The following is a 72,089-nucleotide window of genomic DNA, read 5'->3' as shown; positions in this document are numbered from 1 at the left end:
CCAGCCATACCCTGCTCTGCTGTGAGAACTCCCACTCCAGCGCTGTTCACGCACAGCCTCTGGCATGCATGCTGCTCCTTGGATTGTGCTACCAAATGACACTAGCCAATATCTCCCGTCCCAGACACAACCCTAGGAACCTCCATCTTGCAGTGCCCAGTTATGCCTGCTGGATTCTGCAAGCTTATATGAATTGGTTAATTTAAAAAAAAAATTATATGTACCAGGCTTGTTAACCTAAGGGGAGCCTCTGACACACTTCAGACCAAATGTACTGCTTCAGGTAGAATAAACAAACAAATTTATTAACTAAAAAGATAGATTTTAAGTGATTATAAGTCAAAACATAACAAGTCGGATTTGGTCAAATGAAATAAAAGCAAGATGCATTCTAAGCTGATCTTAACACTTTCCATGCCCTTACAAACTTAGATGCTTCTCACCACAGGTTGACTGGTTGCCCTTCATCCAGGCTATAATAAATTTCAAGGCCAGTCTGACCCCTGCATGCACAGGCCATGGAATTTCCCCATTTTGTTTTTCAAAAAAATTCTAATCTACCTCCCCACTACAATCCTCCAAGGTTTAGACACTGTAGTTGCCAGCAAATTGTGTCTTATTTTATGGTTATATTAATCTGATTCACATCAGTTAGGGATCTGACCCCATTGATTTCAGCAGAGCTCTGATGATTTCTATCAGCTGAGGATCTGCCAGCACTGGTCTGGCTAGCAAGGTTCACTGGTTTAGGCTGTGGAGCCCAGAGTTAACATGGAGGCTGGAGTTTTCAGAAGACCTTAAGGGAGGTACGTCGTCAGGTCCTGCTGAAAGTCAGTGGGTGTTGGATATCTAGCACCCACTGGTGTCTCTGGGAATCTTCCCCAGACACAAACTGTGTCAGGTGAGATTTCTGCCATGTGGGCAAAGCGTACAGCTATTATTGAGGAGTCAGCGAGAAGCCAGCTCAGCACTTGGTGATATGGTTATGGCTGCATACAGCAGAAACCATGGCTAACAGTGAGGGCGAAGCACTGTCCTTCAATAGGACTGCATAAGCCCTTATGACTTGAGGGACTCACTAGTTACCTCTGGGTCAACAGCAGGCCACTACATTGTTAAATCAGACCTCTAGAGGTGACTTCATGGGGGCACTACCAGTGCTCATTCTTGGTCAGGCTGAGACTCTCTGCTCCCTGACACATCCAATCCCTGTCTTTCGCTGGGCTGGGGTTTTTCTCATGAGAGGGAGGATTCAGTCCAATCACTGTCTATCTATGCGTGTGGAGAGCTCTACATCTAGGGGCTACTGCTAACATTCCCGCCCCTCCCTGTAGCATAGTGAGGATAGGGTGTTAGCAGCAAAGCTCTATCCATACGCACAAAGGGTTTTCAGATGGATTGGGATTGGCAATGAGTTTCAGAGTAACACCCCACTGAGATGAATGGGGCACTTCCCTTATTTCCAAGTTATAGTTTCAGGCTCTCTGCAGATTCAGGCACTGTTGCTGCATTGATTACATTTGGGGTAAATTCTCCTCTCTCAGATCTCTCATGTCAAGCTCTCTGCAGACTCAGACAGATGTTGCTTCTCCGCTTACAATTTGTTCATGTGTTTTAGATGTGTCTTCGCAACCACAAGGCCCTTTGACTGGCAGCTGCTCAGAGATACTAACCCTTTTTGAATGTCTGGAAAGCACCTGGCCACTGCAAACAACTAGGATGGTCAATTTCTTTAATTACTACAAGAAAAGTAGGCGTTCACCATTCTTTCCACTACCAAAAGGAAATGCAGTGTATCTTCAACTATGGTGTCATAGCCAGCACCACCATACTGAGATCCAGTGAGTCAGGTAGCCCCCATCGGCATAGGTACATTGAGGTCATTTATACCAGCTGACTGATTGCCTGGATCTCCAGATTTCCCATCTGACATGCCATTCTTTCAAAGCAGAAGCTTATCACATGCATCTTTCATCTGTTATCCCCCTTGGGTAATGAATCAGAAAGTCACTTAGTGGGATTAGCTCAAGAGAACACACAACTTGCTAGAAAAAAAATAAGATTGAGAGGTGCAACAAGAGAGAAGATACAGACACTATGTTTGGCCTCTGATTTTCTACAAGAAAGAGAGCAGAATAAATATCGTTCTGCAAGGCAAACATTATCATTTGTATTTGTTTCTGAGAAATTTAAATGTGTGTGCATGGATGAGCAGAACACTGGAGGAACAACATTCTCAGTTATTGAGAAACATGTAGGTCTGCTCCTCTGGAGCCTATGTGCCAGATCCCAGTTGGTGTAAATCCACCCTAGCTCTGTTGGAGACAGTGGGTCAGATCCCCAGCTGGTATAAATTGGCTTAGCTCTATTTGACTATAGGTACCAGATCACTATCTTGTGTAAATCCACCAGTTGCACTGATGTCAGTTGGAGATCTGGCCCTTTTTCTCCAGTGACACAGATGGGGAGCATAAGTAGGAGAGTGATTGTCTATCCTAAGAGCAAAGTCCTTTACTCATTGCAGGCTTCTCTTGCCAAGCAAATTTTCCTCTGACCTCAATAGTAGTTTTCCTTCCATCTTGTGTGCTTGAGCTGCAGCTTCACAAGCCTAGATACCAAATGGAGGATGGATTTATGTCCTCTAACAAAGCTAATATCACACACAAATGCAAAACTGGGAATAACTGGGTACAGTGGTGCTGGAATTAGGGGTGCTGGGGGTGCTGAAGTAGTAATAACAAATACCAAATACATGGTTTCTAAGGTTTCCATCAGGCATAGATCCACTATAAAAAATTGTTCCAGCACCCCTAACTGGCAAGGCAGTAGCACTTCAAAAAAGGATCTGGGGGTTATAGTGAATCACAAATTGAATATGAGCCAACAATGTCATGCAGTTGCAAATGAGTGTGTTAACTGAAGCATCGTATACAAGACAATGGAGATAAGTGTCCCACTCTGCTCAGCACTGTTGAGGATTCAGCTGAAGTACTCAGGCTTCCTGACAGCAGTTGTGGGACCTAGGGTAGAACAGTCAATGGGCCCCACGCACACACAAACTGTGCCTGTGCTGACACGGTCCGCCTGGTATTTGGGCAGTTCTGCACCCATGCTGGCTGGTGCCCAGTGAGCTGCCGGCTGGTTGCTGAGAATGCTCTTCTGGCATGGCCAGAGCTTCCACATGCCCACCTGGTAGGGTTGCCAACTGTCTAATCATTTAAACCCAAAAATGCTTGCCCCACCTCCTGCCTTGCCCCCTGCTCACTCCATCCGCCCCCCCCCATCGCTCACTCTCCCACACCCTCACTCACTTTCACCAGGCTGGGACAGGGGTGTGCGGTGTGGGAGGGGGTGCAGGGTACAGTCTGCGGGAGGGAGTTTGGGTGCAGGAGGGAGAGCGGGGATGGTCTCTGGGAGGGAGTTTGTATGCAGTGTGTGGGCTCTAGGCTGAGGCAGGAGGGGGTCAGGGAGGTGGCGCTTACCTTGGGCAGCTCCTGAAAGCAACTGGAACACCCCTCTGGCAGCGGCTTCTAGGCAGGGTGCCCAAGGCACCATCCCTGAAGCTGTAGAGTTGGCACTTAGGGCAAGGCAGCATGTGGAGACCCCCTCCCCAGGGGTCGCAGGGACATGACGGCTGCTTGCAGGAGCTCCGTGGAGTGAGGGTGGGCGGGAAGCCTGCCTTAGGCCTGCTGCACTGCCAGCAGTAGCAGCCACAGACCCACGGACCCTTTTATGCCCCTCCCCCATCCTCCATTGGCCGGCCTGGGAGTACTGTGTCCAGGTCTGGGTCCCACACTTTAAGAAAGATGTGGACAAATTGGAGAGAACCCAAAGCAGAGCAATAAAAATAATAAAAGGTTTGGAAAACCTGGCCTAGGAGGAAAGGTTGAAAAGGACTGGGTATGTTTAGTCTTGAGAAAAGAAGGCTGAAGAGGGACCTGATAAGGATGGTGATCAGTTGTTTTCATATCTGTCAAGGGTAATCCTCAGCAAAGGAGATTTAGGTTAGATATTAGGAAAAACTTTCTGACTCTAAGGACAACTAAGTACTGGAATAATTTACTAAGAGAGGTTGTGGAATCCTCGTTATTGGAGGGTTTTTTTAACAACAGGTTGGACAAACACCTATCAGAGGTGGTCTAGATATACTTGGTCCTGCCTCAGCCTGGGGGGATGAACTAGATGACCTCTCAAGGTCCCTTCCAGCTGCATATTTCCATGATACTGTGATTTCTCTATTATGAGATGACAAATTAGGTTCATAAACTAACTATGTTGAAGCTCTTTTGAAACTATATTAAGGAATCTGTCACACTCATTTAAAAAATAGCACTATATAAAATCATTGTAGCCCATATTAAATAGTTTTAAAACTGGCTGTTAGTACATAGGTCTGTTTGTAAGCCTGGGATAGAATTTTGAGTTTGACTTTTTGATACTCTTATATTAATATGTGTAAACAAGGGACAAAGACACTGTGATATTGCTTCTGCTTAGTCAGCTGGATTTGTTAGTACAATGGGAACAGATAAGATTAATTAAAGTGTAATTCAGAGCACATTTTAAGACTGCCTCAATCCCTATCTCAAACCAAAGTTAGCCAACCAGTTAAGAGAGGTAAAGGGGCTTGCGGGGAAGATATAAAACATTAAAAGACTAAAGAAATGCCTGTCCCTGACCACAACACAACCTCACTCCTTACCCCTCCTATGGGGTACAAGAGAGGTGGGACGAAGACCCCAGGCCCAAAATGACCCTAAGTTGTAAGGGGTGGGACTGTGGGTGTGCATTTCAGGTACAGTAACTCCTCACTTAAAGTCACCCTGATGAATGTTGTTTTGTTGTTACGTTGCTGATCAATTCGAGAACATGCTCATTTAAAGTTGTGCAATGCTCCATTATAACGTTGTTTGGAAGCCACCTGCTTTGTCCATGGCTTGCAGAAAGAGCAGCCTGTTGGACCTGGCTGGTGGGGGCTTGGAACCAGGGAGGATCAGCAGCCCCCCTAACTCCTAAGTTCCCTGTGCAGCAGCTGCCCAGTAGGCTATCAATTACCAGGCAGTTCACCTGTCCCTCCACCTACTGCCATATGCTGCTCCTGCCCTCTGCCTTGGAGTTGCTCCTGGGAGCCTCCTGCTTGCAGTGTAAGTGGGTGTGAGAAGAGGGATGCTGATGTCAGGATGTCCCCCCCCTTCCTGCCTCCCCTCCTGTACCCTATCTCCACGGAGCAGGGGGGACACAACACTGGTAAGGACGGGGGGTGCTTGCTGGAAGCAGCTGCTGTCTCAACTTGGTATGTGATGGGATGTTAGATGGGATGGGATCTGAGTTACTACAAAGAATTCTTTCCTGAGTGCTGGCTGGTGAGCCTTGCCCACATGCTCAGGGTTTAACTGATCGCCGTATTTGGGGTCGGGAAGGAATTTTCCTCCAGGGCAGATTGGCAGAGGCCATGGAGGTTTTTCGCCGACCTCTGCAGCATGGGGCATGGATCACTTGCTGGAGGATTCTCTGCAGCTTGAGGACTTCAAACCACAATTTGAGGACTTCAATAACTCAGACATAGGTTAGGGGTTTGTTATAGAAGTGGATGGGTGAGATTCTGTGGCCTGCATTGTGCAGGAGGTCAGACTAGATGATCATAATAGTCCCTTCTGACCTTAAAGTCTATGAGTCAACTTGCTGATCTACTTAAAAAAGCAGTCTACTTAGAGTGGGGTCAGCGTACTTAAAGGGGCAATGGTCATCTCTGTCTCACAGAGGGTATGTGTCTCTGTCTCTCTCTGCCATGCTGTCTCCCCTCCCTCCATTTGAGCTGCCTTGTAGAGTGTGAGGCTACATCAACAGCAATGTGTTAACCCTTGAGGGCTCAGCTGAGTGCTAGTTCATCCACCCTCTGACTTCACCCCACAACCAAGCTTCACAATCAACATTGCTGTGTACAGTATTAAATTGTTTGTTTGAAACAACCCCCCCATTTACATTAATTCTTATGGGGAAATTGGATTCACTTAACATCATTTCTCTTAAAGCAGCATTTTTCATGGTTATTGAACACATGTTTGCTGGAAACTAACCCCAATAAACATCACTTTGTCTACACATCAGACTTCTGGTGTTCCGCTTTCTGTCTGCATGACAAGAATCAGCGTAGGGGGTGAAGAAAGAGCCCTCTAACACTGGTGAACTGTAAAAAGTAATTGTAAATGGTGAATCATTTAATAGATGTGTGTCTAGGGGAGTCTTGCAGGTGTCTGTGCTTGGTGCTGCCAAAAAAAGTGATGAGGTCACAAATAATAATGGCATGTCAGTTATCCAGGCTGATTTAGGTTCCTTGATGAATTGGGTTCATTTGAACACGTGTTTCAATACAGACCCATTCATAGATTCATAGGATTGTAGAAGATTAGGGTTGGAAGAGACCTCAGGAGATCATCTAGTCCAACTCCCTGCTCAAAGCTGGACCAACCCCAACTAAATCATCCCAGCCAGTGCTTTATCAAGCCGGGCCTTAAAAACCTCTAAGGATGGAGATTTCACCACCTCACTAAGTAACTCATTCCAGTGCTTCATCCCCCACCCTAGTGAAATTGTTTTCCCTAATATCCAACCTAGACCTCCTCCACTGCAACTTTAGACCATTGGTCCTTGTTCTGTCATCCTCCACCACTGAGAACAGCCTAGCTCCACCATCTTTGAAACCCTTCTTCAGGTAGTTGAAGGCTGCTATCAAACCCACCCTCACTCTTCTCTTCTGCAGACTAAATAAGCCCAGTTCACTCAGCCTCTCCTCATAAGTCATGTGCCCCAGCCCCCTAATCATTTATGTTGCCCTCCGTTGGACTCGCTCCAATTTGTCTACATCCTTTCTGTAGGGTAGGGCCCAAAAATGAATGTAGTGCTCCAGATGTGGCCTCATCAGTGCCAAATAGAGGTTATATATCTATGACAAAGGAAAACTGGTCATAGTTGCAGCATGGGGGACTTATACTGGAAAGCAGTGACCCTACTTAGCAAAAAACCCTGAAAATCCTATCTTTTAGCTCCTCCCCCCAAAAAAATGTTTTTGTCAAAATAAAATATATTTAGGGTTTTCCAGATGAAAATGTTAGATGTTTGGCTGAAAACTGAGAAATTTCAGCTGAAAACAAAAAGTGTATTTGGACTGAAAATTTTTGGTTTTCAGATTTTCTAGTTAAGAGGGTTTTTTGTTTTTGTTTGTTTCTTACTTATTTGGCCAGTTATGAGTTTTTTTGTAAGCAAAAAAGGGACAAGATTTCTATGTTTTTTGTCATTTAATATTTTGCATGTCAATATGGCTTGGTAAAATTATAAATGCTGAGTTTCATGTCATTTTAAATGTAGAGATTTTAGCTGATTTTTTCAAAACTGCTTTGGTGATAAGGATACTCAAATCCCATTAAATATAATAGGAACTGGGGCTCATTCTCCTAGGCAGCTTGAAAAACCTCAACCTTTAAGTATTAAAGGTTTGCACTGTACTTTTAGGATTGCTGCTTTAATATATGTTAGTCAACACCTGGTCCTAAATATTCCAACCACCCTTGTGGCTGGCACATCCGGACCTGAACAGGGAGGGTTGAGGGCTAAATATATGAACCAGTACAGAATGAGATAAAAAGCCAAACCTTTGTAAGTGTGGGCTGTAAAAGTCATATCCTGTATGGATCAGCATGGGGCTTCAGGGTTAGGGACAGGGGCTGGTAACATACACTCATGAGTGGGTCATACCAACACTTATCCATATAAGTAACTTTTCTCAGGTACATAGTCTATTGAAAATGCTTGTAAGCCTGAGTCCGTAGGCTATAAAGAATCTCTGCAGAGATAGATATAGATGATGATGATAACTTAACAGCATCTTGACATTTAAATTGAGATCCACAAAATTAACTACATGAGCTCTAAAAATGTTTGTGATTTTGGTCAGTCTGAGTTTGCATGTTCCTATGACTAAATAAAGTCACAAATACTGAGTTTCCTGGGGGTTTAAATGTACAGATTGTAGCTGGGATTTTTAGAGACCCCCACTGTATGTTCGTATCTCCCGGGAAACTTTGAAAATATGAGCCTTTAAATGACTTGATAATGCCAAAAGTTTGTAGAAATAATGCTGTGCACACTTCATAGAGCCTGGGACAAGGAGTCGGAAAACCTGGGTTCCTTTTCTAGTGCTACTACTGACTTCTAGCACTGTCACTTCCCTGCTATGTGCCTCAGTATTCACTCCCACCTTTAAACCATTTAGATTGTGCTCTCAGCATGGCATGGTCTCTTTCTTACTATGTACACGCACAGGTCTTAGCATAATGGGACTCTGGTCTCAGCTGAGATCTCTTGACATTAAACCAATAATAACAGAAGTGTAAAAACCTTACTGACATAACAATACTTTGCCTGTGATCAGTGGACACGGGTAGTATGAGAGATTCACAGCCCTTTAAAGGATGGGATGCCCATTCCATTTCCTTCTAATGGAAATTAGGCATCTAAATCCCTTGGGCAACTCTGAAAATCTCAACCTGAATGTTGTTGTGAACAGATAATCCCCCTGCCCTACAAAACTGGGATTGGGTTGGCTGACATGTGCTACTCCCATAATTTCAAGATGTTTCATTTCAATTTTGATCTTTTTTATTTTTGACCATCTCTATATCTAACTATAAATAAAATGGCTGATATTTTCAAAAGAACGAAAGGGAGGACAGTGTTCAAATCCCACATGGAAACCCCTGCCGTTGTTATTGCTGCCATCAGCTAAAATGTCAAGGGAGTTTTCTCCTTCTCCCACGAAGAATAAATAAGGAATTGGGAGAGATGCTGACATTCAGTAGATGGATAGAAGGCAAAATTAGTGCAGCTAGGTAGCAGAACTGACATACATAGTCAAGCATAGGCAGGTCTCCTTATTGAAAGATCTCACCTGAATATAGGTGCCAACTCCATGAGTGCACCTCGGGCCCCAGAGGAAGCCAGCATCCACACATAGTAACAATGATGATGAGGATGGAAGATAGATGGCAGAACCCATATCTTGGTGTCAATACTAAAAGTGAAGAGTTCACATCAGAGATTTTGGCTGGTAATACCTCCTCCTTAAAGGTAAACCAATTTACAGATTTATGGAATTTAAGGGCATAAAGAACCATTATGGTCATCTAGTCTGACCTCCTGCATAATACAGGCAAGATAATTTCAGCCAGTGATTCTTGAATAGAATAGCAATTTCTGGTTGAAATTAAGGCATACCTTTAAGAAACATATTCAGTTATAACTTTTATAACTTTAAGTGACAGATACTATATCACATCCCTTTGTAAGTAGTTCCACAGTTTTCCATCCTCTTTAGAGAAGATAAAAGATTTGATAGATCATCCTGCTGAATCCTTTGTTTCCACCGCAACTTTTGCCCCTCGAAGTTGGAAAACACTATAGACTCTGATTCAGGAAGGTACTTAAACATATGCATAACTTTAAGCTTCTGAGCAATCCCATGTAAGTTAATCGGACTGTGCCTGTGCTAAAAGCTAAGTGCAAGTTGAGTATCTTCTTGAATTGGGGTCATAATGCTTTAGACAGAAAGGAGACATACTCTGTCTTAGACATTTCCATCACCGGGGAGTAGCAGATGTATGTTGATGGATTGATTTAGAGTTAATATTAGCCAGAGGGAAAGTAGAAGGAGTTTCAGAGGAATGTCTCCCTCGATTCATTGATTATGAAACATTGGTTTTGAACTGAATTCCATTGAGTGTTTGAAGTCAGGATGAAGACAGAGTCAGAGGTTAGAAAGCTGGGTAGAAAAGGAAAAAAAAATTCAGCCTGGGAATACACAGCTAGTTCAGAGAGGGAAAGCCAATATAAACATGTACTGAATCGGAGGGCAAAACTTGGAAAGCTGTAATAATGAAAGATATCTATCAGTGTTCATCTGCCTCTCTATACTTTATTTCCAACAATTACTCTCTCTCTCTCTCTCTTTGCTCAGTCATGCTTGAGTGTGTCACTCTTTCTTTCTTTGTCAGTCTACTTATCCATTCTTCTGTCCATCAATCTCAATCTATCTCTGTTTGTCTGACTTTCCATTCTTTGATTCAAACAATCTCTCTTGTTCTTTCGCTCTCTCTCTCTATCACATGATTATTGCTGTGGTGTCTGAGTGCCTTATCAAAGGACAAAAAAGTGGACATTCATTTTCAATGTAATAGAGTTAAAGCTAGTAATAAAGCTAGTAAAGGTTTTTGTAGAGACACGGAGCCACCATATGATTGCCACTAGGAGAGATCCGAGTGAAAACTCCACAAGAAAAAAAGAAAAAGAAAAGTTGGAACACATGCAAACCAATTTCGTATAGAACTGATCTCCTTGTAATACTAGTTGATACTTAGTTAATACTAAGCATACTATAAAGATTCTTTTCTTCCCTCAGATTCACTTCCAAGCCCATGCAGAAGCTGGAAATCAAACGTCCATCGCAAAATTCATCCTGCTAGGATTCGGGGATCTCCCTGAACTAGAGATCCTTCTCTTCCCTTTGTTCCTAGTGATCTATGTTGTGACTATGGCTGGGAACATCCTCATCGTTGTTTTAATTGTGGCTGATCAACACCTGCACACCCCCATGTACTTCTTCCTGGGGAACCTGTCCTGTTTGGAGATCTGCTGTGTAGGATCTCCGAACAGGACAGGATGCTGACCAGTCTCCTTACAGGGGACAGAACTATTTCTATTATCGGTTGCATCATGCAGTTTAATTTGTTCAGCTCCCTGGCAGCTGTAGAATGTGCTCTCCTAGCAGTGATGTCTTATGATCGATACTTAGCAATATGTAAACCCCTGCACTATGCAGTGCAGATGAATGGCAGCTTGTGCCTCCAGATGGCATCTTTGTCTTGGATTAGTGGCTTCCTGGCTAGCACTGTCACAACGTCTTTGTTGGCACAGTTCGCTTTCTGCGGCCCGAATGAAATTGATCATTTCTTCTGTGATTTCACCCCTTTGATCAAACTCTCTTGCAGTGACACCAGTCAGATGGAACTTGTGACCTTCATACTTTCCTCCATCTTCACCCTTCCCGCATTCCTATTAACTGTTATGTCCTACATTTCTATCATTGCCTCGATCCTGAGAATCCCTTCCACAATGGGAAGGCAAAAGGCTTTTTCCACCTGCTCCTCTCACCTCATTGTGGTGACAATTTTCTATGGGACCTTAATGATTGTCTACATGCTACCAGATAATGCTACAGTGGGAAACCTGAACAAAGTGTTCTCTATCTTCTACACAGTCCTGACTCCCATGGTCAACCCTCTCATCTACAGCCTGAGAAACAAGGAGGTGAACAGGGCCCTGAGGAAAGCTCTTGTGAAATGTGTGCCTTTCCCACAAAAATCAGTAAAGACAAACTCGATTTGCTAACATTAGCATGAAATGGAGGTACATAGGAACATAAGAAAGGCTATACTGGGTCAGATGCAAGGTCTATCTAACCCAGTATCCTGTCTTATGACAGTGGCCAATGGGAGGTGCCCCAGAGGGAATGAACAGAACAGGTAATCATCTAGTGATCCACCCATTGTGTCACCTATTTCCACCTTTTGCAAACAGAGGCTAGGGAAACCATCCCTGCCCACTCAGATTCAAGCATGCTGTGCCCCATCCCTTAACACCCACCCCTCTGGTAAACTCTAGTTTATATATGTGATCCTTAGTTATATGTGTTTTTTTTTCCTGCGAAAGTAATAAATGTTGGAAAAAAACACAGTTCTCGCTTTTTTGTTTGGGTGCAGCAAAATTAAATACTTTATTATTTCTCCAGCAATTGCAATAGAGGGAGGGAGTTCCCTAGGACACAGGGTCTCCCCAGTCCCGGACAGGTCTCTCAACAGGTAAACAATTACAGCAAGCATTTATACTTTTGTTACAGACAATAACAAGCAATAATACAGACAATAATAAGCAACAGCTGCATTTTGTTTATACATAGGCTATCCTGCTATCTTATTTTCTCACTTCTGGGCACCAGTCTACATATTTAATTATCAGTGCAAGGTCGTGATAACTTCTCACACAGTTCTTTCCTACTCGCCTCACACTATCCTCGCTTCTACAAGTCTCACGTCATTAGGGTTACAGCTGGCCTAACTCTTGCTAACAAACTGACGTGCATTAAGATCCCCTACAAATCCTTGTCAATTCTTTCCCTTCTTCCACATAAATAAAATCATTTTCTGCAAAAAAGATGGCACTTATAATATTTTTTTCAAATAAAATCACATTTAAAGGATTCTTAAAATGTATCATTTACCCACTGTTTGGTAAATGAAAAAAATTCATAGCCATTTCAATAATATGGTCAATAAAATGGAAAAAAAATGATTGAAAAAATTCTACAAAAACTATTGAAATAAACTTGTTTTTAACCCCTTGAAATGAAAATATTCCCAATTTCTTTATTTTGTCTTAACACAACATTTTCTCTAAATGGTGAAAATTCAGCAGGGAAGAAAAACTTGTTCTCACTATGTCTTTGGGTCAGGAAATCACTCTTTTCCTTTAACAATTTATCTTGCAGGTCAGTTCTAATATAGTGAAGTATTGTTTATCTATCTTTCTATAGATTTAAAGGGCAGATGGGGCCATTACCATCATCTAGTCCTCATACTATAAGAAATATAATTTATTTCAGTACTTCCTATATTCAGTCTTGCTTTAAAGACTTCAGGTGATGGAAATCCATTACATCCCTGGATAAGTAGTTCCAGTTGTTACTTAATCTCATTGTTAAATATATATTACTTATTTACAGTCTGAATTTCTCTAGCCTAAGCTTCCATCCGTTGGATCTTTTGACACATTGTGCACAAGATTAGCCATTTAATCAATGTATCTATCTGTCTGACAAAGCTGGCTGATTTTTTTCCCAATATGGAAAATTATCACAAGTAAATTTTTATTTTTTTTTAAAAAGGGCAAAAAACTACTGAGAAGTGAAAATATTTCAGACCTAAAACAAAAAAAATATTCTTTTGATTTTCTGATGAAAATTTAATTATCTGTGAAAAAGATAGTTTTAGCTGAAACTCCAGTTTTTTATTTTTTGAAAAGATCTATCTATCTATCTATCTATCTATCTATCTATCTATCTATCTATCTATCTATCTATCTGTTAAATAAAATTGTACAATGCTAATTCAACAGTAATATATAGATTAAAATGTCACTGAAACTTTTGTGGAAAATGGAAACATTTCAAAGTTGGGGACAGCTTTTCATGGAAAGCTGAATTTTCATGAAAAGCTATTTTTTCACTAGAAAAATATTCTTCTCAAAAAAATTTGATCAACTTCATTTTAGTTGAAGATTTCATGACATAATGCTTCCTGGGCCACTGTAATTTTCAATGGGGTGATGGGAAATGATTTTTTTTTCTGTGAGAAGTTGATTTTAAATGAAAATGTTTCAAGTTTCTGAAGTATTTGAAATTATACAAGAATTTCTGGGGTGGGGAAGAGGCATGGGAGAAGGAGTGACAGAGTATAAGAGAGATAAAAAGTGTCTTTTTGAGCTTCTGACACTGAAATTTTGCACACCAGTGAAATAAATAACGCAAGAACATATATAATGCCAATTCCAAAATGTATGCACTAGTATGTGTAGTTGTACAAAATATCTATCTATCTACATATACATGTGTGTGTATGTATAGACAGAAAAAAGGTCCTTGAAAATATAATGAAATTAAATGTTATGTAGCTATATTATGTGAATATTTGTATTCATGGATATGTGATATTTTAGCTCTGGTGATAATAATAATAATAATAATAATAATAATAATAATAATAATAATAATAAATATTTAATATTTCCCTTCAAAAATATCCATCTTTGAAATGAAAAATAATCCCTAAAATACGGCCAAGATTTTCAAAAATATTCATTCTCTACAAAAATATCATGACATTTTTTATCATTTTTAAGAGAAAATACCATTTAAAGGGTTATCAAAATGTTTCATTTACATGGTATTTTGTAATGACAAAAGTTCAACTGTCATTTCAATATTGTTTAAAAAAACTTTGAGAAAAAAATTATGTTAAAAAAATCTAGAAATCTATTTAAATAATCTCTTTTAAACCTTTGAAAATGTGCAAATTCTTGAAATTTTGAATTTTTTCCTAAAACAAATTTTTCTCTTATTGGTCATAAGTAGGTCCCTACCAAATTCACAATCTATTTTGGTCAATTTCATAGTCACATGATTTTAAAAATCATAAATTTCATTATTTCAGCTAGTTAAATCTGAAATGTCACGGTGTTGTAACTAAAGGGGTTCTGACCCAAAAAGGAATTCTGGGATGGTCACAAGGTTATTGTAGAGGGGGTTGTGGTACTGCTACCCTTACTTCGGCACTGCTGCTGACAGCGGAGCTACCTTCAGAGCTGGGCACCTGGAGAGCAGTGGCTGCTGGCTGGGAGCCCAGCTCTAAAGGCAGGGCCACCACCAGCACAGAAATAAGGATGACATGGTATGGTATTGCCACCCTTACTTCTGTGCTGCTGGTGGGGCAACCTTCATATCTAGGTGCCCAGACAAAAGCTGCTGCTCTCTGGCCGCTCAGCTCTGAAAGCAGTGCAGAAGTAAGGGTGGCAATACCACAACCCCCCTAAAATAACCTTGCAGCCCATTGCAATTCTCTTTTGGATCAGTGCCCCCAATTTGAGAAAAGCTGGTCTCCCCTATGAAATCTGTATAGTATAGCGTAAAAGCACACAAAATACCAGATTTCATGAGGGGATACCAGATTTCACAATCCATGATGCATTTTTCATGGCTGTGAATTTGTTAGGGCCCTACTCATAGGAAGATAAGAATGACCATACTGGGTCAGACCAAAGGTCCATCTAGCCCAGTATCCTGTCTTCCTACAGTGGACAATTGTCAGTTGCCCCAGAGGGAATGAACAGAACAGATAATCAAAATTATGGTCAAAATTAATTGAGGAAAAAAATGTCTCAGTATGTCTTTGCATCATGAAAACTCTCTTTTCTTCTACTGTAAATTGCCTTGCATAATACTAATAACACAGTAAAGAATGACCTATCAACCTATCTACCGAGCTTCATCTATCAATCTATCTACCTATCTAACAGTCTGTTTGTCATCATAATCTACTCTCTTTAAAATAAAATAAAATATTCCCTCTCCCTTATTCCTTGTTGTTTCATAGATACAAACCTATTGAATTTTAGACACATCAAGAAAACAATATTTTTCTTTCACTATAGTCTTCTGAAATGGACTTGGTATTGAGAGAACAGGGATCCAAATACACCACGATGTATCACAGACCTCAATGTAAATCTAAGTCCCTATCAGAACTGGACAAAGACACCTTGCTAACCGTCAGCGATCTGAAAGGATAGTATACATTACATCACCACACAACAAACAGGTTGCATTACAAAAGAGGAAGTTTGAGATTCCTTCACGTTTCCTTTCTGCCAGTGGGTTTAGCAGGCATATAGTGTGAGTTATGGATGGTCAAAGTTTGTAAGAGGAGTGTGATGGGGTTACCTGATTAATATTCATATTGGACTTTGAACACAGGGTATGAAGTTCTGCATATGTAAATGAAGTAGGAGCAGTCAAACATAGACATTATTTTACTAGCCATTACTACTCTTGTTGCTACTACTACATTTATTTGGCCAACTCACACTGGGAGTTATTCAGTTGTACTAAAGGGGGCAAACATTTCTATAGGTTCATAAAGCTTCAGGCCAGAAGGAACCATTAGCTCATCCATTCTGCCCTTCTGTTCATCACAGTTCATTACATTTCACCCACATACTAAGCCCAATGATTTCAGTTAAACTAACGGTATTTCAGCCCTCAGAAGACTAAGCTATGGTATGCCACAGCTACGGAACAGGAACATAAGAACAGCTATGCTAGATCAGACCATTGTTCAGTCTAGTCCACTATCCTGTCTTCGGACAGTGGCTAATGCCAAGTGCTTCAGAGGGAATGAACAGAACAGAGCAATTAGTGAATGAACCATCCCCTGTCATCCAGTCCCAGTTCCTGACAGTTGGAGGTTTAGGGACACCTAAATTATGGGGTTAAGTCCCTGACTGTTTTGGCTAATAGCCATTGATGGATCTATCCTCCATGAACTTATCTAAATCTTTTTTTAACCCAGTTATATTTTGGCCTGACAACAGCCCCCAACAATGAATTCCATGGGTTGACTGTATGTTATGTGAAAACATACTCCCTTTTGTTTGTTTTAAACCTGCTGCCTTTTAATTTCATTGGGTGACCCCTAGTTCTTGTGCTATGTGAAGGGGTAAATAGAATGAGATGCTATGAGTGGTTGAGGTCTCTGATGTGGCAGAGAATTGATCCGCTGTGGTGTGACCATTTGATCCTAGCAGATCATGCTGAAGAGAAAGGTGAAATCCCATGAGGTCCCAGCAAATCTGACCTGGAGGAAAGGCCTTCCCAGTCCCAAATGTGGTGACCAGTTAGCCCCAGGCAGCCACCTACAGTAAGCATTCAGACCACTGCTCCAGCCCTGAATGTGGAAAGGGTGCAGGGCACCCCTGTACACTCCTGCACTGGATACAGGAGGATGGTGTGGGCCCAGGAGGAGATCAGTCATAACCCCTTACCAGAGAAGCACTGCATCAGTCAGAATCGCCCTCTTGGTCTAATGCAGGAGCTGAGCTCATGGTGAGGACACGATTAAGCCACTTACTAATTATACTACTACTGCTTCTGTGACTTATTCCACCACCATCATCACAACCTGTATCCATGTTACTACTGCTTTTCTTCTTCTAGCTTGCATCCCACCTAAACAGAGTCAGCTCTTCAAGTCCTTCTCCATTCCAGTCTCTCTGGAAGCAGTTCCTCTGAAACTTTGCAACTATCCAGATCCTTTTGTAGGACATCCATCCATCTAGTTTTGGGTCATCATTCTGTTACCCTCCTCTTCTATGATCAACAATCTGTTTCCCATCTTTTCTTCCAATTTTCCTTTCACAAGCCCAAATGATCTAAGCCTGGATTCCCTTAGCTTTTCTATAATCGGTACCGCCTTCACACTTCCTCTAATTTGTTCATTCGAAGCATGGCCCATCCTTATAACTCCAAGCTTAACTCCTTTAACAATTTCATTTCTGCTTTATTCAAGATCTGCTTTGGTCTCTAGTAACTTGTGTCACTACTATTGTTAATTAGACAAGAGTTTTGGCTTTGACTTTAATGGAGCCCAAATTACTTGCCAACACTCTCCATGTAAGAGGGACAATTAGTCTGCCCTGGTTCCTCTTCCATGTCCCCAGCCCACACCTTCTTCTTTTCTCTTTGGCAGAGCTTTATGAGACCTCTGGAGCCTATGGTGTGTAAGCTGAGATACACGGAAGCCTATTATTTGCACATATCCTAGCAAGAAAGCTTTGATCATATAGCCTAATGCAGAAAAGCTACAGCAACATGTGGCCATAAAAACGAATACCACCTTGTTCTGAGGCTGTGATGGACTTTCTGTCACCTCTAACCTCTGGGCGTCTGGGTATTTCTCTAGTAGAAATAAAAAGAATCAACTACACATGTTCAATGTGCATGAGGACCCACTAAACAGTGGCAGTGGCTTCGATAGTGTGACATTGGTGACATTGGTGTTTTGTGATGCCACTCTAGTCACAATCATTGCAAAGCAATGACCCAAAGTCCAGCATGACATCACTCACAGCTTGGTTCAAACACAAACCAACTCACCAGCTCTCCGAGCCTGAACCAGACTGATTTAAGCTGTACATTTTTTGATAGCTCGCTATATCAGGTGTAGCCAGCTGTACAAGTTTGGAAGCCCCCGCTCTTCATCTGTGATAACTAAGGGCAGTTCTGGTTGCTTGGCAACATCACAGCAGAGGCTCTTTCAGTGCACCTCCCTAGTGAATGAACACCAAAATGTATATACATGGATGCCTTTTGTTACCTGGAGAATTGTGCTGAAGCAGAGGCAATTTGCTCCCAAGCAGGTAAGTTAGAGAGAATGGATGAGATTTAAAAAAAAAATAAAATCAGGTTTTGATTCTTGGGTAAATGGAAAGTGTCTGCTTTCTTTTAACGTTGTTATATATATATATATATTTAGAAAACCTGAAAACAGACTACTTTTCAGGTTTTGGGTGGAAATTTTGGAAGTTTGGTTGCAAAAGTACCCCCCAAAAAAGTGCTTTAGGAGATTTTTTTGTTTTTCAATGAACAGTTGAAATTTTCCAAAAGGGAAAAATACAACACCCCCGGCCTCCCCAACTTGAAAGGTTTACATTTCTACTGGAAAGTCTGAAAAAAATCATCCATGCTTTAATTGCCAATGGGAAATAAGTATCTAAATCCCCTAGATGGCTTAAAAATTATAGCCAACATGTTTTATCTATTTCTATATTTTTGGGCCATGTCCTTGCATATATACATCTGTGTATATATGTGAATATAATTGTGCTAGTGCATTTGATCGATTTTTTGGTGATTACGGTCATATGCCTTTGTGCATCATTGTTTTTATGTTCACATGTATATAAACTGGTCTATTGGAGAGGGGAGAAGCAATAGATATTATATATCTTGGTTTTAGTAAGCCGTTTGATGCAGTCCTTCATGACTTTTTCATAAGCAAACCAGGGAAATGTGATCTAGCTTAAATTACTATAAAATGAGTAAAAAACTTGCTGAAAGGCCGTACTCAAAGGGTACATCACATCCACTGTGTCTGCAAGTCTCAGAGCCCAGATTTATAGACTTGTGGGGATTATGGTATGGCATTAAAAATAACCAGTTTGAAGCCCAGGGAGAGGAATGGGTTTCAGAGCCTGACCTCCAGCCCAAGCCAGAACATCTACATAGCTATTTTTAGTGTTATAGCATGAATCCTACAAGACCAAGTCTGCAGACCCCGCTGCTCCTGGGTAGTTTTTTGTGTGTTTTTGTTTTGTTTTTTTATTTGCTGTATAGATTTATCCAAAGAGTAGTTATCAATGGTTGAACTGGAAGGACGTGTCTAGTGGGGTCCCAAGGATTCTGTCCTGAGTCTGGTACTATCAAATATTTTCATTAATGATTTGGATAACGGAGTGGAGTGTATGCTTATAAAATCTGCAGATGACACCAAGCTGGAAGGCTTTGCAAGCACTTTGGAGGACAGGCTAAGAATTCAAAATGACTTTGACAAATTGGAGATTTCATCTGAAATCAGCAAGATGAAATTCAATAAAGGCAAATGTAAAGTTAGGAAGAAAAAGTGAAGTGGAGAGCAATGAAATTATCAAAGGTTTTAGCAAACCTGAGCTATGAGGAAAGGTTAAAAAAAAGGGCATGTTCACTTTTGAAAAAAGGAGACTGAGGGGCGACCTTATAACAGTCTTCAAATATGTTAAGGGCTGTTACAAAGAGGATGGACATAAAAAGATATGCTTCAGAAATATGCATTGACACTAGTTACATTTATAATACGGTTTGACAAGTTACAAAACTCTCTATACACCATGAAAACCCAACCCACCAGTTTGTAACAGCTCCGTAACTTGTTGCTTTGTTCTATACTTTTCTCATCTCTGTTTTGGATACTACATTACAAACCAGGGCTCAAAGGATGGCCACCTGAAAGGTGATTGCCCATCAACTTTGATGACACGTAGCTAGAGGCATCAGCTTGTCCTTTGTCTTTGAGAAACCAGTCTACCCGCTCTTGCTGTCCAGAGGGCCGTGTTTACAACTTATATGTAAACTGAGGTATCCAGTGAAGTACGTGCTGGGCTAGGCAGTCATCCAATGAAGAGTAAAGGAAACACCGTCAGTAAAATGTAACAGAACAGCACTGTGTACACTTTGAATAACATTTCTGAGAATGATCTGGAGACAAAATATTCTTCACTGATGAATTCTATGAGCACTTTTTTATCATGAATGTATTGAAGAATTTTTCTGTCTGTTCTCAGACAATTCAACAAAGAAAGCAATAGAAATGCCGAAAAGCTACAATTCATCAATCCTCTCGAGAAATGCCAGTGGTGGAGAATTGGCCAAGAGATCATACAAGTGGGCATTGATTTAAAAAAATGTAAGTTAGGGGGCCAGTGTTACCTCACATGTCATTTAACAGCTGCGTTAATTATCTGAAAGAGGCATGTTAATGAAATACCCAAAGTATTTTCAAATACCTCTCAGAATGACACACAGGACAGAAGGAAACAGACAGAGCTAGAAGTTACAACATGGACAGAAAAATTTATCTATCTATCTATCTATCTATCTATCCACATCACTGTTGATCACACTGATTAGTCAATTAAGGCCCTGATCCTACAAAGATTGGCCATATGCTTAATTTTGCACACTATAATCTGTCCCATTGATTTAAATTTGTTCCATGATTGGGCTCCAAGTATGATATGGTGAAAAACTAAAAATAAATGAGTGATTGTAAAGTGATATGGTTGCCGAAAAGTACAGCGTAGAGAAATCAACCCATCCTTCCATCTGTCCTCTGTTAGGAATGATCACATTGAAATGGACATAAAACAAATCTACACTGATGGGCGTAAACATAAAAAGCAAACATGATGACAAGAGAAAGTTGTTTCTATATTTCTGAATGCAGAAAGTTGTGCATGGTCTCTCAGCTGAGCGGTGAAACGACTGACCAAAGGTTGGAAACAAAACCCAGGTCTTCTGAGTTCCATGCTGTAATGCAGCCCACCCACAGTGCATTGGAGAGGTGCCACCCCAGCAATGGATCATGTGACAAGAGAAATATACAAGCAATATTGTTGATGCCTCCAGCAACAGTCATAGCTGATGCTAAACACCCCAGCCCAGTTTCTTCAAGTAAGACTATGGCTGGTAATCATCAGAGGGGAGTGTTTGAGCAATAAGTGAATTATAATGTTGGCACTGTACAACAAAAGCAAATGTCTCTTTATTATCATTGCAGCATTCTCTTTCCCCCTCTCCCCATCCCATGGATACTCCCCGTGGCACACATGAAAGCAGAAATCAAACGTCCATCATGGAATTTATCGTCCTGGGATTTGGGAATGTCCCAGAATTGCAGATTCTCCTCTTCCTGCTGTTCCTAGTGATCTACATTATGACTATGGCCGGGAACATCCTCATTGTTGCGATAGTTGTGGCTGATCATCACCTTCACACCCCCATGTACTTCTTCCTGGGGAACCTGTCCTGCTTGGAGACCTGCTACACCTCCACTGTCCTGCCCAGGATGCTGGCCAGTCTCCTGACTGGGGACAGAACCATTTCTGTGAATGGCTGCTTCATGCAGCTTTACTGTTTTGGTGTCTTGGCATGTTCAGAATGCCACCTCCTGGCAGCGATGTCTTATGATCGGTATTTAGCGATATGTAAACCACTGCACTATGTGTCCATTATAAATTATAGATTCTGCTTCCAGCTAGTGGCTGGGTCTTGGATTAGTGGATTTGTAGGTGCTTCTATAATAGTATCTTGGATATCAATGTTAATGTTCTGTGGTCCCAATGAAATTGACCATTTCCTGTGTGAATTTAACGTAGTGATAAATCTCTCCTGCAGTGACACCCAGAGCATGGTACTTGTGGCTTTCCTGCTGTCCTCCTTATTCACACTACCACCATTTCTATTAACCCTGACTTCCTACATTTCTATCATCACCACCATCCTGAGAATCCCTTCCACCACTGGCAGGAAAAAAGCATTTTCCACCTGCTCCTCTCACCTCATCGTGGTGACCGTTTTCTATGGGACCCTAATCATTGTTTACTTGCTTCCAGACTTCAAGACACTTCAAAGCATGACCAAAGTCTTCTCGGTCTTCTACACCATTCTCACACCACTGGTCAACCCCCTCATCTACAGCCTGAGAAACAAAGAGGTAAAGGAGGCCCTGAGGAAAGTGGTCAGGAAACTTGGTTCTTTCACAGCAGTTCAGAGAATTCAAGCTAATGTCTGTAGACCAAAATGAACATGGAGACTGTGTGATGCAGTTCATGTGATCTAAACTCCAAGTCCAATCCTGGACTCTCTGGTTCAAATCAACCCTTAATAAATATCATCCCATTGAAACAAACCATATGGAATGTGAATCCTACTGAAATCAATGTGATTTACAGATGTTCGCTGAATGTGCCATGTGGTGTATTGAAAACTGTGTTAAAATCATAATCTATCATTCCAAGTTTGGAAAGAGTTTACTGGTCCTGCATCCAGGCAAAGGGCTCTGTAGGGAAGCCTGCAATCTAGGACTAGGAGTCAATCTGCACAGAGCCATTCTAGAGCAAGGTGGGGTGAATTATGCCTAAGGGAGAAGCCTGCTTTGTCTCTCACTGGTTTGGGAGTTTTGTGAACTTATTGTTCTGTAGTCCAAGAAATAAAGTCATGTTATGTTGCAACCTTCCAGCAAGAGTGTTGTATGTTTGCGTCTAATTTCTCTGTGTTTATGCAGTGATCATAAAATTCAAGTGCTCATCAGGCTGCTGGTTCTTCTCAGTAGAACTAGTCAGTAATTCCATCCATCTCCCCTCCCTCCGAAAACGTTTTGGGGGAAATCCATTTTCAGCTACATTTTTTGATGATTATTTTTGTTGCTGAGGTTTTCAACAACAGAGATCAACCACCATGTTTTGTTTTTAATTGAAAAAAGACATTTCCCAAGGAAAAGTCAATTTTGATGAAATAGCCACTTTCTGCCTGAATTCCTCCCCTCTGCCCCTCTCGCCCATGTTTCTAAAGGAAAATTTCCAACCATCTCTATACTGAGCTAGATTTCTCATTAACTTTCTGGACTGATATTTTTCATATATTATGATCATTCATGGAGGGGTGGATGAGTGGATGGCATGCTTGTCATTTGGTGAAACATGCAGGTTAAATTCCTGTGACCATGGTGATGCTTCCCAGAGGATCCCGGGGTTTGGAGGCACTTTGTCACCCTCTGCCCAGGGAGCCTTGTCTGTGCCTGGTGTGGATCAGCTCCCTGAAACTGCGAGCTCTGGCCACACAAGCTTGTCCTTCCAAGATTCTACAGGCCTGCACATGTTGATCACAACATATGGTATACCTCATCCAAAGCACCAACTGCCCCAACAACAACAAAATGGGTGAAACTAGACAATCACTACGCTCACAAATGAACTCACACAGAATGAACTCACACAGAAAAATGATAAAAGACAAAAGAACGCTATCACTCAGGGGCAAACACTTTTCACAAAACGATCACTCCATATCTGACATCTCAGTCCTCATCCTCAAAGGAAACCATTCAAAAGACAAGCTTGGGAGCTTAAATTCATCACTCTGCTAGACATCAAAACTCATCAATGCCTCCTGAGCCAGTAGGGCACAGCTGAAAAATTCAGGATTGCTCCCCTCACAAATCTCAGCCACATCCTCTGGGAAGCATTGATCCTTCGAGTAGGCTGATCAGAAAGAATTATTATTTTAGAAGAGATGCTGACTATGTCAGGGCATTCCATTGAACAAAACACTTTACAAATCGGCAGCATACAAACACATATTGCTTCCAGAGTTCAAATCATGGCTTAATGGTAAGAAATGTTCCACAATTGCCATGATGCTTGTCAAAAGATCCATAATTCTGTGTAGTTTTGCTGGCATTATTCTTTTTATTTGTTTTCAGGCTACTCAATAAGATTATAAACTTTATGAACTATGACTGGGATTTTCAAAGGAGACTAAGGAAGTTAGATGATCAAATCCCATTGAATTTCAATGACAATACATTAATCACATGGTTTTATTGCTTTAAACAGTAAAAAAGACTGTGAGAAAGGAATTTCTTCCAGATTTTCTTATACATTACCAACTTTACTCCAGTTGGAAATCCGTAAAAATGGTCATATTTGCCCTTATATTTCATTTGGAAAATTAAGCTGGAGAACATTCCTTTTTCAACCAACTAATTGATAAGGCACCAGCATGGAACTCAGAAGGCCTGGTTACATTCCTGGCTCAACCGCAGACTCCCTGGATGTCCTTTGCTGAGTCACTTAATCTTCTTCATTGTTCAGTGGTCATCCATAAGAAGAGAGAGCACGAAACCAAATCCCTGTCTGTATGGGGATAACATAGGCCACCCTCAAAGAGGTGCTGCAAGTGTAAACACCTGTGAAGGTGCTTAAATTAAAGTGATGCAGATCACATAAAAACCTAGGTATATAGAAAGACTATCATGCAGATTTGGTAAATAAAGTGGGTGCTAAGTTTTAAGCATGAATAGCCTCACTGAAACCAATGAGGTGTAAGATGATGCTTAAGTGGGATTAAATGAGCATGTGTTAAACTTCTATTGACTTCCACGTGACTATGCACAGGTTTCAAGTGAAGCACATGTTTAAGTGTTTCACTATAATGAGGTCAAAATTTGATAGCAAGTCCTTACTTGACCTGGAGAATACACCATGGAATAGAGTTGTGGTGAATTCTCTGTCACTGACAATCTTTCAATCAACATTGGTTGCTTTGTTTTGTTTTAATGTAGACACTCTAGTTCAAACACAAATTACTTAGCGGGAATTCTCTGGCTTGGTTTATACAGAAGCTCAGACTAAACGATCACAACAGACCCTTCTGACTCTGGAATCCATGGATTTATGACTATGACCTACCTACCCTATCCAAAGCAGGCTGATCTATCCTGGGTAGTTCCGCTTTTAACGTGACAGGAACAAATTTGAATTAGTTGCATGGAAGTTCATACAGTTATGACATGATTCCATGAGCAGTTACTACCCGCTGTAATGTTTCCCACTGTAAGTAGTCACCATGAGGTAAATGTCACTAATTGAAACAGGACTGCTTGTGCTCTCCTTTGAGGGTAAGATCTGAAGCCAACAGGTTTCTTTCATTGAATCATGCTCATGGGTTTGCAATATGGCTCCCTTAATTCAGTTTCACACTGGTGTAATTTAGGGTATAGCTATACTTGGAGCTAGGGGCGTGATTACCAGCTCATGTAGATTACCTGTGTTCGCAGTCATTGAGACAGTGTGCTAAAATAGCAGAGCAGTTGTAGTAGCACCAGCAGCGGCAAGCAGCAGTACCATGAGCTCTTCACTTTGATTTACAAACCCACTCAGACACCATCGGCAGAGCCTCAAGTGTCTGTACCTCTGCTCCCCCGGCAGGTGTCTGTACCTCTGCTCCCCCAGCCTCAAGTGTAGATATAGTCTTAAAAGAGAATTTGATTCAGTAGGTCTGAATCTCATTGAAGCTGCTTTGGACCATGTTAGCCATATAAAAATGGATATAAATGGCTTTCACACCCACTACAAGGCTCTCGGACATACACAGAGCCACATGAATTGGCCTTAAAGCGAATGAGAATTAGGTCCAGGAACAAGACATAAGTTTCCACTGAAAAACCTAATGCTGCAGCCTTTTGCAGCCTAATCAGAGAGAAGCAGTGGGACCACATGGGTATAAAATTCTCCGGTGTGCGGAGCGCAGGAGTTTCAGCATAATCACTCCCCAAGGTTTATGTACTTATTGGGTTCCGGGAACTGGGTGGGCCCAAGGTTTATGTAAGAAGGCTGAAGTAGACCACAGAAATCAGCACTTTCTTCTGGCAGATAGCTGAGCAAAAGGAGCTGGAGGTAGGGGGAACTTATTTTGGATCTGACTGAATTTAGTTAGCATTCACTTTTGCATGGACTGAAAACATAGCTGAGGACATGTTGCTTTTGCCCTTGTGACTTGAACAATCTCAGTATAGAATCCAGGGGCAGATTCTTATTTCTAACAATGAATTTTCATCTGCGGAGTATCAGCCCTTTAGTACTTCTTTTTCTTGCTTTCCCAAAGAAATTTAAAACTGCAATTAAATAGGTGCCTATCCTCAGATGTTCCTGATACTAGCCATCCCCAGGGCTCCATATACTAATGTAAAATCTTCCAAAAGATTGGGAAACGATATAATTAGGCTGTAACTTTTTGGAGGAAGGGCTGACTTTTTATTCAGGGTTTATCCAGAGCATAGCGCAATGGGGTCCTATTCCATGACTGGGGCTCCTAGGTATTACCTCAGTTCAAATAAATAACTAAAGAAAAGATGTCCAATAAGTAATGCAAACCAGAACATATCCCTCTAGTAAATCAGACCCAGATCATTTGGGATCCGGCAGAATCTGGCAATTGTGAAGTTAAGTTGAAGGCAAAGGGGAGTTTGTATCAAGTTATCTTACTATTTTTCTGGAAAGGATTAGGTAGAATCAACACTAATGGAGTGTTTTCTCTTTTTATTGAATTGCTTTCAACTCTCCTTACCTAAATGAACAGTGATTTCCAGAGATCTCAGACACTGAGTTAGGTCATTGCCTATAACATTTTAGTTTTGCCTGATCATTATCAAAAACCCAGAACTTCCTGATTCTGTAACTTCAGTGGTGTTTAGCAACCTAATAGGACTGTCTGCTTTATCAGACAAGTATCCAGGGCTCAATTTTGCAAAGGCACAAGAATGAGATTCCTCATGTGGCAAAGTTTGCTAGATTGTAGAGGTTGACTTTAAACGATCCCTTATAGATGTTGTTTTTTTCCTGATATCCAAGCTGTCCAGGCTGTGAGCTCTGCAGCCTCTGTATTCATGCAGCCTTTACTTGTGTCTGTAGAGTGGAGCATCCTGAGCACCAACAAAAGGCACTAGATTGATGGCTGTGGAACTGAGTGCATGAAATGAATTCTTTGTCTGTCTCTTTATATGGACTTGGCATCCATCTGTGCAGTTTGATCAGTCATATCATTGGATTTCCGCAGCGATGTATACTCTCATATCTACAGGGAAGGGACGGAAGAGGATAATGTAAGGGCTGGATCAGATGATAAACAGTCACATAAAAAGGAATCTGGCACATCAGAAAAGGGCAGACAAATAAACAAGGACAAGTTTTTAAAGTGCTTGTACTCAAATGCTAGAAGTCTAAATAATAAGATGGGTGAACTAGAGTGCCTTATGATAAAGGAGGATATTGATATAATAGGCATCACAGAAACCTGGTGGACTGAGAGCAATCAATGGGACACAATCATTGCGGGGTACAAAATATATCGGAAGGACAGAACAGGTTGTGCGGGAGGAGAAGTGGCACTATATGTGAAAGAAAATGTAAATTCAAATGAAGTAAAAATCTTTGGCAAATCCATATGTTCCATAGAATTGTTATGGATAGAAATTTCATGCTCTAATAAAAATCTAACGTTAGAGATCTATTATCGACCACCTGACCAGGACAGTAATAGTGATGATGAAATGCTAAGGGAAATTAGAGATGCTATCAAAATTAAGAACTCAATAATAGTGGGGGATTTCAATTATCCCTATATTGACTGGGAACATTTCACTTCAGGACGAAATGCAGAGATGAAATTTCTCAATACTTTAAATGGCTGCTTTATGGAGCAGCTGGTACGGGAACCCACAAAGGGAAAGGCAACTCTAGATTTAATCCTGAGTGGAGCGCAGGAGCTGGTCCAAGAGGTAACTATAGCAGGACCGCTTGGAAATAGTGACCATAATACAATAACATTCAACATCCCTGTGGTGGGAAGAACACCTCAACAGCCCAACACTGTGGCATTTAATTTCAAAAGAGAGAACTATACAAAAATGAGGGAGTTAGTTAAACAAAAGTTAAAAGGTACAGTGACTAAAGTGAAATCCCTGCAAGTTGCATGGGCCCTTTCTAAAGACACCATAATAAAGGCCCAATTTCAATGTATACCCCAAATTAAGAAACACAGTAAAAGAACTAAAAAAGAGCCACCGTGGCTTAACAACCATGTAAAAGAAGCAGTGAGAAATAAAAAGACTTCTTTTAAAAAGTGGAAGTCAAATCCTAGTGAGGCAAATAGAAAGGAGCACAAACACTGCCAGCTTAAGTGCAAGAGTGTAATAAGAAAAGCCAAAGAGGAGTTTGAAGAACGGCTAGCCAAAAACTCCAAAGGTAATAACAAAATGTTTTTAAGTACATCAGAAGCAGGAAGCCTGCTAAACAATCAGTGGCGCCCCTTGACGATCAAAATACAAAAGGAGCGCTTAAAGACGATAAAGTCATTGCAGAGAAACTAAATGGATTCTTTGCTTCAGTCTTCACAGTTGAGGATGTTACGGAGATTCCCAAACCTGAACTGGCTTTGTAGGTGACAAATCTGAGGAACTGTCACAGATTGAAGTGTCACTAGAGGAGGTTTTGGAATTAATTGATAAACTTAACATTAACAGGTCACCGAGACCAGATGGCATTCACCCAAGAGTTCTGAAAGAACTCAAATGTGAAGTTGCGGAACTATTAACTAAGGTTTCTAACCTGTCCTTTAAATCAGCTTCGGTACCCAGTGACTCGAAGTTAGCTAATGTAACACCAATATTTAATAAGGGCTCTAGAGGTGATCCCGGCAATTACAGCCGGTAAGTCTAACATCGGTACCAGGCAAATTAGTCGAAACAATAGTTAAGAATAAAATTGTCAGATGCACAGAAAAACATAAACTGTTGAGCAATAGTCAACATGGTTTCTGTAAAGGGAAATCATGTCTTACTAATCTATTAGAGTTCTTTGAAGGAGTCAACAAACGTCTGGACAAGGGGGATCCAGTGGGCATAGTGTACTTAGATTTCCAGAAAGCCTTTGACAAGGTCCCTCACCAAAGGCTCTTATGTAAATTAAGCTGTCATGGGATAAAAGGGAAGGTCCTTTCATGGATTGAGAACTGGCTAAAAGACAGGGAACAAAGGGTAGGAATTAATGGTAAATTCTCAGAATGGAGAGGGGTAACTAGTGGTGTTCCCCAAGGGTCAGTCCTAGGACCAATCCTATTCAATTTATTCATAAATGATCTGGAGAAAGGGGTAAACAGTGAGGTGGCAAAGTTTGCAGAAGATACTAAACTACTCAAGATAGTTAAAACCAAAGCAGATTGTGAAGAACTTCAAAAAGATCTCAGAAAACTAAGTGATTGGGCAACAAAATGGCAAATGAAATTTAATGTGGATAAGTGTAAAGTGATGCACATTGGAAAAAATAACCCCAACTATACATACAATATGATGGGGGCTAATTTAGCTAGTCAGGAAAAAGATCTTGGTGTCATCATGGATAGTTCTCTGAAGATGTCCATGCAATGTGCAGAGGCAGTCAAAAAAGCAAACAAGATGTTAGGAATCATTAAAAAGGGGATAGAGAATAAAACTGAGAATATATTATTGCCCTTATATAAATCCATGTTACGCCCACATCTCGAATACTGTGTACAGATGTGGTCTTCTCACCTCAAAAAAGATATTCTAGCACTAGAAAAGGTTCAAAAAAGGGCAACTAAAATGATTAGGGGTTTGGAGAGGGTCCCAGACGAGGAAAGATTAAAGAGGCTAGGCCTCTTCCGCTTGGAAAAGAGGAGACTAAGGGGGGATATGACAGAGGTATATAAAATCATGAGTGATATGGAGAAAGTGGATAAGGAAAAGTTATTTACTTATTCCCATAATACAAGAACTAGGGGTCACCAAATGAAATGAATAGGTAGCAGCTTTAAAACAAATAAAAGGAAGTTCTTCTTCACACAGTGCACAGTCAACTATTAGAACTCCTTACCTGAGGAGGTTGTGAAGGCTGGGACTATAACAATGTTTAAAAGGGAACTGGATAAATTCATGGTGGCTAAGTCCATAAATGGCTGTTAGCCAGGAAGGGTAAAGAATGGTGTCCCTAGTCTCTGTTCATCAGAGGATGGAGATGGATAGCAGGAAAGAGATCACTTGATCATTGCCTGTTAGCTTCACTCCCTCTGGGGCATCTGGCATTGGCCACTGTCGGTAGACAGATACTGGGCTAGATGGACATTCAGTCTGACCTGGTACGGCCGTTGTTATGTTCTTATGTATATTCAGGGGCTATTCTGTGCTTACACTAGAGTGGCTCATGAGCCCCGGAATCTCTTTCTCTCCCTCCACAGACTAGCTGTGTGACCTTGGTGGAAAATGGCTTCTTACTTCCCTGTCCCTTGTTTTTTCCATCTGCAAAATTGGGGTAATACTGACCTGCCACAGCCAGAGGTTCTCTGACTGGCACACTGATGTCAGTTATTCAGAGGTATTTGGTGGACGATCCTATGTAAATTGTAGGGGACATATTGTGTTAGCTTCACACTGAATGGGACCTTGTTCCATAAATGATCACACTGGTTTCTGTGGAATTACTCAGGGAACAATTCAAATGCTAATCAGTAAGGTCTCAAAGAACTGGCGAACTCCTGATCATTATTGTTATTAGAAATAAATATAAGAACAATGCCCTCTCTCTTTTTTCATAGTTGTCCTACCATAAAATCATAGTTTTCAAAATTAGGTTTAATCCAAAATCAGGCCAAAAATTCAAAATCTCAAGGTTTTATTTTAGTGAAACAAAATATTCTGAAATACTGTATCTGAATAAAGTAAAAAGGCAGTTTTTAAGAATCTGAAAACATTTCATTTTGACTCTGTATATTTGATTATATTATCATTGAAATGATAACCATGAAGCAATATTATTCTACCATAACAATTTTCCATAGACAAATTAGACAAAACTAAACATTCCATCTAAATGTTTAGATTTTATTGAATCATTGTTTTCTTATGGAAAACATTCCTCTGAAAATTTTCAGCCTGCTTTGATTGTTTGGGTTTTTTTTAAACTTTTGCCTATTTGTCTGCAAAGAGTTGTTACATTTCCTCATATCCTTACAGTCACCTACTCTGGTCTTTGTAAATTTCTTCATACTTTAGATTTTTAATTCCTTTTCCCCACTAAAAAGCATCAGGATTTTTACCTCTCTTTTGTACTATCTCAATTTTTTTATTTTACATTACCCTTTTATTAAAATTAAAAAACAAAAACAACAACAACAACAAAAAATCAAACAAAGAATCAAAATGGGCTCTGGTTCATATATTATGAAATCATAATCTGTTCCATATGAATTGGAATTATCAACAGTTATTTAGAAATCAATTTGATTCAATGATAATAATGTCACTTTGCATTTCCATAGCAACAGTAATCTGAGGATCTCAAAGAGTTCTATAAATATTAATTATTTTAGACTCACAATTCTACTGAGGGATAAGTAAAATTTATCATCCCTTTCTATAACTGGAGAAACTAAGGCACAAAAAGGAGAAGTGGGGTGCCCATCTCCTCTGACTTTTCTGTGTAAAGCCCTCAAGTGCTTTAAAATTCCACCTGGTCATGGTGGACAGAAAGGTAGCTTTTTACAGAATCTCAATATTATTATTTGGCAATCACCGAACAGGACAGAAAACTCTGTGCCAGTCAGATGGGACTCTAGCAGGGAAATATGCAGCTTGTGCAAATCAGCATGGATCCATCTACTTCAAAGAAACTTTGGTTATCTACACAATCTCGGGGTCTGTATAGTGTGCCGATTAGAACATAGTGTAGTCAATGTGTTCCTGATGAATTTATGACAATAAGAATTTATGTGTCCTGACTGGAGAAGGGGGAAAGGTGGGATGATTAAAGGAATTTGAAAGAGGATAAAATTTAAAAAGATTAGTGAAATCTATCCATCTAGCCACTGGTCAATTGGGCTACCTATCTAGTAATCTATTTCTCTATCTATAGATCTATTTGTGTGTAATTCTATCCAACTGAGGGGTCTTTTACAGGTAGTTCTGATTTTTTCAACAGAAACTACACATTTGAGGGATGTTTCTTTTCCTTGAGACATTTTTTTTCTCATTTCGTGACCACAACTAGAATGAACACATACCAATTAACCCAGATTGGCATCTACAGGAAATTTGCCCTAGGGAGAAGGGAAAAGAAGCTCTTATAGTTTTGAGGAAAATTTTCAAAGTCATGTGGGGATGTTAGGCACGAAGGTCCAGATCATTAAAAGTATTTAAGTTCCTAAAACCCCTAGAAATCAATGCAAGTTATCCACTAAATTACCATTGATGATCTCAGCCCCAGCTCCCATGGAATGGCCATGGGCGTTGAAAGCCTGACTTCGATGTGTGCCTTTGAGCTTTTCTCCTTATTTTCTGCAGTGGGTCATTTCTTCACATGATATCTGGGTATTTATTGTCTCCCACAGATGAGTTATGCAGAAGAATCAGGAAGGGGAAATCTCACCACAGTGACTGAATTCATTCTACTAGGATTGTCCAACCACCATGACCTTCAGGTGCCTCTGTTCTCCATCTATCTGTCCATTTATACCATTACACTGATGGGGAACATCCTCATCATCCTCATCACCATGGACCCAAACCTTCACACCCCTATGTATTTCTTTCTCCGGATCTTATCCTTCCTGGAGATCTGCTATACCTCAGTCACTGTCCCCAAGATGCTGGTGAACTTCCTCTCAGACAACAGGGGCATTTCCTACACGGGCTGTGTTGCCCAAATGTACTTCCTTCTCTTCCTTGGAATCTCTGAGTGCTTCCTTCTGGCTGCAATGGCATATGACCGCTATGTGGCCATATGCAACCCACTGAGGTACAGGCTCATCATGAACAGGAGGGTTTGCCTTTTCTTGACAGTTCTCTCTTGGTTCTGGGGTAATGTGGTGTCCCTAGTACAGACAGCCTGGGTTTTCACCTTGCCATTTTGTGGGTCCAATCAGATTAACTATTTCTTCTGTGATATTCCCCCATTGATTAAGCTTTCTTGTATTGACATCTCTCTGTATGAAATGCAGTTGTTTACAGCAGCTATACTAGTCATCTTCACTCCATTTTCTCTCATCGTTGTGTCCTACACCTTTATTATCTCCACCATCTTAAAGATGGCATCAGCTGAAGGCAGACACAAAGCCTTCTCCACCTGTTCCTCACACCTCATTGTGGTGACATTGTATTACGGGAGCTGTGGCCTGATCTATTTAAGACCTAAGTCTATTCATTTACTAGACACTAACAAAGTGCTGGCTCTGATATATACAACCATCACCCCGACCTTGAACCCCTTTATCTATAGCCTGAGGAACAAGGAGGTGAAAGAGGCTCTGAGGAGATTGCTGGGGGACAGGATGAGGAGAACAAATATTTTCTCGTAGAAAGTAATTTGGGCACAGCTCTTGTTCTGATATCAGTAACTCAAATGTACAAATCTGGAGTAGTTCCCTTGAAGTCACTAGCATTCATAGTTACAGTTGAACTAGTGTCCAAAAACTGCAGAATGAAACACGTTTGTCAATTTTTTGTTTGAGTTTAAATTCTAAATTTTGGCTAAAGAATGTCATCAGAGTTTCAGAAATGGTTATCATATTTGTAGCTGTTTGAAACAAAAAGAGGAAAATCACAAAAAATGCATTTACTTTTCACATGGCAATGCATGGGTTATTTTCAACTCAGCTCAAAATTGCAATGAAAAATTCTGTTTAAAAATCTTATTTTGGAAAACAGTGTTTATGTGCTGTAGGCTAACCATTTTGAGAATGATTTTGAATAAAAGTTCATGTAAAATTGTTGAAAATGAATGTAAATAATAGATAATAAGGTAAAATACAAATTTTCACTAAAAATGAAAAAAAAATGAGAACCTCTGAAGGTACCAAATGATGCTAATTTCTGTTTTGTTGTTATTGTTGTTGTAATTTTTTTCACTATTTCTACTAAACAGAGAGTAGAAAACCAAAGAAGAAAAGGACAGTCCCTTAGTTCCCAGGTGATATTCACAGAGCCTTCATAAAGGCATTGACAATTTCATCGCAAATACAGTTTCCCCATCAAGACTTTTCTCAATGGCACTTTCACATAGTGGTTCTTCAGGGTGTAGCTCTATGGGTTCAGCATGAGGGGTCAGTGTGTCATAAAATATGGTCAACATCCTGTATTATCAAGGAAGAAGCTGAAGATGTGCCCAATATAGGTGATGCAGAACAGGAGGAGGATGGTCAAGTGAGATGCGTAGGGGGAAAAAGTTTCAGAGTCCACTTCGTAGAGCATATCTCAGGATGGTGGAGATGATGTACACATAGGACCGGACTATACACAGGAATGGTGTCCACCCTATGAAGATCCTAATGGCAAACAAGATTATCTTCTAAAGGCAGGTGTAACTCCAGCTTCCTTGATTTCATTGACTACCCTGAAGAATAAGATATTGTTCAAAGTAAATAAGGTTGGCAAAATCTTGACCTTCCTCTGTTTCTGTTCCAGTGGTGCTCAATCAGCAAAGTGTGTATCCAGGCACTGAAGATAACAGAAACAGTTATTGTTGCAGAAGGAAGAGAACCTGAGACATAAGTCCTTGTATCAGAGGCCTGGTATGAGGCTGGAGGCCTGGGCTAAAGTAGAAGTCAAAGCTTTACTGGAATAAAGCAAAGACAAGCTGTGAGCAAGAGGCAGGACCTGCTCACAGAATCTGCAAGAACAGGGCTTTATTGTTTCAATACACATTACACATTCCTAAGAAGTGCTATGCACAGAGTACTCACACAAATACATCCCAATATCAAGTGGTACTAGAACATCCCAATATAGAGGATAGTATAAAAATATTCCCCAAGGATAACAGGAAAACACTGACCCTTCCTTAAAGATAAGGTCAGGATGACAGTAAACAATAGAGATGTTTTGTTTGAACCAACATGTACAAAGTAATGGATGATAACTAGCCATGTCAAAGGGCAGTAACTATGCCAGAGGGGCTATATGAAACTTGTTTGTATCGTGGTATAAAGATGTATCTCAGAGGGAATATCATTGTCTGGCCTAGGGAGGAACAGAAAGTCCCACCATTCACTGAGCTGGTCCATTGTTATGACCATACACGTGTTAATGGTCTGGTAGAGTCTGCGGGATACTAGTACCATGCTTCATAGAGGCTGGGTGCCTTCATCCCTTAACGGATCTTGTCGTCATTGGGCAGGTTGCTCAAGGTCTGCCATGCCAGCTGTCTGCACAGGACTGGGGCGGAAAACAGAGAGAACACACACATGCAGATAAACATCTATCAACATCTAACGACAATTGTGTGAATCAAATACACCAAGGGATACAGGAAGAATGCAGTGAAACCTGATTTTTTTTCTTCCAAAAGAACAAGTGTCTTCTAAATGAGATTAAGGAGTCATCCACTGGGACTAGTCCACAAGAGATAGTTGCATGCTTTTTTGACCTCAGCTGTGAATTCAGACTGATTTGGGTAAACTAATATCAATGCTTGTTGGTACTTCTATTTTGGTTTAAGCCAGACTTATTTCATTTTAGCCAAAGGCTTAATTTAAACTTAAATTCACAATTTTTAACCTGAAATAAGAGTTTCCATAGAGGCTTATGCACAAGTTTTAGGCAAGAAAATGATTGAAGTTCAACCAATGGAACTTTCTTGTGTCATCAAAGCCATAGTTTGGAGCAATGCTCAGAGTATAAGCAAAAGTGTTCACATTGGCCGACCTCTGTTCCCACCAAAGTTAGATTCCTGGTAAAGAAGATAACAAAGGTGAAACTGAAGATGTGTGGAAATCTGTTTGCCTATAGCTTGTAGCTGCTCTCTTTAATCAATGCCTTCCCCTCCCGAGCCACTAGGGCATAGCACTCAAACTCAGGATCACCTACCTCCCAAATCTCATTGAGCCTTCAGGCAGGATGAGCAGAAGCAACGGTTATTTTAAGAGAAATTACACCCGGATCAGAGCCCCTCATGGAACTCAACATTTCACATGAGAGCAGCACACACATTCCTAGTGCTTCCAGAATTCGAATCACAGCTGTAACGGAAAGGAATGTTCCTCCTTTGACATGGTGGGTGTCAACTGGTCCATAATTTGACAAAGATTTGCTTTTGATGTTTGTTTTACTTTTCCAATTTAGCTAATAACATTCTACAGTGTATCAATTGTGGCTCAGCTTCCAAAGGAGCTTGAGGCATTTAGGTGCTCAAATCCCATTGATGTTCAATGGCAATATGCTAATCACATACTTTTATTGCTTTAAACTATAAAAAGAATGTGCATAAGAGATTTTATCCAATATTTTGTTCTCCTTTTCTAACTTTTCTTCAGTTGGAAAATGGTTAAAATATTCATATTCGTCCCTATCTTTCGTTTAATAAGTTATGGTGGAGAACCCTCATATTTCAATCAATCGAAAGGCAAGGGAGTGAAATTCAGAAGACCTGGTTACATTCCAGGTTCAGCCACAGACTCCCTGGGTGACCCTGGATGCATCACTTATTCTTCCTCATTGTTCAGTGGTCATGAATGATAAGAGAAAGCAGCAAACTGAAGCATACTCCCCTACTATACCACCGCCTGTTTCAAGCAATATATCATCACAAACGTACCTTGTTTTTCACCTGTCTGGTAATAATATTGACTTCCCTCACAAGGATGTGGTCAGCATAAAATCTGTTCATTATTCTGAAGGTGCTTATATTACAATGGTGAAGACCACAGAATTACCTAGATATACAGGAGGACTATTACCCAGAGTTGGTAAATTGTGTGTTGAGCTTTAAGCATGAGTAGCCTCACTGAATTCAATGACCCTTCAGCTGATGCTTCAGTGGCATATTTTGAGCATGTGTTAAACTCCCATTGATTTTAAAGCAACTACTTACAGGTTTAAAGTGAGACGTGCTAAAATGCTTTGCTATAATGAGGCCAAAGTTCAGTAAGAAGTGTTTGCAGGACAAGGACACTGACCATTTTGAAAGTAAGTCTGGATGCTTTGCTTTGCTTTGCTTTGTTTTAAAGTACACTGTTGTTCAAAGATAAATCACTTTGGAAGAATTCTCTCATCCAGGTTATACAGAAGCTCAGACTAAATGATCACAACAGCCCCCACTGGCCTTGGAATCCACGAATCTGTGACAATTACATCCCTGGTGTAATGTTTCCCACGATGGGTAGTCACTAACAAGTAAATGGCATTCCACATAGCTTTTATACTTGAGTTCTCCATTGAAGGCCAGCTCTGAAGCCCTGTGAAGCCAACAGGTGTCTCTCACTGGATCACACTCAATTGGTTTGCAATATGAGGCCCTAATCTAGATTCACACCGGTGTAATTTAGGCTATGTCTGCCCTTGGAGCAACAGGTGTGATTCCCAGCCCGTGGACACATATTTGTGCTAAGCTGTCATTGAGTTAGCGTTCTGAAAATAGCAGTGTAGCCACAGTAGCATGGGCAGTGGCAAGTGGCCGTGTGCTAGTCACCTCAAGTACAAAGCCACTCAGACCCCAAGGGCACATACTTCATTCAGCTAGACTGTGCTGCCGCCACTCCCCCAGCTTCTAGTGTAGCTGAAGCCTTGAGTAGAATTCAGCTTCGCTGACCTGAGCCTCACTGACACAGAGGCTGCTTTGTACATTTTAGCAGTATGAAAAGGGCCTGAAAATGGACATAAATGACATTGACATCCAACCCAAGGCTCTGTTACATTCACAGAGCAACATGAAACCCCTATAATGTGAATGAGAATCAACTCCAGGAGCTCTCAAGCAAAAAAAAGACAAAAGTTTCCACTGAAAATCCTTTCACTGCAGAGTTTTTCCTCCCAATTAAAGAAACACAGCGGGAATACACAGGTGTAAATCCCCCAGTGTATTGGGCAAAGTGGCTGCAGCATAATTCCACCCCAAAGGTCATATAAGCGGACTGAAATAGACCATAGATATCAGCACATTCATTCTGCAGAGAGCTGAGCACAGAGAGCTGGAGGTAGGAGGAAATTATTTTGAATCTAGCTACATTCTGGTTGGCGTTCACTATTGCATAGACTGAAAACATATCTGAGGGCATGTTGCTTTTGCTCCCATGACTTGAACTGTCTCTGTATAGAAACCTGGGGGATGTTCTCAAGTGGTGTCATTTCAAAGAAAGAAGTTTCACCTGCTGGGGATTGGTCCCTTCAGTATTTATTTTTCTGGCTTTCCTACAGAAATTTAAAACTGCAATTAAATAGGTGCCCATCTTTGGAAGTTCTTGACATTAGCCACCCCTAGGACTCTGTATAGTGATGTAAAATCTTTCATCAGTTATAAAGATTGGGAAATGATGTAATTAGACAGCCAGTTCTTTGGGGCAAGGACTGTCGTTTTTAGTTCAGGCTTTGTCAGGAGCATAACATAACGGAGTTTTGGTCCATGCTCAGGACTCCTAGGCATTAATGCATTTCAAATAAATAAATAAATAAAACATGTCCCACAAGCAACGCAAACCAGGACATACAACTCGAGAAAATGAGACAGAGATAGTTCTGTATCGGCAGAATGTGGTAATTGCAAAGAGATATACCAGTACCTGATAATTAACTTTAAGCAACTAGGAGTTTGTATTAAATTTTATTACTTTATTTGTAAAACAGGGTTTCTCAAACAGGGGTCGCCACTTCTTTAGGGAAAGCCCCTGGTGGGCCAGGCTGGTGTGTTTACCTGTCCCAACCACAGGTCCAGCCAATCACGGCACCCACTGGCCACGGATCGCTGCTCCAGGCCAATGGGAGCTACTGGAAGCGGCACGGGCTGAGGGACTTACTGGCTGCCACTTCCAGAAACTCCCATTGTCCCGGAGTAGCAATCTGCGGTCAGTGGGAGACACGATTGGCCGGACCTGCGGATGGAGCAGGTAAACACACTGGCCCAGCCCACCAGGGGCTTTCCCTACAGAAGTGGCGACCCTTGTTTGAGAAACCCTGCTCTATTTCTCTATACACAGTAGTCACATTTCCTTACAATCCTGCAGTCACATACTCCAGGTCTTTGGAAAGTTCTTCATAGTTTAGATCTTTTAAGTCCTTTCCCAAACAAAAAACAATCAGATTTTTACCTCTCTTTGTACTCTCTTAGGTTTTCTATTACCCTTTCTTTAACATACTCCCCCAAAAAATCAAAATGTGCTTTGGTCCATATATTATTCAACCATAATCAATTCTATTTGAATTTGAATGATCAACAGTTATTTGAGAACATTTTTGATTCAATGATAAGAATGTCATTTTGAATGTCCATAGGAACAGTCATTTCAGAAACTCAAGGGGTACTATAAACATTAATGAAATTAGCCCCACAGCTCTACTGAGGGATAAGTAAAAATCATCATCCCTTTTTATAGGTGGAGACACAAAGGCAAAAAGAAGTGAAGCAGCATGTCCATCTTCTCTGACATTTTGGTATAAAGCCTGTAGGTGCATTAAAATTCCACCAGTCATGCTGAAAGGGAAGTTTGGTTTTTTCAGGCTCTCAATATTATTCTTTTGGATTCACTGAGACGAGGGAAAATACTCATCCTGCAAATCAATGTAGCTCCCTCTACTTCAAAGTAGCTTTTCTGTGTCCCCTGAGAGTCTATGCAGTGTGCCAATTACAATATTGTGTAGTCAATTATTTCTTACTATTACCAACAGGAGCAGCGCCAGGGTTTCTGGCGCCCTAGGCAGAATTTGGGGGAAAGGAAGGGGCGGCATATTGTAGGAGCTTCTGATTCTGCTCATGTTGCACTGCCGAAGAAGGACCCTTCTCTGAAATGCTGCAGGTGACAGCGGCAGTCATTCTCGAAATGTCGGCAGTAGATCAATTGCCTGCCGCTGTATTCCATGGCTCGTCGGTGGAGGGTCCTTCTTCGGTGGCGCGACGGGAGTGGAACCCAAAACTCCCACACGCCTTGTGGAGAGCAAGCAAAATGCCGTCTCCCGAATCCTGGTCCTTAGACGATTGCCTAGGTTTGCCTAATGAAAGCACCGGCCCTGATTACCAACAATCAACCACTGTGCATACTTAATGTAGCAGGAAAGAAGATGGGATGGATAAAGGAATTAGAAAGAGGATAAAATCAAAATAGTTCAGTGAAATGTATCCATCTACCCATTAGTCTATTGGTCAATCTACCTATTGACTTATCTGGCTTTCTGTTGGCCTTCCTGTGTGTCTGTCTGACTTTCTATTGGTCTGTCTGTGAGTAATTTTGGCAATTCATTTGGCAATTGATCTTTGATTATCAGCAATTAAGTATGCCATGTGGTCTGTGATGGGATGTTGGATGGGATGGGATCTGAGTTACTACAGAGAATTCTTTTCTGGGTGCTGGCTGGTGAGTCTTACCTACATGCTCAGGGTTTAACTGATTGCCATATTTGGGGTTGGGAAGAAATTTTCCTCCAGGGCAGATTGGTAGAGGCCCTGGAGGTTTTTCACCTTCCTCTGCAGCATGGGGAAGCATGGAGCAGCACGGGGGTCACTTGCTGGGGGATTCTCTGCAGCTTGAGGTCTTCAAACCAAAATTTGAGGACTTCAATAACTCAGACATAAGTTAGGAGTTTGTTATAGAAGTGGATGAGTGAGATTGTGTGGCCTGCATTGTGCAGGAGGTCAGACTAGATTATCATAATGGTCCTTTCTGACCTTAAAATCTATGAGTCTATGAGTCTGTCTGTCTGAAAAGCACATTCCAAGCAGTCCTGATTTTTTACACAGAAACAATGAACTTTGTGGAGGTGATTCTTTCCCTAGATACATTTTCTCTCATTTTCTGGCCACATCTAGAATACAGAAATGGCAGCCAACACAGACTGGGATTTTGGAAGGAGCCTAAAGGAGATTTGCACTTGGTGAAGTGAAGGAAGAATTTGCCTCAATGACTTTGGGGAAAAGTTTTCAAAAGTATTAGGGCTTCCCCTCATCCTCCCTTGGCTCTTGTCATGCAGACAGAAAGCAGGCAGCCACAGTCCAAAGTGCAGGCAGTGAAGTTTACTGGGTTTGTCAAGCAACCATAATCCACATCTCTGAACACCTGTAGAGCTTTTATTTGATCTTTTTCCCACCTCCTCCTTCTAAGCAGGCTTAATTATACCTCTAGTGCACACCGCTGCTCCCACTCCTTACAACAGTGGTCCCCAATGTGGTGCCCTATTCTGCTGTCCCAAGAATGGAGGAAATGCCACCTCGTAGCATGTGCTGCTCCAGGCTCATGCTTGCTGCACTGGTGCCTGGAGCTGGTCCTGTATGTGTGTATTCTTCTGCTGCACTGATACTGCTGTTTTCTTGTGCTTTGTGATTTATTATTTTTTTAACATTTTGCCATAAAATGAGTGGTTCAAATAAAAGACAAAGTGTATATTATTTCAATGCAGGGTGGGAAGAATCCCATTGTTTTATTGAAGAAAAAGAGAAATGTGTTTGCTTATTGTGTGAGGGTGCTGTTACAGTGCCAAAAAAACATAATGTCGAACACCATTTCCGAACTAATTATGGTCTTTTGATATTAGCCATCCACTTAAATCTGAGTTGAGAAAGGTTTGATTTGAGTTGATTAATTTTCTTCTATCTGCCCAGAAATCTCTTTTCACTAGACAAGTGGTAAAGTCTAAATGTGCTACTATTGCTTCCTTTAAAATTGCTCATCTGTTCGCAAAGAAGAAAAAAAGCTTTCAAGATGGTGAATTGTTGAAGGAAGCATTTTTGATTGGTGCTGATTGCCTGTTTCAAGGATTTCCTAAAAAGGGTGAGATTTTGTCGGCAATACAAGACTTGCAGTTATCAAACAACACAGTTACGAGGAGGATACATGCAATTTCAAGAGACATGCAAACTCAGCTAAAGGATGACTTGGAAATATGTGACTGGTTTTCACTGCAATTTGATGAATTGATAGATATATCGGATACAGCACAGTTGGCAGTTATGGTGAGGATGATATTTATTGAATTCACCATAAAAGAAGAGTAAAAGTATTGCCTATGAAAGGGCAAACAAAGGGTGAGGACATCTATAATTTATTCAAATCATACGCAACACCAATTAGTATGCCACTACACAAGCTGTCTACGATCACCACTGATGGGGCACCAGCAATGATGGACAGCGCCAACGGATTCATTGCACTCTGCAAGATGAATGAATCCTTTCCAAACTTTATGTCTTATCATTGCATTGTCCACCAAGAAGCTTTGTGCATCAAAGTTCTTTCTTTTCAACACATCATGAATGTTGTTATTAAAATGATTAACTCTCTTTGAGCGAAACCTTTGCAACACCGACTTTTAAAGTCCCTGTTGGAAGATGTTGATGATAAACAATCTGATCTTTTCTTGCACACAGAAGTACGATGGCTGAGCAAAGGTAACGTCCTTGCAAGTTTTTTAAGCCTAATTGAAGAAATCAAAGAATTTCTGAAGTCCACAAATCAGAACTTCGAGCAACTAGAAGACTCCAACTGGTTAATGGACTTGGCTTTTCTTGCCGACACACTGACAAATTGAACATTTTAAATCTTGAGCTCCAGGGAAAAGACAAACATGTGGCTCAAATGATAGGTTCTGTAAAATCATTCAAAGCAAAACTGATCTTGTGGATGTCACATATGAAGAAAAAGTCTCTCATCTGTTTCCCAAGTATGAAGAAAATGGTATGTGACAGTGATTTTAACCCGTCACCATTTGTTATCTGCATTCAAACACTTCTGGAACAATTTGAAAGGAGATTTCAACAGTTCACCATCACTGAACCTGTAGTTGCCTTTCTTGTGAATCCTTTTACTTGCCAAATAGAGGTAACAGAAATGGCTACATCAATTGTGAGTCTCATTCAAGTAAGAACAGAAGATGTGGAACTGGAGATTTTGGACCTTCAAAATGATATTATTCTAAAATCCTGTGCAACAGATAAAAACTTTTGGAAAGTAGTTAACCGAAAAAAGTTTCCTGTCTTAAAAAACCAAGTATACAAAATAAAATCTTATTTCGGTTTCACTTATCTATGCGAAGTTCTGTTTTCAACAATGCACATCATAAAATCAAAATACAGATCTCAGCTTACAGATGCCCATCTTGACAATTGCTTATGAACAGGAATATCATCCTACTCTCCCAACTAAGAAAAATTGGCTGAAGAAATGCAGTGCCAAAAATAACATTGACTCTATTAGAAAAAACACGTGACTTAATTAAACCTATTTTCCACTAAGTGCTGATAATCACGTATGATTAACTTGTGTTTAACTTTTTTTCATATTTGTTTGTTTGTTTATTGAAATCCAGATACCAGTAACAATACAAAGAATATTTTTAATTAACCATAACTGGCTATCTATGTTAAAGTAAAAATAATAAATATATTTGGACCAGCAGATCAACAATGTTTTACTTTTTTAAAATAAATATGAGGAAAACTGTTTATAATATTTATTTTGTAAAAACTACTTAATTTTTTCTTACAGGTAGATAAAAAAGAGCTAATTCACATGGTAAGGTGAAAGAGTAATTGCCGAATAATTTAATTAATACCTTTTACATGTAAAATTATCTTTTTTATCTTATGGATTCATATGTAATATCGTTTATCTTATGGATTCATTATGTAATATTTAATATGATGTTTTTCATATTATTTAATGTACAAATACAAAATAAGCCTTGAAAAATTGTTGGTGCCTGCCACACTCTTCTGAATATATGAATATGCTGCTGGCCACAAAATGATTGGGGACCACTGCCTTACAATTTACAGTCATGTTCTTTTTTGGAGAGTGGTGAGTTTGGAGGCTTCAGTACCGTCTCTTTTTTATTTCATGGGAGGGGTAAAGAGTAAGGTTCTGTTTCAGCCAGGGTCACCATTTCTTTGGCTTTTAGTGTTTCTTATACCTCCGCCCATCCACCTCACCCCTCCAAACCGATCTTGATCTTGTCATGGGAAAATAATTCTACATTTGTATATCAACCTCCCACATGCGCAGCAGTACTTTAACTCTATTCCTTATATTTTCGTATTGGGCTGTAATACCAACTGGCTAGGCAGAAGCAACATATGGTGTCTTTGTTCTTTGCTCACACATGGTAGTAAGACATGAACAATTGTGTTTTAAAGACCTCAACATTCAAATGGCTAAACAAAACCTAAAAGTCTATCTCAAGCAAATATACAGACCTGAATGTTGTATTACCATCACCAAAAAAATGCACATGGGGCAGTAAAGAACCCAGGTACAGATCCTTAAAGGTATTTAGGTGCCTAACTCCTATAGAAATCAATGGAAGTGAGTCACTGAAATATCTTTGAGAACATAGGCCCCAACTCTCATAGAATGTCCATTGGAGAATGTGTACCTTTGACTGTTTCTCTTTATTTCCCGCAGTAGGTCATTTCTTCACATGATATCTAGGTATTTATTGTCTCCCATTGATGAAATACACAAGAAGGGGGAACCTCACTACGGTGACTGAATTCATTCTACTGGGATTTTCCAACCACCATGACCTGCAGGTGCCTCTGTTCTCCATCTATCTGTTCATTTACATTATTACCTTGATGGGGAACATGCTCATCATTCTCATCACCATAGACACAGCCCTTCAAACCCCTATGTATTTCTTTCTCCGAGTCTTATCCTTCCTGGAGATCTGCTACACCTCGGTCACCATCCCCAAGATGCTAGTGGACTTCCTTTCAGACAACAGGAGCATTTCCTACTTGGGCTGTGCTGCACAAATGTACTTCCTGCTCTTCCTTGGAATCTCTGAGTGCTTCCTTCTGGCTGCAATGGCGTACGACCGCTATGTGGCCATATGCAACCCATTGAGGTACAGGCTCATCATGAACAGGAGGGTCTGCCTTTTCTTGACAGTTCTCTCTTGGTTCTGGGGTAATGTGGTGTCCCTAGTACAGACAGCCTGGGTTTTCACCTTGCCATTTTGTGGGTCCAATCAGATTAACTATTTCTTCTGTGACATTCCCCCATTGATTAAGCTTTCTTGCACTGACACCTCTTCATATGAAATGCAGTTGTTTACAGTTACTATACTGGTGAACTTCACTCCATTTTCTCTCATCCTTGTGTCCTACATTGTTATTATCTCCACCATCTTAAAGATGGCTTCAGCTGATGGCAGACACAAAGCTTTCTCTACCTGCTCCTCACACCTCCTTGTGGTGACACTGTATTACGGGAGCAGTGGCCTGATCTATTTAAGACCTAAGTCCATTAACTCACTGGACAGCAACAAAGTGCTGGCTCTGATGTATACAACCATCACTCCCATCTTGAACCCTATAGTCTACAGCCTGAGGAACAATGAGGTGAAAGGGGCTGTGCAGAGATTGTTATGGGATGGGCTGAAAGGAAAAATATTTTCTCAAAGAAAATAATTGGGATATAGGTCTTGTTCTGAGATCAGTTATCCAACTGTACAAATCTTGAGCAGTTACTTTGATGTGAATGCCATTCACTGCTACAGTTGATGTAGTGTCCAAAAACTGCAAAATGAAATGCTCACAAATGTTGAAAACATTTTGTCAATTTTCTGGGGGAGTTGAAATTAGAAATTTTGACCAGAAAAAGGCATCAAAGTTTCAGAAATGTTGATCATAGATACTGCTGCTTGAAACACACATTAAAATCACAAAAACTCATCTACATTTAATGTGAATATGGATGGATTTCTTTTCATCTTAAGTCAAAAATGCAATGAAATATGTTGCTGAAAAAGCTAATTTTAGAAAACATTAAACATTGTTCAAGTGCTGCAAGCTAACCATTTTGAGAATGATTTTGAACAAAATTTCATGAAAATTGTAGAAAATGAGCATGAATAATACACTATAACGTACAATAGAAAATTTCACAAAAAAATACAAAAATAGGTCCATTTGAAGTTACCAAATGAAAGTCAGGGATGGTGCTTCCATTAGGCAACCCTAAGCAGTTACCTAGGGCTCCAGGATTGGGGGGCAGCATTTTGCGCGCTCCCTACAGGGTGCACTGGAGCTTCCGGTTCCGCTCCCGTTGTGCTGCCGAAGAAGGACCCTCTGCCGACATTTCGGCAGCAGCTCAATGACTGCCGCTGTCGCCTGCAGCATTTCGGCGGAGGGTCCTTCTTCAGCAGCATGACGGAAGCAGAACCAGAAGCTCCCGTGCGCCCCATGGGGAGAGTGCAAAATGCCCCCCCCCCCAATTCTGCCTAGGGTACCAGAAACCCTGACGCAGCTCCTGTTAAAAGTAACTTTATTGTTCGTAATTTTTTCACCATTTCTACTAAACACAGATCAGAAAATGAAATGAAAAAAGGAGAGTTTTTTAGCACCGAAAAGATATTCACAAGCCCATCAGAAAAACATTTCCAATTTCATTGCAAATACAATTTCCCCATCAAGACTTTTCTCGGTGTCACTTTCACATCCTGTTCTTCAGGGTGTAGCTCAACGGCTTCAGCATGAAAGGTGTCTGTGTTGCAAAGCACAGACAACACCCTGTCATTATTCAGCGAGAAGCTGGAGATGGGCCCAACTTGAGTGTCACAGAATAGGAGGAGGAGGGTCAAGTGAGACATACAGGTAGAAAAAATTTCAGAGTCCACTTTGTAGAGCATATCTCAGGATGGTGAAAATGAGGTACACATAGGAGAGGACTATACATAGAAATGTTACTTACCCTATGAAGATCTTGAAAACTAACAAGTTGATCTTCTTAAGGTAGGTTACTCCATGCAAGAAATTTACTTGATTTCATTGGGCAACCGTGGACAGTACTGTACATAAATAATGTAGACAGAATCAGGACTTTTCTCTGAATTCTGGTGGTGCTCAATTAGTGAAGTGTGTACCGAGGCATTACAAACAACACACACAGTTACTGTCTGAATCGAATAAAACCAGGGACATGGGGAGAATAGTGAGGAAACTTATTTCTTCACTTCCAAAAGCACAAGTCTCTTCTAAATGAGAGTAATGAGCCCTCCTTTGGGACTAGAGTACAGAAACCCAACATAAATTCTAAACTGTAGCAGAGAATGTACACAGGCTGAGGATCGACCCTGAGTAATTTTCTTGCTTTCCTGAAGAAATAAAAAACTGCAGTTACATAGGTGCCCCTCTTTGGAAATGACATTAGCCATCCCCAGGACTCCATTTAATAATGTAAAATCTTCCCACAGCCATACAGATTGGGATATGATGTAATTATACTGGAAGTTGGATGGGACAAGGGTTGTCTTTTTGCTCCGGTTTTGTCCAGAGAATAGAACAATGTGGTCCTGATGCATGATCAGGACTCTTAGATATTACCTCAGATCAAGGAAAGAAAGAAAGAAAGAAAGAAAGAAAGAAAGAAAGAAAGAAAGAAAGAAAGAAAGAAAGGAAAGGTGTCCTGCAATCAATGCAAACCAGAACCTACCACTCTTGTAAATCAAACAGACATAGTTCCATGTCTGGCAGAGTCTGGCAATCAATAAAGGAAGAAACCAGTATCTTATAATTAACTTGAAGGCAATTGAGAGTTTGTATTGTGTTTTATTACTTTATTTGTAGAAAGCAATTGTGTAGCATTACTGCTAATGATGAAGTATTTGTCCTCTTTTTATTTAATTGTTATCTTTATTTAATTATTTTTAATTATCCGTGATTTTCAGAGATCTCAGACACTGAATTAAGTCATTGCCAATTACATTTTAATTTTAGACATATCTTCCTGATTCTGGAGATCTAGAAGTGTTAGCGATAGGACTGTCTACTTTATCAGACATTTATCCAGGGCTCAATTCTGCAAAGGCACATGAATAAGTCACCTCATGTGGCAAAGTTTTCTAGATTGTAGTGGTTGGCTTTAAGTGACTCCTTACGGATGTTGTTTTTTTTTCCTGAAATCCAAGGTGTATGGGCTGTGGGCTCTGCGGCCTCTTTATTCATGAAGACTTTACATCTGTCTTTAGTATGGAAGTGGGTGCATGAAATAAAAAACTTGTCTGTCTCTGCATAGAGACATGGCCCCCATCTGTGTAGTATGATCGGTCATATCACTGGGTTTCTGCTGAGGGTTACACTCTCATATCTATAGGATATATTTCCTATATATCCTATATATAGGGGTAATTCTGTGCTTAGACCTAAGCAATTCATGAGACCCAGAATCTCTTACTGCTCCCACCACAAGCTAGCTGTGGGACATTGATGGAGAATCGCTTCTTGCCTCTCTGTGCCTCAGTTTCTCCATCTGAAAAAGTGGAGTAAATACTGACCTGCCACAGCCAGAGGTTGTGAAGCTGGCACAACTGATGTTAGTTGCTCAGAGAACCTGAGTTGGAAGGTGCTGTATAAATATTAGGGGACATATTTTAATACTTTCACCCTGAATGGGACCTTGTTCCATAAATAATCACATTGGTTTCTGTGGAATTGCTCAAGGAACAATTCAGATAGTAATCAGTAAGGGCTCAAAGAACTGGCTAGTTATTCATCATTACTATTATCACTAATAAGAACAGGAACAATGCCTTATATCTTTTTCAGGGCTAGTCTAACAAATTAATTTCTGTCCTGGAAGAAATGAATAATTTCAGAATTTGGTTTTACCCCATATCAGGCCAAAAAGTCAACACTGCAGATTTTTCAATGAAACAAAATATTCTGAAATATAACATTTCAATAAGGTAAAAATGTCAGGAGGGTTTAATAAGTTGAAAATTATATGATATGATATCATATCATATCATATGATATAGTTAAAATGATAAAGATTAAATCATTTTCCCCCACAATATGAATTTCCCAAACAGATAAAAATAAAACATTCCAGGTGAACATTCAGATTTTGTTTAATCAGCCTTTTCTTACCAAAAACATTCATCTGAAATGTTTCAATCAGCTCTACTCTCCTTTACAAGCCTCTACATGTCTATCCATAGTTGTTATATTGTCTGGTTGTCATATAGTCACATACTCCAAGTCTCTGGAAGTTTCTTCATATTTTAGATTGTTTAATTCCCTTCCCCCACAACAATATTCATATTTTCCTCTCTCCTTCTTTACTATCTCCAGTTTTCTATGAGCCTTTATTTAAAAAAAAAGCAATCAATTTTATCTCTTGTCCAGATATAACGAAAAAATAATCAATTCATTTTTATTTGAATTATCAACAGTTATTTAGGAATGTCTTTGATTCAATAATAAGAATATACATTTGCATATCCATACCACCTGCTACTTGAGGATCTCAACGTGGTCTATACATGAGTTAGGATCTGAGGCTAAAATAAGGAAAGAGCAAGTTAAAAATTGCTTACACAAGTAAGAGGGCTTCAAGTGAGCAGGGACTGATGAAATACATGCTAGAATACTCAAGGAACTGACTGAGGAGATATCTCAGCCATTAGTGATTATCTTTGAAAAGTCATAGAAGATGGGAGAGATTCCACAAGACTGGAAGGGGGCATATATAGTGCCCATCTATAAACAGAGGAGTAAGGAAAACCTGGGGAACTACAAACCAGTCAGCATAACTTCAGTACTTGGAAAGATAAAGGAGCAAATAATCCAGCAATCAATCTTCAAACACCTGGAAGATGATAAGTTACTGTCTCTACCAAGAACAAATCATGTCAAACTAAATGACAGAGTAACAAAGCTTGTCGATGGGGGGAAGCAGTAAATGTGGTATGTCCTGACTTTATCAAAGCTTTTGATACTGTCTCACATGACCTTCTCATAAACAAATTAGGAAAATACAACCTAGATGGAGCTACTATGAGGTGGATGCACAACTGTTTGGAAGACCATTCCCAAAGAATAGTTATCAGTAGTTGAGATCATGCCGGAAGGGCATAATGAGTGGGGTCCTGCAGGGATCAGTACTGGGTTTAGTTTTGTTCAATATCTTCATCAATGATTTAGATAATGGCAAAGAGAGTACACTGTAAAAATTTTGGATGATACCAAAATTTGGGGTGGGGAAACCCAGAGAAAGATTGTGGGGTACTGCAGGAGGCAGAATCCTGAGATAAGGGCACTGGGGTCCTGGCAGGGACACGGGGGCCAATGGCAAGTGGATCACCGGTCTGCAGAGGGTGCGCCGGGGTCTAAGAGCTAATTCCTGAGGACATCCAGCAGGAGGCGCCGCAGGGGTGAGTCTGCACTATGCTTCATACACCTTTATCATCTCCACCGTCTTAAAGATGGCATTGACTGAAGGCAGACACAAAGCCTTCTCTATCTGCTCCTCACATCTCATGGTGGTGATGTATTACAAGAATGTCAGCCTGATCTATTCAGGACCCAAGTTCACTGACTCACCAGACAGCAACAAAGTGCTGGCTCTCATATACACAACCATCACCCCAACCTTGAACCCCTTTATGTATCTCCTGAGGAACAAGGAAGTAAAAGGTGCTCTGAGGAGACTGTAGGGGGACAGGATAAAGAGAAAAATATTTTCTCACAGAAAGTAATTTGGGCACAGATCTTGTTCTGATATCAGTTACACAACCGTGCAAATTTCGAGTAGCTCCATTGACAACAATGGCAACAACGGTTTAACTAGTGTCCAAAAACTGCAAAATGAAACATGCAAAAATGTTGTTAACATTTTGTCAATTTTGGGGGGACTTGAAATTAAACATTTTGGCCAAAAAAGTCACCAAAGATTCAGAAATGATGCTCGTCTCTGTAGCTGCTTGAAACAGACAGAGAAAAATTACAAAAACTTATCTACAATTCAGATTAATATGCATAGATTTTTTTCATCTCAGCTCAAATTTACAATAAAAATGTTGTTGGAAAATCTGATTTTGGACAATAATGTTGATGTTCTGTATGTAAAATCATTGTATGTTAAACTATATGTGTACATGATTGTCCTCTAATTATGTGTATTTATTGCAAATGGCTTGCCTAGATCTGGGAAAGAGATATGAAAGGTTTTGCCAAGGTTTGAAATAAACCATGGTATTTGCGGGCATGATTTTCTATGACCTTGTGTCTTCTGTAATAGATTACATCTGTACAGAAGAATGACAAAGCAGATGTAAAATGCTATCAGAATAAAATGATAGGTCCTGGTTCTTCTCTAAAAGACTCTGTTGTAAATCAGAAATGACTGCATTGACATCAGAGGCATAAATCAGAGAAATAGGACCTAAGCATTTATAGTCTCATTCAGAGGTGTGAATGACTACACAAGGTGTAAGGCAATAGACATTCATATTCTACTCTTCTTTGTAGAATTGGTCCCTATATAGTAGGCCATTTGGCTGGCTGTTTTCCAATTTCTTCATTCTAGCCCACTTTTCATGAGAAAAAATGCTTAAAAAGTCTGAAATTAAAGCCATTGCACTGGCATGAAGGAGGGGGCTTATTCATGGCAAGGATGTTGAAAGTGGAATAACACACTGATTGTCTCAGACACATTGTATAAGGCTCTCAATAAATAATAGGACCGGTAGCAGCAGAGCAGGTGAAAATGATGTCTGGTCACCAGGGGTAAAAGTAAGTCAGGACACTTACTGGTATGGGGCCGGGGTGGCTCTGGCCCCCAGAAGGGGTGGGGCCTCAGGCAGAAGGGGTGGGGCTAAAGGTCAGCCACCTGGGCCCCCCATGTTAATTTAAAGGGCCCAAGGCTCCAGATGCTGTTGTTGTGGCAGTGGCAGCAGCGACCGGAACCCCAGACCCTTTTAAATTGCTGGCCACAGGGCAGCTGCTCCGTCTGCCCCTCTCCACACCTGTCAACAGACGGGGTCGGGGGGGAAGGGGCAGGGACATTAAATCACTGCCACAGCAAAGGATGGTCCTTAAAGCACTGCCGCAGCAGCACTTTAATGTCTCTGCCCCTTTTGCCTCTCCTGTAGGTGGCCCTACTGGTAAGGACCCTACCAGCAGGGCTGCCTACAAGGGAGGCAAAAGGGGCAAGGACATTAAAGTGCTGCTGCGGCAGTGCTTTAATGTGGGCTAGGTATGGGCCGACGCAGTTCTTACCAGTATGCCGTACTGCCCCCTACTGGTTCACTTTCACCCCTGCTGGTCACCAAGGCCCAGATCCACAAATGGATTTAGCACCCCAGGATGAGATTTAGGCAGCTTTAGGCACCATTGCAATCCACAAACATGTTCTGCTGCCACTAAACTCTGTAGGCACCTAAACTAACTAAGGGCCAGATTTTTGAAAGTATTTTGGTGCCCATTGAAATCCAAACCTTTAAAAATCTGGCCCTAGGGACCTACATTTGTACTGTCAACATTTTCTTAGTGCCTAAATTTCTGCCTTTAGGCATGGAATGCCCATTTGACACCAAAGCTGCAGTGTAATCAAAAAACCTGTGAAGATTGGTGTCCCCAGCCTGTCTCACCTGAGGAGCCTTATCCACTAGGTAGGCTCTGCATGCATATAATGGCCCGAGGGAGACATGGGATAAAATGAAGTAATAGCAGTCTCTTCCATTATAAAATTTAGCCCAGCCATTAAAGAACCACTTGGGCTGTCGACACCCAAGTTCAATTCCCCTTTTGGGTCAATCAGGTGAAGGGATCTTCCAGCTCTGAAGTGACTGCCTTGACCACTGGGGTACAGAGTCATTTTCATTTGCTATGAGGCCCAATGCATATTTAATTGCTTATACAAAGTGAAACAGATTCAACAGGAGATACTGGAAGAGCACTGTATCAGGATTTCCTTTAATTAGGCTTGGTAAAATTCAATTTTTTTTAATTTTGATACATAATATTGATGTTTGTTTATAACAGGGTTTCTCAAACTGGGGTCACCATTTATGTAGAGAGAGCCCCTAGCAGGCCGGGCCGGTGTGTTTACCTGCCTCTTCTGCAGGTCCAGCCGATCGTGGCTCCCACTGGCCGTTGATCACTGCTCCGAGCCAATGGGAGCCATGATCGGCCGGACCTGCGGACGGGGCAGGTAAACAAACTGTCCCGGCCCACCAGGGGCTTTCCCTACACAAGCGGAGACCCCTATTTGAGAAACCCTGGTTTATAAGCATTTTCAATTTCTATCAATTTACATCATCACAGTTGTGCAACATCATAGGTTTTAAGTATTTTTTCTGATTGTTATCGGTTTAAATGTTTATAGTTGTGGAAAATAATCGGGGGACAAAGACAAGAGGGTGAGTCATTATTTAATGACAAGAGACATTAATTGCAAAAAGTTAAAGGTTTATAATCACTAAAACAGAAAATGAAATCACATGACAAAATATACAAGGTAAGAATCCTTCAATTAAATTCTAATAAGTTCCCAAGCAGCATTTGTCTTAATTTGCCTATCCATAAATTTCTATTCTTTTCAAAGGAAATATTTTTGCTGTTTTGTGTGTGTAAGGTGAAACTGATGTCTAATGTCATTTACCAATAAAAATCTCATCCTTCAAACCTATCCTTAAGTCAGTGGTTACAGCATGTAGCCAAAACATCAAAACCCCATGTTTGAATCCCTTCTACTTCTCGGGCAGAGAGGGAAACTTATCTGGGGGCATCTCCCATATTTTTGGTGAGTGCCCTGAACAGTGGGCTAAAGCTTATAAGAGAAGTTGCCTCCTCTCTCTGACATTTTGTGTGCAGTCAGGCTTGCTCTAAGAATGCCTACTGGATGAAGTACACCACATGTTGGGCCCATGGATCTTGAAAGGTGCCTTGTGAGGAAATTGACCATTGTAGCTGTGGAGATATGTCTCCAAGTTTTGCATCTGTTGTTATGGCAGGGGCTGGTGTTGCTTTGTTTTGGCGGATCCTGGTGGGGAGCTTCTGATGATGAGCTTGGTGATGTTGAGGGGTTGTTTTGAAGGCCAAAAGAAGGAGTTTGGGGAAGATTTCTTTCAGGATGTGGCCCCCAGTGAGTATGCATTGTAATTTTTTAAATTATACTTACATTCATAAATCTGCTAGACAACAAAAAACATGTCTTTAATAAAGACACTGGATTTCTGGCTCATTATAACCATCTGTAACTCACTAACCCCACTTTGTCCAATTATTGTAGAAGTGTTAACTGCCTACCTCACCTTCAGTGATTTTTGCAACATATATTAATGCTTTATCTATTCCACCCTTGTATTTAGCTGTGATTCTCTGAGAACCTTTCTCCGACCTGAAGAAAAGCTCCATGTAAGCACAAAAGCTTGTCTCTCTCACCGGCAGAAGTTGGTCCACTAAAAAATATCACCTCACCCAACTTGCGCCTTTAATATCCTGGGACAACCATGGCTACAACAACACTGCAAACAAGGTATACCTCATGTAGACCATCTGAACTGTGGAGAAATTAGTCTCTACTTAAATCTCTAAAATCACTTCCTATCATGCAGTGCAGCTCATTTCACTCACATTACTCCAGGGTCCATCCAGATTATATCTTATGAGTCAACCTATAGCTGGCCCGGCTGGCCCTTTCTCACACTTAGGGTCTTACTATAGGTAATAGAACAGCTCTAATAATTAAGGACGCCCACATGAGCCGTGGTTTGCTACATTGCATCACATGATGAGCTCCCTTTCTACATATTTGATTGCAGCTTACAATAAATGCCTACCACATAGTTGGTGATTGGTTATAGAAATCATAGTCTTACTTAGAGCTTTTCTCAGGGCCTCCTTGACCTCTTTGTTTCTCAAGCTGTAGATGAGGGGATTGGCCAGGGGAGTCAGGATGGTGTAGAGGACAGAGAGCACTTTGTTCAGGTCTCGAAGGGCAGCAGTGTCTGGGAGCATGTACACAATGATTAGGGTCCCATAGAAAATTGTGACCATGATGAGGTGAGAGGAGCAGGTAGAAAAAGCCTTTTGCCTCCCCGTGGTGGAAGGGATTCTCAGGATGGTGCTGATGATACACACGTAAGATGTCAGCGTTAAGAGAAATGGAAGAAGAATCATTATGAAGGAGAGAAGGAAGATCACAAGAACCATCTTGCTGGTGTCACTGCAGGACAATTTGAGCAATGCGATGTAATCACAAAAGAAATGGTCAATTTCATTGGGCCCACAGAAAATCATTTGTGACATCCAGCATGCTGTGTTGGTACTGACTGTGAAGCCACTTAGCCAAGACCCAGCTGCTAGCTGGAGGGAAAACCGATCATTCATAAGGGCTGAATAATGCAGGGGTCTGCATATGGCTAAATACCGATCATAAGACATCACTGCTAGGAGACAACATTCTGTAGCTACCAGACAAGCAAAGCAATGCAATTGTACAATACATCCCCCAACAGAAATGGTTCTGTCCCCAGTCAGGAGACTGGCCAGCACCCTGGGCAGAATGTTTGAGGTGTAGCAGGTCTCCAAGCAGGACAAGTTTCCCAGGAAGAAGTACATGGGGGTGTGGAGGTGCTGATCAGCCACAACTAGCACAACAATGAGGATGTTCCCAGCCACGGTCACAATGTAGATCACTAGGAACAGCGGGAAGAGAAGAATCTGTAGTTCGAGGAGATTCCCAAATCCCAGGAGGATGAATTCTGTGACGCCTGTTTGATTTCCCCATTCAGTATCTTCCATGGTTTGTATCTACAGAAAATAACTCCCAATAATAATTAAGTGAATTCTGTCACTGTTTGATATCCCCTTACTCTGTTTCCCATGACCAGTCCCTAAAAGATAGTTAAACAAAATCTTTGCAGTGTTATTAGATGAAGTTAGAAATTTAATACAGAGTCAATAATTTAAGCCTATAAAGATTATAATTTAAACTCCGATTTTCCCGGTGATTACTAATGTTATTTTTGACCTGATACTCCAGACAGTGAACATTCATTTCTTCATATCTCTGATGCTTGAGGCATCTGATATCAGCTTAAAAGTAACTTGAAATTTCATTAGCCACAAACCTTGTTAATACAACCAATGCAATCTCCATTTCTTCCAACTTGAAATCTGGTCTCTTTTGAGGGCTAGAACCCACTTCTTCAGATCTGATGAATGCCTGAGAGTTTAGGCCCAATTGCATTTGTTAGTCTCTAAGTTGCCACAAGGACTCCTCATTTTTTTTTGATCATACAGACTAACACGGCTACCACTAAAACGTGTTCTCTATCAGTAGAATTTCAATAACTTTCAAGAGCTACACAGATTTAAACCAGATGGGGATCTGACCCATTGACTGCAGTAGCATTGAATATCTGGGCCAGTGCATTCAAAAAATGAGATAGTCAAGAATTAAACCATTCTTTATAGTGGAAGATACCTCTCTCACATCTACGTAGTCTCCTTCTATAAGATTTACTGACTTTCCAATTCCTCATTCAGCCTACAAGTATAATATATATAATAGTATAGCTGTGAAGCTAACAAAAGTATAAAAGTGCCTCTGTTATCCTTCTTAAAGGTCAAGCGACTTATGTTTGAATCCCACCCTTCTAGTTGAATACTTCCAAATTTCTAAACAGTTTTCTAAGCACACTCACCTAGGATATATGGAACCATGGATCTAGAGGCTGGCTTCTTCCTCACAGTGTTCTCAGATCTGTTGATCTGGATGGTATATACTGCCTTGTGTTTTTTTAAGAATGCGCAAAAGACTCTTGATTCAATATTTATCTGGGAGAAATTATCCTTTCTGTGAGAGGGTGAGATCTCCCTGGGCATTTCTGCTGCTGGGAATTTTAAACAGCTGGGAAGGGACCATTTATGAGAAACCCATCAAAGAGTCTACAAACAACAAGTTTAATGATGGAGAACATCTAACCTCAAAGGAAAATCATGCAGACAGTTAAACTCTTGACTTCAGTCTCTTCATAAATTTGATGAGATACACACCATTGTCCTGTCTATGCAATTTACCTGTCCCCCTTCAACAAAGTTTCTGAGCACCCCACAATATTAAAAGTATTTATCCTTTGAGCTGCTGTGAGACATAGAGAAGAGTATTATCCTCAGTTTAAACACAGAGAATTCAAGTAGAAAGAGAAAAGGGGCAGATTTACAAAGGTATTAGGCACTGATAGATGGGCATTGGTATCTTGGGGAATTTACAAAAGTGTGTAAGTGAGTTAGGTGCCTAAGTCACATTGACTTCCAATGAGTGTTATGGGACAAATATTTAAAGATATTTGGGCATCTACAGATGCAAATAGGAATCTAGCAGGATTTTCAAAAGGCCGAGGCACTTAATATGCAATGAATCCCAAACCCTCTGCTGCCCCTAGAGGATAGCCACCCCTTCCCCATCTGCCACCCACTGCTGTCAAGGAGGGATAGCTTAGCAATTTGATCATTGGCCTGCTAAACCCAGGGTTGTGAACTCAGTGAGGAGGGAGAAACAGTAACAGGAAACTTTGAAATGGCAGAGATGCTTAATGATTTCTTTGTTTCGGTCTTGACCAAGAAGTCTGAAGGAATGCCTAACATAGTGAACAAGGGAGAATGGTGGATGTGGTATACCTAGACTTTAATTAGGCATTTGAGATGCATGATATTCATATCGATAAACTAGGCAAATACAATTTAGATGGGACTACTATAAGGTGGATGCATAACTGGCTGGATAACCATACTCAGAGAGTAGTTATTAATGGTTCTCTATCCTGCTGGAAAGGTATAACAAGCGGGGTTCTGCAGGGATCTGTTTTGGGACCAGCTCTGTTCAATATCTTCATCAACGACTTAGATATTGCCATAGAAAGTACGCTTATTAAGTTTGCAGATGATACCAAACTGGGAGGGATTGCAACTGCTTTGGAGGATAGGGTCATAATTCAAAATGATCTGGGCAAATTGGAGAAATGGTCTGAGGTAAACAGGATGAAGTTTAATAAAGACAAATGCAAAGTGCTCCACTTAGGAAGGAACAATCAGTTTCACACATACAGAATGGGAAGAGATTGTCTAGGAAGGAGTACGACAGAAAGAGATCTAGCTGTTATAGTGGACCACAAGCTAAATATGAGTCAATAGTGTGATGCTGTTGCAAAAAAAGCAAACGTGATTCTGGGATGCATTAACAGGTGTGTTGTGAGCAAGACATGAGAAGTCATTCTTCCGCTCTACTCTGCACTGGTTAGGCCTCAACTGGAGTATTGTGTCCACTTCTGGACACCGCATTTCAAGAAAGATGTGGAGAAATTGGAGAGGGTCCAGAGAAGAGCAACAAGAATGATTAAAGGTCTTGAGAACATGACCTACGAAGGAAGGCTGAAAGAATTGGGTTTGTTTAGTTTGGAAAAGAGAAGACTGAGAGGGGACATGATAACAGTTTTCAGGTATCTAAAAGGGTGTCATCAGGAGGAGGGAGAAAACTTGTTCACCTTAGCCTTTAATGATAGAACAAGAAGCAATGGGCTTAAACTGCAGCAAGAGAGATTTAGGTTGGACATTAGGAAAAAGTTCCTAACTGTCAGAGTGGTTAAACACTGGAATAAATTGCCTAGGGAGGTTGTGGAATCTTCATCTCTGGAGATATTTAAGTGTAGGTTAGATAAATGTCTATCCGGGATGGTCTAGACAGTATTTGGTCCTGCCATGAGTGCAGGGGACTGGACTCGATGACCTCTCGAGGTCCCTTCCAGTCCTAGAGTCTATGAATCTATGAATCCTTGAGGGGGCCATTTAGGGAACTAGGGTAAATATCTGTCTGGGGACTGGTCCTGCTTTGAACATGGGGTTGGACTAGATGACTTCCTAAGGTCACTTCCAACCCTGATATTCTATGCTGCCCCACCTTAACACACTGCTGTCCCTAGTGCCCATTATACAGAATAGCTGTCACTTGCCTATCTCTCAACCTCTGCTGCCCCAATGTCCATTATACAGTATAGCCACCCTTTCCCCACCCAATTCCTCTTTTACTCCCAGTTCCCATTACATAGTACAGCTGCCCCTTCATCACCCCTCATTGTCTCCAGGAACCAGCTGACATCTGGGCACATTTGCCCCTATTTATGATAGTCCTCTAAAGTAGAGAGTGGCAAATTAACAGACATACACCATTGCTGCATGAGAAGAAAGAAGATTCCATTCTGTAGCAACAAAAGTGGCAACTGTAAAGTGTTGGGCAACTCATCCAGAGAAAGAGATCAATCTGGTGTTGATTAAAGTGTTATCCATGGATTTGAGGATGGTGACAGAGGTGAAACGGGCCTAAGAAGGATCAGTTAACCTGAAGAAGTACACTGGGGTGTGAAGATGGTGTTCAAGTACTAGGCCCATGATGGTAAGAATATTTCTCGTCATAGCTGCCAGGTAAACCACTAGAAAGGCCATGAAATGTAAAATCTGCAGCTCTCAATATACAGGGAATCCCAGCAGAACAAACTCGGTCACTATGGTTTGACTAGACATTTCCCGCATTGGATACAGCCTGTGGAGGGATGATGTGGGAAAGAAAGAAGGAAACAAACTGCTTATACTTATTATGCCACCAGAGAAAAAGCAAAGGACATGATACATTCTAGGTATAATGTCCTAGATAATCACATGGACATAGAATGGAGCAAGGGAAAAGTATCTTGTTCAACTGAAAACCTTGACCCAACTTTCACTACAGTCTCTGTACTGCTCCATCACACATATATAATTGGAGGGTAACCTGTTTGTCATCTCTACCCTATTTTAGCTTTCTAGGAAGCAACTAATGAATCTGTTTATTGAAAAACAGATATATAAAGATTAGAAGAATGTTCACAACATTTCAAAGGTATTATAATTCCATTCATTTCATGAGGAACACAAAGGCAATATAATTTCATAATGAAAACAAGATGGCTGACAGAGGGGAGACTTTTACTGAAATAATCCAATTACTTAACTGAAGACTGTGTCCTGGACCTGAAAACCTGATGGAAGAGCTGATATCAGAGACTCCAGCTTGCAATTCACCTGTCCAAAAGGTAAGTCTACCTTCATCTCTACCTGAAATGAAAGCAAGAAGGGCTAGATTCACAACAGGACTTAGGTGGCTAAATGCCAGAATCAGGTCCCACTGGTATTCAAGAAATCCCACTCAACTGATGCTGAATCCTGTAGACACCAAACACACTTGGCACTAGCATTTTACGGTTGTCCAGAGCCTTCAGAGAGACAGCAAAGGAGACACTGGCCTTTCACATGGCCTGGCTTGCTGAGGTTTTCACACCATAGGAAGGGAACTGTGCAAAACCTGTCTGTTACAGCTATCCCCCTATTTCCCCATACTCCATTTTGTTTTTGTTCTCCTCCTGTGGCCGCCCTGCCCCGGCTGTTAAGTTGCTTACCAGGGCCACTGCCTTTCTCAAAGGGAGGGCCCCTTGAGTTGTTTAACAAGAGCCATTGCCCTTCTCAAAGGGATGGCCACTTGTGCTGCGTGCTAAATGGGACCACTGCCCTGTTCAAAGGGTCAGTCCTGTTATCACCTCGTTGAACCTGGGCTCGGCGTAGGGCAGGCAATGTCCAGAGCTGCAAGACCTATTGTGTTTTTAAGATCCTGGGCATGAGTCATAGGCCTCATGTGCTTTTGAGTCACCTATTGCACAGGACTCTGCCCAGACATGTTTCTGTGCTCACCTGCAGTCTTTTTCCCTGTGCCTCCTCCCCTTTGACAGAGGGAGCCTATCAGGATTACTGGTGGGAAACTGCCTGAGTTTGCCTTTAAAAATAGACATTTTTGAAACAAACATCAGAAAGGTTCCTGCATTGCTGCCTGGTCTGATCAGCCAGGGGTTCTGGGGGGGTCCTTTCTCCGCTCTCGTTTTATTTTTGAGCACACCCCCATTTTTTGAACCCCCTCCCACGAAAAACGAATTGCTACCTGAGAGATCTCCTGATTATTGAGACTGTACCGAGCCCTTCTTGCTTCTTCTGATGTTGCTGCTGCTTCTGCCTTTGCTGCTGCCTTGGGGACTGGTAAGAATCCCTCTGTAAAACTTTCCCTGCTTTTATTTTATTATTTTAGCTGCTGGCTCTGTTTCCCCAGCACACAGAGTCAAGCTAAACCTTGGTCTGTGTCTTAAAATCTCTCTTAAACTCCGCGGCGCTTTGCTGCTAAAAATAAGTTTGTGCGGCTGCTAAGCTCTGCTCCTGGGGGCTTTGCCTCGGGGCTCCCTGCTTTCAGCTGTATCCCTTGGCTTCAGCCAGCATCCCTTGGCTTCCTTGGGAGCTGGGTCCTGGACACATACCACTCTGCCCTCTCTGAATTCCCCATAGCATAAGGTGCACCATAGGTTTTGTTTTTTTAGTTTAATAAGTCATAGTTTGTTAAGACTGTAGAGCTTGTAAGTTCACCTGCCTTGTTATAGTTTACTGTTTTGTTGCTCCGTATAGTTGCTTGTTATAGTTTTGCTTAGAATTGTGATATTTGTTGTTTTGTCTCGTCGTTGGTTAAGATAGATAAGGGTTTTGCTGATTCAAATTCATCTTCCCGCTGTCCCGATCTCTCCCTGAACTTTCCCATGTCTGTTTTCCCCCACTCCAATCTCCCCCTCCGTGTGCTTCTCCGTGTCTCCCTGTTATAACTCCTTGCTGCCCCCCCCCCGCGTCTGCATCACCCTCCGAACCTCCCAAACCCCTTGCTGCTTCTCCCCCTGTAAAACTTCCCAAACCCTTTGCCTTTTTTTATTCCTTTGTTTTTGGTGCCCGCTTGTTGCTTAAACCTCTCTCTAGCCCTTCTCCGCTGCCCCTCCCCTACCGAAGATCACCATCACACTGCTCCGTTGTCCTAGATTTCAGTAAGGCGTTCGACACGGTTCCGCACGGGGAGCTGTTAGTTAAATTGGAAAAGCTGGGAGTGAATATGAAAGTTGTAAGGTGGATAAGGAACTGGTTAAAGGGGAGACTCCAGAGGGTCGTATTGAAAGGTGAACTGTCGGACTGGAAGGAGGTCACCAGTGGAGTCCCTCAAGGATCGGTTTTGGGACCGATCTTATTTAACCTTTTTATTACTGACCTTGGCACAAAGAGCGGGAATCTGCTAATAAAGTTTGCGGATGACACGAAGCTGGGGGGTATTGCTAACACGGAGAAGGACAGGGATACTATTCAGGAAGATCTGAACCACCTTGTAAACTGGAGTAATAGAAATAGGATGAAATACAATAGTGAAAAGTGCAAGGTCATGCATTTAGGAATTAATAATAAGAATTTTGGATATACGTTGGGGGCGCATCAGTTGGAAGCGACAGAGGAGGAGAAGGACCTTGGGGTACTGGTTGATAGCAGGATGACTATGAGTCGCCAATGTGATACGGCTGTTAAAAAAGCAAATGCGATTTTGGGATGCATCAGGCGGGGTATTTCCTGCAAGGATAAGGATGTGTTAGTACTGTTGTATACGGCGTTGGTGAGACCCCATCTGGAATACTGTGTGCAGTTCTGGTGTCCCATGTTCAAGAAGGATGAATTCAAACTGGAACAGGTTCAGAGACGGGCTACGAGGATGATCCGAGGAATGGAAAAACTGCCTTATGAAAGGAGACTCAAAGAGCTTGGCTTGTTTAGCCTGGCCAAAAGAAGGCTGAGGGGGGATATGCTCGCCCTATATAAATATATCAAGGGGGTTAACGTTAGGGAGGGAGAGGAATTATTTAAGTTTAGTACTAATGTAGCCACGAGGACGAATGGGTATAAACTCGATATTAGGAAGTTTAGACTTGAAATTAGACGAAGGTTTCTGACCATTAGGGGAGTGAAGTTCTGGAATAGCCTTCCGAGGGAAGTAGTGGGGGCAAAAGACTTTCCTGGCTTTAAGACAAAGCTTGATAAGTATATGGAGGGGATGTTATGATAGGATCGTTAATTTGGGCAATTGATCTTGAATTACCACCAGACAGGTCTGCTCAATGGTCTGCGGGGAGATGTTGCATGCGATGGGTACTGAGTTGCTGCGGAGAACTCCTTCTTGGGTGCTAGCTGGTGACTCTTGCCCACATGCTCAGGGTTTAGCTGATCGCCATATTTGGGGTCGGGAAGGAATTTTCCTCCAGGGCCGATTGGCAGGTGCCCTGGAGGTTTTTCGCCTTCCCCTGCAGCGTGGGGCACGGGTCCCTTGCTGGTGGTGTCTCTGCAGCTTGAGGTCTTCAAACCATTTTTGAGGATTTCAATAACTCGGTCCTGGGATAGGGGTTGTATAAAATTGGATGGGTGGGGTTCTGTGGCCTGCCTTGTGCAGGAGGTCAGACTAGATGATCAGATTGGTCCCTTCTGACCTATGAGTCTATGAGTCTATGAGTCTATGAGTCCTTACCCTGCAGGGCTTCAGAGTCTCTCGCTGCTTCCAGCCGCACTCTCCTCTCATCAGTTGCCACTAATCATTCACTCCCCTCCCCCCTCCTGTTCCTTGACAGATTATCTACTATCCTAGCCTCACAAATTAAGTCATTACTTTTCTTTTATACGATTACATTGCATAAATTCACTTAAATTCACATTTTACTTGTAATTATAACACCCCATTGGTTGCTTCCACTTTTCTAATATACTTTGTATTTGCATTGATACCATTATGTTACATTGTGTACAAGGCCACCAACCACTTAATACATTCTATCTAAAATTGTTGACCTTTTATATAGAAGCTACCATTTTATTTTGCATTTCTTTTTGATACGCTTATTGACTGTACTGTACCCCATTGTGCTGAACCCCACTTACTGTACCCCACTGTTAGAACTCCCTACACTGTTCAATAAGAACCCCCCATCATTGTCTATTGTAAACACCCTATACACCCCATCCCATCGTATTTCATTGTTCAATGCCCACCACTTCCTTTTTCCTTTAATAAAGAAATTAATTGGCACCCCACCTGTGTGGTAATTGCTCCCCAAGATCCCATATACCTGCGGGCAGGGACAAAACCCTTTTCAGGAGAGTGTCTGCCATAGGGATATGATGGCTGATGAGTTGAGAAGCTAGCATGAGTGCACTTCTCAGGAATGTGTGTGTTTTTGTAATACCAGCCCTGTTTTTGCCTGGTGCTCTGAGCTTACAAGCAGGCAGAGCCTGACTTCTGCTAACTTTGTTTCTTTGCTTTATATCAGCAAAGCTTGACTACTACTTTAGTTCAGGCCTTAGGCCTCACAGCAGGCCTCTGATACAAGGTCTTATGTCTCGGGCTCTCTTTCTACTACACTTATTGTCATCTACATACAACACGTATCCTGCTGTCAGGACAGGACATTTCATGTTACAATCAAGTGTCTCGTAATCTTGGGCAGTACGTTGTGGTCTATTGCAATCTATTTTTCTGTAACATCACCTTTTTCAGTAATCTTGTGACCTTACTGGCATAGGGCTATTCCTATGCCATCCATTCATATTAACCATTCTTAAGCCTATGGTCTAGTCTGGCTCAGCTAAAATCTTACAGGCCTTAGTCTGTGGGCCTTGTGTTCCACCCATGCTTTACTTTTATACCTAATACACACTCATCGCTCCGAAATACTTTTCAGTTTTTTACTGCTATTATCCTACAATTTAAATCTATTTAACAGACTTTGACTATAATATATGAAATAGCACATAAATGAGCATAACACCAAATAACACAATGATAAAATGAACTACAGTCTGGTAACACCCAAGGGGAGATTTTAGATGGCTTATTTCTTTACCCATTTACTTCCCTGGTTCTTCTTGCATAAACAGAGAGCAACAATACTCAAAAGTTCAAAGGTGCAAACAATTTAATGTTTATTGGGCTGAACTTTCAGCAAGCAATGATTTCAATTTTCTTCCTCAGTGTCCCGCTTCTCAGCTCTAAAACCACAGAGCCTTACCTGTGTCCCTGTTCTCACTTCCTGTTCCCATTCCCCCCCCTTAGCAAAACATGATTCCAATCCCGCCCCTTACTTTCTGATTGACTGCAGACTATATAGTAAAACTTGAGTTCTTAACCAATCATTTTACTGAAATTTAACTAACCAATTCTAACATACTTTAACATAATTATTTAACCAATTATATCCCACCACCTTAATTGACTTACACCCAACAAAATTAATTATATAGCAGACGGAAACAATCACAGAAGCAGATTATACAGACAAACAATAGGAAAGTGGAGACTACAGTGACAGAACAAGAAAGAAATGAGATTTTACACCCCAGCTATTGATAACGGAGTTCTTGCCAGACAGGAGGGTATCAAACTAAGTTTTCTTCACATTTTTTAGGCTCTTCCCTTTCTCTGGAGGTGATAGATTGGATCACCTTTCTAAAAGCCCCAGATTCCCTTATTTCAATGTGGCTGGTTTGGGATGTGAGGATGTAACCATTCACTTTCCAGCTTATGGCTGCCCCTGCTGCTTAGCCAAAGGCCTTAGCTTAAGATCAGGGCCTCAGACTGTCACAGTGGGAGAAGGCCCTTACACAGGCAGACAATGATTTTGATTCTTTTATACCTCTATAACTAGCTAAGTGATAAACATGTGGCTAAATTCTTAAAATATAGGCCTTTAAAGACAGGCATTAATATCTATATCCTAACAGTAGATGTTACATTTGTGGGATAAAATTCAAAGCCATATGGTCAGTTAATTTAACATGCCCCATTGGCTTCCCCCTCTGCACTCTGCCTCCTAATCCATCACCTCTACAGGTTTGTGTGCGTGAAAGTTGGGACTTTTAAAGGTGTCTAGAGATAAAAAATCCCTTTGAAACAACCCATTGACCTACCTTTCAGAAATTTCAGTTACAACCTATATTCATATGCCGAGTATATGGACCACTAACCTGAATAAGTAATATTCAGATAACAAGTGACAATCCCATATAACAATCATTTCAAATTTTATTTTACCTTAAAAACATTAACTTGAACTATATGAATTTTAGGAAGGCTGTGAACAAAATGCAGAGTCCAAAGGAAGGCAACAAAAATGATGAAAGGTTTAGAAAACCTGACATGTGAGGAAAGGTTAAAAAAAAACTAGGCATATTTAGTATTGAGAAAAAAGACTGAAGGGGGAATCTGATAACTGTCCACAAATATGTTAAGGTCTGGTCTAAAAAGGAGAGTGATCAATTGTTCTCCATGTGCACAGAAGGTAGGACAAAAAGGAACCGGCTTAATCTGCAGCAAGGGATTTAGGTTAGATAGAGGAAAAAAATTCTACCTATGATAGTTAAGGTCTGGAGCAAGTTTCCAATAGAGGTTGTGGAATCCCAGTCACTGGAGATTTTTAACAACAGACTGGTCAACATGTCTCAGGGATGGTCTAGGTTTACTTGTTCCTGCCTCAATGCAGGTGGTTGGACGAGATGACCTCTCAAGGTCCCTTCCAACTCTACATTTCCATGATTCTTGCAAAAGCCACACATTTACTTAGAGCTTGTCTCAGGGCCTCCTTGACCTCTTTGTTTCGCAGACTGTAGATGAGGAGGTTGAGCAGAGGTGTAATGACTGTGTAGAAGACAGAGAATACTTTATTCAGGTTTCTCAGTGTATCAGTTTTTGGTAACATATAGGCAATGATTAGTGTCCCATAGTAAATGATAACAACGATGAGGTGTGAAGAGCAGGTGGAAAATGCCTTTTGCTTCCCAGTGGTGGAAGGGATTCTGAGGATAGTGATGATGATGCACATGTAGGATGTCAGAGTTAAAATGAACGGAATCACTGAGAATACTGAAGAGCATATGAAAGCAACAGCCTTCAGCACATGAAGATCACTGCAGGAGAGTTTTATTACTGGGATGAAATCACAAAAGAAACTGTTTATTTCTGTTGAACCACAAAAAATTAACTGTGACATCAATCTTATTACTACGATCATAGCCAGAAACCCGCTCATCCAAGATCCAGCTGTTAGCTGGAGACAGAACCTGTCATTCATGAGGACAGCATAATGCAGTGGTTTGCATATCGCTAAATACCGATCATAAGATATCATGGATAAGAGGAAACATTTTGTAGCCACCAGAGCACCAAAGAAATAAAATTGTATGATGCAGCTGCTAACAGAAATGGTTCTGTCCCCAGTCAGGAGACTGGCCAGCATTCTAGGCAGGACAGTGGAGCTGTAGCAGGTCTCTAAACAAGACAAGTTCCCAAGAAAAAAGTACATGGAGGTATGAAAGTGCTGATCAGCCACAACTAATGCTGCAATGAGAATGTTCCCAGCCATGGTCACAACGTAGATCACTAGAAACACCAGGAAGAGAAGGGTCTGCAGTTCAGGGAGATTTCCAAATCCCAGAAGGATGAGTTCCGTTACTGATTGTTTTCCTCTGTCTCTGTTTTCCTTGAACAGTCCCTACAGAAAATTAAACAAAACATCTACAATTGTACTTGATGAAGTTAGAAAATTAACACAGAGTCAATCATTATAATTTATAAAGATAATGTAAACTCCCCTTTTTCTGCTGATTACTGGTGGTATGTTTCAGCTGATACTTGAGACAATGGACATGCATGTTTTTGGTATTGCTGATACTTGAGGCATCTGATGGTAGCTTAAAAGTGACTTGACATTTCATTAGCCACAAACCTGGTTGATACAACTGGTGCAATCTCCATTTCTTCCAACTCTAATTCTGATCTCATTGGTATCATGCAGACACCATGTTTTCCCAACTATTCCCATACACTTGTCTGGAAAGAATCCAAATCCCTTCTGAATTACTGAAAACTGACAGGCAACTTTCTTTCTTAAGCAACTTGGGCCTGATTTTCAAAGTTATTTAGGTAGCTGCCTAGGACTGGAGTCACAACAGGATTCAGCTGCCTAACTGCCACTTTATGCACCTAAACCCCAGAATCAGGCCCCACTGGAATTCACAAAATTGCCATTCAAAAGCTCCCAAACCCCAAGGAGGCCTAAACTTGTTCAGCGCCTAAATTTTGGTTGTAAAAGTCCCCCAGGTGCCTACATTTCTGTCCCACACCAGAGCAGACAATCCCAGTGGTTTTCTAGGCACCTAAAATTTGAGCACAGTGACAATATCAACAAGCCTTTGTGATTCTAGCCCTTTAGTGGAGCTTTCAAAGCTAGATGAGCTTTCTTCTGCCCAGCCTACTCGGGAGCTTTTGAAAATTGCACTATGCACCTGTATGCATCTTAAGGAGCCCATAAACTCTTTTGAAAATCTGACCCCATATCTTCAAACTGTTTTATATCAGCAGAGGTGCAATAACTTTCCAGAGCTACACTGGTTTACACCAGGTGGGAATCTGACCCCTGGACTGCACTTGCATTGGATATCTGGCCCAGTGAATTGAAAAATGTGACAGTCAGGATTTCAGTCATTCTCTATAGTGGAAGATACTTCCCTCACTTCTACTTAGTCTACTTTTATAAGATTTCCTGACCTTCCAATTCCTCATTCAGCCTACAAGTAAAGATATATAATAGTATACCTGTGAAGCTAACAAAAGTATAAAAACATGTCTATCATCCTTCTTAAATGTCCAACGTTTGAATCCAATACTTCTAGTTGAATACTTCTGAATCTGGAAACAGTTTCATTATAACTGAAGTTCACCAGCTGGCATCAAGATGATATACACTTCAGCTGAGAAAAATGCTTTCTTGCTGCCTTATTTTTCATTGAGCATGAGATTCTTCTGTGAGAGTCCTAATGGACCAAGGAGATAAATCCCACTTGCTCACTTAGTCTGGGATTTTCTAAGAAGCATAAGGGATTTAGGCAGAAAGGGTAAAATTTTCAAGAGCCTAATGGCCTGATTTTGAAAGGTACTTAGGCACCTAGTGGGATTTTTAAAAGCACATATGTGCCTTAATATGACTTGTTTCATAGTACTCCCAACTCAGAAAGACACAAAGGTGAGTTCTCCCATTAAATCCTCCAGCCCACAGACATTCCAAATCTTCTGAAATAACATGTCTAAAACCCTGTGTAAATTCCTGGTTGCCAGGTTGCTCTGAATTTCATCACAGATTCTAACAGGCGTATTAAATGTAACTATGATTTGGGAAACTAAAAAGTTTTGCTGAACTTTTTGTGTTTCTTTGTTCTGTTCTGTGATAAATAATGGCTTCCTGACTAAATGGAGAATATTGATTATCATTGAACTTGTTAAAATTTCCTTTGAAAAATTAAAACAAACACCAATGTTTGCCATCTTTATGAAAATGTAAAATGATGTTTTGGGTTTATTGAGAACCACAAATATTCCTTTATTGGGTATTCATTCTGTTTAGGAAAAAAAAAGAAAAAAGGAAAAATTCAGGGAAAGGTGTTGACAAAAAAAATATTCATTTCCAGAGGCGCAGCGAGCACCCTCCGTACCCTCCGACTGAAGGGGGCCATGCAAGGAAGGGGGCCCCTAAAAGTGGCAAAAAAAAATGTAAGGTATAACTAGGTAAGTGACATTTATTGATGCTATTGCACAATCCATGTCGGTTTTACTGACAAAACCGTGAAGTCATTATGATACATAATAATGCTATTGGCTACATCAGTTGTCTGTCAGTCAGTTTCGAATTTTAGTTGGACCCATTCAAAGAATGTGTATTTGCATTCATAATGGCGGTCGGCAGATAAATATTATTAATTTAGTTGTTTAGTTTTTTATCGTTTCCAACGCAGAAGTGTGCTTTGTGATGTCTAAGAGAATGTATAAGAGTGGAGCTAGTAAACGAAATGCAGCAAAAGATGCCGAGAAGGAACTTGAGAAAATTCCAAAGTTGTCAATGTATTTTGCGCTGCAATCCAACGTACAGGTACAGGCACATGAAACGGACAGCGCTAGCAGCAACAATCGTACCCAGAAGTATCCAGAAGTGCTTCAAGTGAGGTTGAAGGTGAAGCCGGTTGTTTTACCAAACAAACTTTGACAGATATTCCATCTGCTGCTGGGAAAGAAGTATCTGAATCTGAACCACTGACTGATGATCCAGGAGATTGGCCGTCTATAATATCGGACAGGCAAGTGTGTGACATTGTTGCACGTGGCTCACCGCAGCAGAATGAAAGTTACGAATTTCCATTTAACGAGGAAAGACGGAGGTTCACAAGTACTCATTTCTATCGAACCACGGCAAATGGCGAGAAAATAAGACATTCATGGTTAAGGTACTCAGTTCAGAAAGATGCCATTTTTTGTTTTTGTTGTAAATTATTTGGTACTGGAGACATACCGCTACGTCGTGGAACATCTGCTTGGAAAGCACTGTCAAAAAGACTTCAGCAGCATGAAACAGGCAAAGGTCATCAAGACTGTATGGTGAAATGGTTTGACCTTCGGTCAGGCATAGTAAACCGTACATCTATTGACCAACTCGAATTGCAGGCTTTTCTGAAAGAAAGAGATTTCTGGAGAAATGTTGTCAAACGCACGATTGATGTCGTCATTTTCTTGTCGGAAAGAAACTTGGCATTTCGAGGAAGTTATGAAAAGCTCGGCGATCCTTCGAATGGCAACTTTTTGGGACTGTTTGAATTGCTTGCAAAATATGATACTGTCCTCAGCGAACTTTTACAGAGGATTAAGAAGGCAGAGACACATGTTCAGTACCTCAGTCCACAGATCCAAAACGAGCTGATTCAACTTGTTGCCAGTAACATTCAAGAGGCCAACATAGCACAGCTTAAAAAAGCAAAATATTATTCAGTTATTTTGGACTGTGCTCCCGACGTGTCACATGAAGAACAGATGGCTCTGGTGTTACGCTTTGTTGAATGCAACAGTGAAGATGGTGTCAATATTCGTGAAGCGTTTGTTGGTTTTCTTAATGTTCATGATACAACTGGCGAGGGCTTATTGGAAGCGTTTCTTGAAAAGGCAAACAACTTAGGAATAGACATTGCTGACATGAGAGGCCAAGCTTATGATAACGGCGCAAATATGAGAGGAAAGAATAAAGGAGTTCAAGCCCGCATGCTAGAAATAAATGACCATGCCTTGTTTGTACCATGTGGAGCTCACTGTTGGAATCTTGTGATCACAGACGCGGCAAAGTCATCAAAACATGCCGTTGACTTTTTCAGTCTGATTAACAGAATATACGTTATCTTTTCTTCTTCACCTTCACGTTGGGATATACTTCAAGAACATATGCCAATATCTGTTAAAGGGTTATTGGACACTCGTTGGGAGTCAAGAATTGATGCTGTGAAGCCATTGCATTATCACTTTGAAGAATTGTGCAATGCTTTGTCATCTTTGTGAGAATATGCGCTCAAAAAGAATGATGGCTGTCCGTTACAGCTATTCCCCTATTCCATTTTGTTTCCCCAGACTCCATTTTGTTTTCTGTTCTCCTGTGGCCGCCCTTCCCTGGCTGTTAAGTTGTTTACCAGGGCCACTGCCCTTCTCAAAGGGAGAGCCCCTTAAGTTGTTTAACAAGAGCCATTGCCCTTCTCAAAGGGATGGCCACTTGTGCTGCATGCTAAGTGGGACCACTGCCCTTTTCAAAGGGTTAGTCCTGTTATCACCTCGTTGAACCTGGGCTTGGTGTAGGGTAGGCAATGTCCAGAGCTGCAAGGCCTATTATGTTTTTAAGATCCTGGGCATGAGTCATAGTCTCATGTGCTCTTGAGTCACCTATTGCACAGGACTATGTCCAGGCATGTCTCTGGGCTTACCTTCAGTTTTTCCCCTGTGCTCCCTCCCCTGTGACAGAGGGAGCCTATCAGGATTACTGGTGGGAAACTGCCCAAGTTTGCCTTTAAAACCAGACATTTTTGAAACACACCTCAGAAAGGTTCCTGCATTGCTGCCTGGTCTGATCAGCCAGGGGTTCTGGGGGGTCCTTTCTCCGCTCTCGTTTTATTTTTGAGCGTACCCCCGTTTTTTGGACGCCCCCCCCCACGAAGAACGAATTGCTACCTGAGAGATCTCCTGATTATTGAGACTGTACCGAACCCTCCTTGCCTCTTCTGATGTTGCTGCTGCTTCTGCCTTTGCTGCTGCCTTGGGGACTGGTAAGAATCCCTCTGTAAAACTTTCTATACTTTTATTTTATTATTTTAGCTGCTGGCTCTGTTTCCCCAGCACACAGACTCAAGCTAAACCTTGGTCTGGGTCTTAAAACCTCTCTTAAACTACAGGGCTCTTTGCCACTGCTAAGCTCTGCTCCTGTGGGCTTTGCCTTGGGGCTCTCTGCTTTCAGCTGTATCCACCGCTGTAGCCACCATCCCTTGGCTTCCTTGGGAGCTGGGTCCTGGATACATACCACTCTGCCCTCTGTAACCTCCCCATAGCATAAGGTGCACCATAGGTCTTGTTTTTTTTTAATTTAATAAGTCATAGTTTGTTAAGATTGTAGAGCTTGTAAGTTTCTGTGATATTTGTTGTGTTGCCTAATTGTTGGTTAAGATAAGTTTAGAAAATCATTGCCTGGTTGTATTCTGTAGCTGCTTGTCATTTTATATAAGTTTGATTAAGTTAGGGGATA

At 41.0% G+C, this 72,089-nt stretch overlaps 4 protein-coding genes and 1 pseudogene across 4 annotated transcripts; 4 read left to right on the top strand and 1 right to left on the bottom strand.

Annotated features, from left to right (window-relative positions):
- The first annotated feature begins 9,015 nt into the window (after positions 1–9,015).
- On the top strand, positions 9,016–11,439 carry LOC127031782 (olfactory receptor 11A1-like; annotated as a pseudogene).
- A 9,617-nt stretch (positions 11,440–21,056) lies between these two features.
- On the top strand, positions 21,057–22,055 carry LOC127031781 (olfactory receptor 6N1-like). Its single transcript, XM_050918818.1, has one exon. The coding sequence runs from the start codon at positions 21,057–21,059 to the stop codon at positions 22,053–22,055; it is 999 nt and encodes a 332-aa protein (XP_050774775.1).
- A 10,154-nt stretch (positions 22,056–32,209) lies between these two features.
- On the top strand, positions 32,210–33,175 carry LOC127031152 (olfactory receptor 10A7-like). Its single transcript, XM_050917920.1, has one exon. It carries the CDS (start codon positions 32,210–32,212, stop codon positions 33,173–33,175), a length of 966 nt encoding a protein of 321 aa, XP_050773877.1.
- Positions 33,176–44,238: 11,063 nt separating this feature from the next.
- Positions 44,239–45,201, top strand: LOC127031780 (olfactory receptor 10A7-like). The gene has a single exon (XM_050918817.1). It carries the CDS (start codon positions 44,239–44,241, stop codon positions 45,199–45,201), a length of 963 nt encoding a protein of 320 aa, XP_050774774.1.
- A 9,138-nt stretch (positions 45,202–54,339) lies between these two features.
- On the bottom strand, positions 54,340–55,320 carry LOC127031779 (olfactory receptor 10A4-like). Its single transcript, XM_050918816.1, has one exon. The coding sequence runs from the start codon at positions 55,318–55,320 to the stop codon at positions 54,340–54,342; it is 981 nt and encodes a 326-aa protein (XP_050774773.1).
- Positions 55,321–72,089: the final 16,769 nt, after the last annotated feature.

Source organism: Gopherus flavomarginatus, chromosome 11 (genome assembly GCF_025201925.1).
Source record: "Gopherus flavomarginatus isolate rGopFla2 chromosome 11, rGopFla2.mat.asm, whole genome shotgun sequence".
Lineage (NCBI taxonomy): Eukaryota > Metazoa > Chordata > Testudines > Testudinidae > Gopherus > Gopherus flavomarginatus.
The sequence above is the reverse complement of the archived record's forward strand: the minus strand, read 5'-3'. Positions and strand labels throughout refer to the sequence as shown.

Coding starts and splice junctions, on each gene's coding strand:
- LOC127031781 (XM_050918818.1), top strand. CDS start 21,057: ATGGATACTCCCCGTGGCACACATGAAAGCAGAAATCAAACGTCCATC.
- LOC127031152 (XM_050917920.1), top strand. CDS start 32,210: ATGAGTTATGCAGAAGAATCAGGAAGGGGAAATCTCACCACAGTGACT.
- LOC127031780 (XM_050918817.1), top strand. CDS start 44,239: ATGAAATACACAAGAAGGGGGAACCTCACTACGGTGACTGAATTCATT.
- LOC127031779 (XM_050918816.1), bottom strand. CDS start 55,320: ATGGAAGATACTGAATGGGGAAATCAAACAGGCGTCACAGAATTCATC.